This window comes from Pezoporus flaviventris, unplaced genomic scaffold (genome assembly GCF_033815535.1).
Source record: "Pezoporus flaviventris isolate CSIRO_AGI_PZ_B2104156 unplaced genomic scaffold, CSIRO_AGI_Pfla_v1 ptg000583l, whole genome shotgun sequence".
NCBI lineage: Eukaryota > Metazoa > Chordata > Aves > Psittaciformes > Psittacidae > Pezoporus > Pezoporus flaviventris.
Genome location: NW_026893130.1, coordinates 4039 through 71831, shown reverse-complemented (window position 1 = coordinate 71831; position 67793 = coordinate 4039). Strand labels below are relative to the sequence as shown.

At 58.2% G+C, this 67793-nt stretch overlaps 8 protein-coding genes across 8 annotated transcripts in view; 5 read left to right on the top strand and 3 right to left on the bottom strand.

Moving 5' to 3' along the window:
- Positions 1-5006, top strand: part of CHMP2A (charged multivesicular body protein 2A) — a 7840-nt gene extending 2834 nt beyond the window's left edge. Inside the window, exons 2-5 of the mRNA XM_061443955.1 lie at positions 1773-1952; positions 2824-2954; positions 3788-3849; positions 4848-5006. Coding sequence (XP_061299939.1) covers positions 1773-1952; positions 2824-2954; positions 3788-3849; positions 4848-4969 — 495 coding nt within the window. The 3' untranslated portion in view covers positions 4970-5006. The remainder of the gene's footprint in view (positions 1-1772; positions 1953-2823; positions 2955-3787; positions 3850-4847) is intronic.
- Positions 5007-6889: 1883 nt separating this feature from the next.
- LOC133264055 (natterin-3-like) lies at positions 6890-10774 on the top strand. Its single transcript, XM_061443956.1, has 4 exons — positions 6890-6945; positions 7971-8020; positions 8215-8293; positions 9789-10774. Exons 2-4 carry the CDS (start codon positions 8006-8008, stop codon positions 10772-10774), a joined length of 1080 nt encoding a protein of 359 aa, XP_061299940.1. The 5' UTR covers positions 6890-6945; positions 7971-8005.
- A 5771-nt stretch (positions 10775-16545) lies between these two features.
- Positions 16546-23172, top strand: LOC133264061 (scavenger receptor cysteine-rich domain-containing group B protein-like). The gene is made up of 4 exons (XM_061443963.1): positions 16546-16643; positions 19474-19797; positions 21858-22181; positions 22685-23172. The coding sequence occupies exons 1-4, from the start codon at positions 16607-16609 to the stop codon at positions 23170-23172; spliced, it is 1173 nt and encodes a 390-aa protein (XP_061299947.1). The 5' UTR covers positions 16546-16606.
- A 1585-nt stretch (positions 23173-24757) lies between these two features.
- Positions 24758-28068, bottom strand: LOC133264060 (uncharacterized). Its single transcript, XM_061443962.1, has 3 exons — positions 27837-28068; positions 26759-27030; positions 24758-24811 (listed from the first exon to the last, which is right to left on the bottom strand). The coding sequence occupies exons 1-3, from the start codon at positions 28066-28068 to the stop codon at positions 24758-24760; spliced, it is 558 nt and encodes a 185-aa protein (XP_061299946.1).
- A 351-nt stretch (positions 28069-28419) lies between these two features.
- On the top strand, positions 28420-29842 carry LOC133264059 (zinc finger protein 501-like). Its single transcript, XM_061443961.1, has one exon. It carries the CDS (start codon positions 28420-28422, stop codon positions 29833-29835), a length of 1416 nt encoding a protein of 471 aa, XP_061299945.1. The 3' UTR covers positions 29836-29842.
- A 2072-nt stretch (positions 29843-31914) lies between these two features.
- Positions 31915-52346, bottom strand: LOC133264057 (deleted in malignant brain tumors 1 protein-like). The gene is made up of 16 exons (XM_061443958.1): positions 52232-52346; positions 50524-50856; positions 50122-50451; positions 49046-49375; positions 48286-48609; positions 47250-47570; positions 44793-45122; positions 43469-43807; positions 42079-42408; positions 40967-41296; positions 38962-39285; positions 36984-37313; positions 35112-35441; positions 32761-33090; positions 32178-32294; positions 31915-32072 (listed from the first exon to the last, which is right to left on the bottom strand). Exons 1-16 carry the CDS (start codon positions 52335-52337, stop codon positions 31933-31935), a joined length of 4644 nt encoding a protein of 1547 aa, XP_061299942.1. The 5' UTR covers positions 52338-52346; the 3' UTR covers positions 31915-31932.
- A 1317-nt stretch (positions 52347-53663) lies between these two features.
- LOC133264058 (deleted in malignant brain tumors 1 protein-like) lies at positions 53664-59119 on the bottom strand. Its single transcript, XM_061443960.1, has 6 exons — positions 58729-59119; positions 57266-57613; positions 56217-56546; positions 55009-55338; positions 54600-54719; positions 53664-54515 (listed from the first exon to the last, which is right to left on the bottom strand). The coding sequence occupies exons 1-6, from the start codon at positions 59117-59119 to the stop codon at positions 54463-54465; spliced, it is 1572 nt and encodes a 523-aa protein (XP_061299944.1). The 3' UTR covers positions 53664-54462.
- Positions 59120-64471: 5352 nt separating this feature from the next.
- The window catches only part of LOC133264056 (zinc finger protein 628-like), a gene marked incomplete at its 3' end in the record, with an annotated part of 4947 nt that continues 1625 nt past the window's right edge, over positions 64472-67793 (top strand). Inside the window, 8 exon segments of the mRNA XM_061443957.1 lie at positions 64472-65109; positions 65112-65133; positions 65136-65743; positions 65745-65853; positions 65856-66427; positions 66484-66888; positions 66961-67002; positions 67261-67680. Of these exon segments, the coding sequence (XP_061299941.1) occupies positions 64477-65109; positions 65112-65133; positions 65136-65743; positions 65745-65853; positions 65856-66427; positions 66484-66888; positions 66961-67002; positions 67261-67680 (2811 nt within the window).

Below are 67793 nucleotides of genomic sequence, written 5' to 3'. Positions count from 1 at the left end.
TGGGATAACGTGGGGATAACGTGGGGATAACGTGGGGATAACAGTGGGATAACGTGGGGATAACGTGGGGATAACAGTGGGATAACGTGGGGATAACGTGGGATAACGTGGGGATAACGTGGGATAACGTGGGGATAACGTGGGGATAACGTGGGATAACGTGGGGATAACGTGGGGATAACGTGGGGATAACAGTGGGATAACGTGGGGATAACGTGGGGATAACGTGGGGATAACGTGGGGAATAACGTGGGGATAACGGGATAACGTGGGGATAACGTGGGGATAACGTGGGGATAACGTGGGGATAACGTGGGATAACGTGGGATAACGTGGGGATAACGTGGGGATAACAGTGGGATAACGTGGGGATAACGTCGGGATAACGTGGGGATAACGTGGGGATAACGTGGGGATAACGTGGGGATAACGTGGGGATAACAGTGGGATAACGTGGGGATAACGTGGGGATAACGTGGGGATAACGTGGGGATAACGTGGGGATAACAGTGGGATAACGTGGGGATAACGTGGGGATAACGTGGGGATAACGTGGGGATAACGTGGGGATAACGTGGGGATAACGTGGGGATAACGTGGGGATAACGTGGGGATAACGTGGGGATAACAGTGGGATAACGTGGGGATAACGTGGGGATAACGTGGGATAACGTGGGGATAATGTCGGGGTAACGTGGGATAAAGTCGGGATAACAGTGGGATAATGTTGGGATAACATGGGATTTGGAATGCCTTGGGATGGGGATGAGGGGACCAGGAATGCCTTGGGATGGGGACCACAAGGAACCAGGAATCCCTTAGGATTGGGGTGAAGGAACCGGGAATGCCTTGGGATTGGGATGAAGGAACTGGGAATCCCTTGGGATGGGGATGAAGGGACTGGGAATCCCTTGGGATGGGGATGAAGGGACTGGGAATCCCTTGGGATGGGGATGAAGGGACTGGGAATGCCTTGGGATGGGGATGAAGGGACCAGGAATCCCTTAGGATTGGGGATGAAGGGACTGGGAATCCCTTGGGATGGGGATGAAGGAAATGGGAATGCCTTGGGATGGGGATGAAGATATCGGGAATGTCTTGGGATGGGGATGAAGGAACTGGGAATGCCTTGGGATGGGGATGAAGATATCGGGAATGTCTTGGGATGGGGATGAAGGAACTGGGAATGCCTTGGGATGGGGATGAAGGGACCGGGAATGTCTTGGGATGGGGCTGAAGGAAATGGGAATGCCTTGGGATGGGGATGAAGGAACTGGGAATCCCTTGGGATGGGGATGAAGGAAATGGGAATGCCTTGGGATGGGGATGAAGATATCGGGAATGTCTTGGGATGGGGATGAAGGGACTGGGAATGCCTTGGGATGGGGATGAAGGGACCAGGAATCCCTTGGGATGGGGATGAAGGAACTGGGAATGCCTTGGGATGGGGATGAAGGGACCAGGAATGTCTTGGGATGGGGATGAAGGGACCGGGAATGCCTTGGGATGGGGATGAAGGGACCGGGAATCCCTTGGGATGGGGATGAAGGAAATGGGAATGTCTTGGGATGGGGATGAAGGAACTGGGAATGCCTTGGGATGGGGATGAAGGGACCGGGAATGCCTTGGGATGGGGATGAAGGAACTGGGAATGCCTTGGGATGGGGATGAAGGAAATGGGAATCCCTTGGGATGGGGCTGAAGGGACCGGGAATCCCTTGGGATGGGGCTGATGGCGGGGTCCCCATTGATCTCGGTGGCGGCGCCTCCAGGACGCGGTGAAGATCATGGCCAAGGACCTGGTGCGGACGCGGCGCTACGTGAGGAAGTTCATCACCATGAGAGCCAACGTCCAGGCCGTGGCCCTCAAGATCCAGACCCTCAAATCCAACAACTCCATGGCGCAGGCCATGAAGGGGGTCACCAAAGCCATGGCCACCATGAACCGGCAGGTGGGGGGCCCCAAGGGGCAAGGCCGGGGCCACCAGGAGGTGGCTACGGGGGGGTCAAGGTGGTGGCTTCCATGGGGTGGTGCCTCCATGGGTTGGGTCCTCCATGGGTTGGGTCCTCCATGGGTTGGGTCCTCCATGGGTTGGTGCCTTCATGGGTTGGGTCCTCCATGGGTTGGTGCCTTCATGGGTTGGGTCCTCCATGGGTTGGGTCCTCCACGGGTTGGGTCCTCCATGGGTTGGGTCCTCCATGGGTTGGTTCCTCCATGGGTTGGGTCCTCCATGGGTTGGGTCCTCCATGGGTTGGTTCCTCCATGGGTTGGGTCCTCCATGGTTTGGGTCCTCCATGGGTTGGTTCCCCCATGGGTTGGGTCCTCCATGGGTTGGGTCCTCCATGGGTTGGGTCCTCCATGGGTTGGGTCCCCCATGGGTTGGGTCCTCCATGGGTTGGTTCCCCCATGGGTTGGGTCCTCCATGGGTTGGTTCCTCCATGGTTTGGGTCCTCCATGGGTTGGTTCCTCCATGGTTTGGGTCCTCCATGGGTTGGGTCCTCCATGGGTTGGGTCCTCCATGGGTTGGGTCCTCCATGGTTTGGGTCCTCCATGGGTTGGGTCCCCCATGGGTTGGGTCCTCCATGGGTTGGTTCCCCCATGGGTTGGGTCCTCCATGGGTTGGGTCCTCCATGGGTTGGGTCCTCCATGGTTTGGGTCCTCCATGGGTTGGTTCCTCCAGGGTTTGGGTCCTCCATGGGTTGGTTCCTCCATGGTTTGGGTCCTCCATGGGTTGGGTCCTCCATGGGTTGGGTCCTCCATGGCTCAGTGGCCCCATGGCTCGGTGGCCCCATGGCTCAGTGGCCCCATGTCCCCCTGCGCAGCTGAAGCTGCCCCAGATCCAGAAGATCATGATGGACTTCGAGAAGCAGGCCGAGATCATGGACATGAAGGAGGAGCTGATGAACGACGCCATTGATGACGCCATGGGGGACGAGGAGGATGAGGAGGAGAGGTGGGAGCAATGGGGACATCAATGGGGACCAATGGGGTATCAATGGGGACCAATGGGGACCAGTGGGAGCAATGGGGACATCAATGGGGTATCAATGGGGACCAATGGGAACATCAGAGGACACCAATGGGGATCAATGGGAGGACCAGTTGGGACCAATTGGAACACCAATGGGGACATCAATGGGGTACCAATGGGGACCAATGGGAGCATCAGAGGACACCAATGGGGACACCAATGGGGACCAATGGGAGCATCAGAGGACACCAATGGGGACCAATGGGGACATCAGTGGGGTACCAATGGGAACATCAGAGGACACCAGTGGGGACATCAATGGGGATCAATGGGGACACCACTGGGGCACCAATGGGAGAACCAGTTGGAACCAGTTTGGACACCAATGGGGACCAATGGGACACCAATGGGGACATCAGTGGGAACCAATGGGGACCAATAGGAGATCAATGGGGGCATCAGTGGGGACCAATGGGGACACCAGTTGGTTGGGTCATCAGGGGCAGCAATGGGGACCAATGAGGGGACCAATGGGGAAATCAGTGGGCACCAGTGGGGACCAATAGGAGATCAATGGGGGCATCAGAGGACACCAATGGGGACATTCAATGGGGCACCAATGGGGACATTCAATGGGGCACCAATGGGGACATCAGGGGGCAGCAATGGGATCACCACTGGGGACATCAATGGGAACCAGTGGGGACATCAATGCGGCATCAGTGGGGCACCAGTGGGGACTAATGGGGGGACCAATGGGGTCCAATGGGGGGGCCATGGGGCGCTGGTGTCACCTCCTGCTGCTGTCCCCTCAGTGACGCCGTCGTGTCCCAAGTGCTGGATGAGCTGGGGCTGAACCTGACCGACGAGCTGGCCAGTGAGTGGGGCGCTATGGGGCAATGGGGGATATGGGGCAATGGGGGACAGTGGGGGATATGGGGCAATGGGGGGGATGGGGCAATGGGGGATATGGGGCAATGGGGGGGATGGGGCAATGGGGGATATGGGGCAATGGGGGACAGTGGGGGATATGGGGCAATGGGGGTAATTTGGCAATGGGGCAATGGGGGGCAGTGGGGTAATGGAGGGTAAAGGGCTCTAGGGTCTCTATGGGCTCTATGGGTGCTATGGGGATCTCTGGGGCTCTATGGGCTCAATGGGTGCTTTGGGTGTTGAGTGCTATGGGCTCTATGGGGCTCTGTGGTCTCTATGGTCTCTATGGTCTCTATGGGTCTCTATGGTCCCTATGGTCTCTATGGGTCTCTATGGGTCTCTATGGTCTCTATGGGTCTCTATGGGTCTCTATGGTCCCTATGGTCTCTGTGGGTCTCTATGCTCTCTATGGGTCTCTATGGTCTCTATGATCTCCATGGGTCCCTATGGCCTCTATGGGTCTCTATGGGTCCCTATGGGTCCCTATGGGTCTCTATGGGTCTCTATGGGTCCCTATGGGTCTCTATGGGTCTCTATGGGTCCCTATGGATCTCTATGGGTCCCTATGGGTCTCTATGGGTCTCTATGGGTCCCTATGGGTCTCTATGGGTCCCTATGGGTCCCTATGGGTCTCTATGGGTCTCTATGGGTCCCTATGGGTCTCTATGGGTCTCTATGGGTCTCTATGGTCTCTATGGGTCTCTATGATCTCTATGGGTCCCTATGGGTCCCTATGGGTCTCTATGGGTCCCTATGGGTCTCTATGGGTCTCTATGGTCTCTATGATCCCTATGGGTCCCTATGGGTCTCTATGATCCCTATGGGTCCCTATGGGTCCCTATGGGTCCCTATGGGTCTCTATGGGTCCCTATGGGTCTCTATGGGTCCCTATGGTCTCTATGGGTCCCTGTGGGTCCGCCCCTGACGTGGCTCCCGTTTCAGCGCTGCCGCCGCCAGGGGGCGCTCTGTCGGCGGGGGAGGGGCGCCCGGCCGAGCCCGCGGCCGCTTTGGCCGACGCCGACGCCGACCTGGAGGAGCGGCTCAAGAACCTGCGGCGGGACTGACCTCTGACCCCTGACCCCGTGGCCTCTGACCCCCTGACCTGGGACGGGTGGTCGCTGACCACGTGACCCTGACCTTTGGCCGTTGACCCTGACTCGTTACCTACAGTCTCTGCTCTGTGACCTCTGACCCCCATTCACATGATCCATGACCTGTGACCACGTGACTCGTGACCTGTGACCTCTGACCCCCGTTCACATGAACCATGATCTGTGACCAATGACCACGTGACTCATGACCTGTGACTTCTGACCCCTCATTCACATGGACCATGACTTGTGACCTTTGACCACGTGACTCATGACCTATGGCCTCTGACACACACACACACGATCGCATAATCCATGACCTGTGACCAATGACCATGTGGCTCATGACCTGTGACCTCTGACCCCCGATCACACGAGCCATGACCTGTGACCAATGACCATGTGATCAATGACCTGTGACCTCTGACCCCTGACCTGTGTGACCCTCTGACCGCATGAACCATGACCCACATGACCTGTGACCAGGTGACCTGTGACCCGTGACTCCATGCCCTGTGACCTTTGACCCCCGATACATGACCTGCGTGCTCTGCCCCCTCATCATGTGACCTACGACCTCTGCCACGTGCCTGTGACATGTGATGCCTGAGCCCTCATGTGACCTCCTGACGTGTGACCTTCGACCTCTGACCCCTCACCTGTGCCCTTCGTCCACTGACCCCGACCATGACCTGCGTCGTGTGACCTTTGACCCCATCCTGACAATGCCCTTTGACCTTTAGTGACCCCAGGGCTGCCCCTGAGTCACCTTTGACCTCTCCCTGTGTCGGGGGGGGGGGGCGCACCTGGGACACACTACAGGGGGGATCTGCCCCCCCATTGGCCAATTGCCCCCCCCTTGCCCCATTTACCCCCCCATTGGGTTATTTACCCCCCCATTGAGTTATTTACCCCCCCATTGAGTTATTTACCCCCCTTACTGGGTTATTTACCCCCCATTGGGTTATTTACCCCCCTATTGGGTTATTTACCCCCCCATTGAGTTATTTACCCCCCTATTGGGTTATTTACCCCCCCATTGAGTTATTTACCCCCCTATTGAGTTATTTACCCCCCCATTGAGTTATTTACCCCCCCATTGGGTTATTTACCCCCTATTGAGTTATTTACCCCCCTATTGGGTTATTTACCCCCCCCTTGGGTTATTTACTGCCCCATTGGGTTATTTACCCCCCTTATTGGATCATTTACCCCGCTTATTGGGTTATTTACCCCCTTAGTGGGTTAGTTACCCCCTCATTGCCCCATTTACCCCCCCCATTGAGTTATTTACCCCCCTATTGGGTTATTTACCCCCCTATTGGGTTATTTACCCCCTATTGAGTTATTTACCCCCCCTATTGGGTTATTTACCCCCCCTTGGGTTATTTACACCCCTCAGCTTCTTACCCTCCCCCCCTATTTGCCCCCTCTTGGGGTATTTGCACTGTTCTGTTCCCCCCCCCCCCCCCCATATTTACCCCCTTTGGGGGTTGCCCAAATAAAGGCCTGAGATTGGTTCCCGTTGCTTCCCCCCCCGGCTGCTTCCTATGGGGGGGGAAGGGGGGGGGGGCAGGATGGGACCGGGAATGATGGGAGTTGGATGGGATTCCAATGGAAAAGTTGGGAATGCTTTCCCATCGGGGGGGGGGGGGGGATCCGGGGGGGGGTTTCCATGGAAAAGATGGGGTTTGGGAGCATGGGAATGGGATGGATGGGGGGGGAGGGGGTGTCCAAGTGGGGAATGCCGGAATTCCAGGCGAAATTCCACCCGCACCGGGCCAATTCCCAACACTTCCCCTCCCCCATCTTGGCCTCTTCCCGTTTGTTTGCGCTTTTCCCGTTGGATTTTGGACTTCCCAGGTTGGGCCCCTCCCCCCCCCCCACCCCCAAAAAGGGCCAAAAACCAGCCAAAAAAAAACGGGAATTCCATCCCAGGGGGAGCTGAGGTGAGCTTGGGAACGCCGGGAATACCGTGGGCTTTCGGTTGACCCCAAAAGGGGTGGATTTAGCCCCAAAACGGGTGGATTTAGCCCCAAAACGGGTTGATTTAGCCCCAAAACAGGTGGATTTAGCCCCAAAACGGGTGGATTTAGCCCCAAAACAGGTGGATTTAGCCCCAAAACAGGTGGATTTAGCCCCAAAACGGGTGGATGTAGCCCCAAAAGGGGTGGATTTAACCCCCAAACAGGTGGATTTAGCCCCAAAATGGGTGGATTTAGCCCCAAAACAGGTGGATTTAGCCCCAAAATGGGTGGATTTAGCCCCAAAACGGGTGGATTTAGCCCCAAAACGGGTGGATTTAGCCCCAAAATGGGTGGATTTAGCCCCAAAACGGGTGGATTTAGCCCCAAAACGGGTGGATTTAGCCCCAAAATGGGTGGATTTAGCCCCAAAACGGGTGGATTTAACCCCAAACCGGGTGGATTTAGCCCCAAAACGGGTGGATTTAGCCCCAAAACGGGTGGATTTAGCCCCAAAACAGGTGGATTTAGCCCCAAAACGGGTGGATTTAGCCCCAAAATGTGTGGATTTAACCCCAAAACGGGCTGATTTAGCCCCAAAACGGGTGGATTTAGCCCCAAAACGGGTGGATTTAGCCCCAAAACAGGTGGATTTAGCCCCAAAACGGGTTGATTTAGCCCCAAAACAGGTGGATTTAGCCCCAAAACGGGTTGATTTAGCCCCAAAACAGGTGGATTTAGCCCCAAAACGGGTTGATTTAGCCCCAAAACGGGTGGATTTAGCCCCAAAACGGGTGGATTTAGCCCCAAAATGGGTGGATTTAGCCCCAAAACGGGTGGATTTAGCCCCAAAACTGGTTGATTTAGCCCCAAAACGGGCGCTTTTAGCCTCCAAAATGGCACATTCGGGAGCCAGGAATGGTTGGGAATGATGGGGGGAGGCGTTGGGATGGGAATGGGATGAGGCCACAGAGCTGCCCCAATTCATCTGGATCTCAATCCCATTGCAGCTCTTCAATCCCAAGCTCTGGAATTGGCCGTTGGGATGCGGATGCTCGAGGTACAGCACCTCTTTTTGGGGGGGGGGTATGGGATTTATGAGCATTCCATAGGGAAAAGCGGGATCAAATCCATCTGATCCATGGATAAGAAAGGGGTTGGGAGCAATTGAACTGGGTCAATGCATCCGGACAATGGGATGTTGGGATCCAAGCCCGGAGCTGACCCCCCCCCCCCATCTTTGGTTCCCCACAGCTCTTCCTCCTCCTCTTCTTCCTCCTCCGAGGGCCTGGAATGGCTCCAATGGGAGCGATGGGAATTCGGCGGCGCCGGGGTGAGTCCGGGTCCTGGTGGGGTTTGGTCCATAGGGATGCGGCGTTGGGATGAAGCTGGTCCAATGGGGCTCCATCCATTGGGATGAAGCTGGTCCGATGGGGGTCCATCCATTGGGATGAAGCTGGTCCAATGGGGGTCCATCCATTGGGATGAAGCTGGTCCGATGGGGGTCCATCCATTGGGATGAAGCTGGTCCAATGGGGGTCCATCCATTGGGATGAACCTGGTCCGATGGGGGTCCATCCATTGGGATGAAGCTGGTCCGATGGGGGTCCATCCATTGGGATGAACCTGGTCCAATGGGGGTCCATCCATTGGGCTCCATCCATTGGGATGAAGCTGGTCCGATGGGGCTCCATCCATTGGGATGAAGCTGGTCCAATGGGGGTCCATCCATTGGGATGAAGCTGGTCCAATGGGGGTCCACCCATTGGGATGAACCTGGTCCAATGGGGGTCCACCCATTGGGATGAAGCTGGTCCAATGGGGGTCCATCCATTGGGATGAAGCTGGTCCAATGGGGGTCCACCCATTGGGATGAAGCTGGTCCAAAGGGGGTCCATCCATTGGGATGAAGCTGGTCCGATGGGGGTCCATCCATTGGGATGAAGCTGGTCCGATGGGGCTCCATCCATTGGGATGAAGCTGGTCCAATGGGGGTCCATCCATTGGGCTCCATCCATTGGGATGAAGCTGGTCCGATGGGGGTCCACCCATTGGGATGAAGCTGGTCCAATGGGGGTCCATCCATTGGGCTCCATCCATTGGGATGAAGCTGGTCCGATGGGGCTCCATCCATTGGGATGAAGCTGGTCCAATGGGGCTCCATCCATTGGGATGAACCTGGTCCAATGGGGGTCCATCCAATGTGGGTCCATCCATTGGGATGAATCTGCTCCTGTGGGGGTCCATTAATTGGGATGAACTTGCTCCTATGTGGGTCCATCCATTGGGATGAACCTGGTCCAATGGGGGTCCATCCAATGTGGGTCCATCCATTGGGATGAACCTGCTCCAATGGGGGTCCATCCATTGGGATGAACCTGCTCCTGTGTGGGTCCATCCATTGGGATGAACCTGGTCCAATGTGGGTCCATCCATTGGGATGAACCTGGTCCAATGTGGGTCCATCCATTGGGATGAACCTGATCCAATGTGGGTCCATCCATTGGGATGAACCTGCTCCTATGTGGGTCCATCCGTTGGGATGAACTTGCTCCTGTGGGGGTCCATCCATTGGGATGAACCTGCTCCTATGTGGGTCCATCCATAGGGATGAACCCGCTCCAACGCAGCTCCATCCATTGGGATGAACCTGCTCCTATGTGGGTCCATCCATTGGGATGAACCCGCTCCAACGCGGCTCCATCCATTGGGATGAACCCGCTCCAACGCAGCTCCATCCATTGGGATGAACCCGCTCCAACGCAGCTCCATCCATTGGGCCCCCCTCCTCACCCACCCCGCCCCACACCCCTTTTCCCCCCCTATAGCCACCCCTTGGCTCCCGGAGGACCCCCCTTCCCCCCTGCAATGGGTGCCCTTCCAAGGCCGCCTCCCCCCGGACGCCGTCTCCAACTGGAACTCCCATTCCCAGCGCCTGGAATTCGTCTGCTCCGCTCTCAGCTGCCACACCGGCGCCTACGTCCCCTCCCGGGGCCCCTTTTGCTTCTTCCCCTTCGCCGAGCGCGAGCATCGCGCCCAAGCCTTCAAGCTCTTGGTCAACGCCGGCGGCCTTGAGGACCTCCAATGGGTCAACGCGTCCTTCGGGGCCGTTCCGGAGGGCGCCGTCGAGAGCTGCCCCCACGACGACATCTTCGTGGCCAGGACCTCCTATGGCTTGGGCAAGGTGGTGAAGGAGCAGCGCGCGGCCTTCGTGGTGCTGGACGGGGAGGAGCTGTGGTTCAAGTGGTACCAAGTGTTGGCCGTCAAGAAGGGCCCGTCCAACGTCACCGTCGCCGACGTGGTCTATAACACGAGCGGAGCGGTGCTGAGCGCGGAGGACGTCACCTTGAGCAGCGCCACGGTGCGGAACCGCGGCTGCGCCCCCCAACTCCGGCGCATCCCCATGGAAGCGGTCTTGGAAGTGGAGCACGATTGGGTCTTGAGGCCCAACTTCTTCGCCGGGCTCCGCGGGACGCTCGAAGCAGCCCCGTTGCTCTTCAACGGGAGCGGGTGGGAGGCGGGCGCCGTGGGCGCCGTGCCGTGGGTGGGGGGAGCCAGCACCATGGAATACGTGCTCCATAGGGACGCGACGGAGCGGGAGGTGGCAGCGGGAAGCGCCTGCGCCGCGGCGTTGGTCGGGCGCCGCGTGGACGCCCGCGTGCCCTTCGCCGCCCGCGTGACGCGAGGCTACGGGGATGGGCGCCGGCACGGAGGGGCCGCAGGCGGATGGGCGCGGGTGCGGGTGGTGCTGGGGGTCAGGCCCAGCTTCGGGCCCTGTTGGCCCATGGAAGGGGTGGGCCCGTGTCAAGTGTGAGCTGTTAGGGTTAGGGTAGGGTTAGGGTAGGGTTAGGGGTAGGGTTAGGGGTAGGGTTAGGGTTAGGGGTAGGGTTAGGGGTAGGGGTAGGGGTAGGGTTAGGGTTAGGGGTAGGGTTAGGGGTAGGGGTAGGGGTAGGGTTAGGGGTAGGGTTGGGTTAGGGGTAGGGTTGGGGTTAGGGTTGGGGTTAGGGATAGGGGTAGGGTAGGGGTAGGGTTAGGGTTGGGGTTAGGGTTGGGGTAGTGTTAGGGGTAGGGTTAGGGGTAGGGGTAGGGTTAGGGTTAGGGGTAGGGTAGGGGTAGGGGTAGGGGTAGGGGTAGGGTTAGGGGTAGGGTTGGGGTTAGGGTTGGGGTAGGGTTAGGGTTAGGGTTAGGGTTCGGGTTAGGGGTAGGGTTAGGGTTAGGGGTAGGGGTAGTGTTAGTGGTAGGGTTAGGGGTAGGGTTACGGGTAGGGTTAGGGTTAGGGTTAGGGTTAGGGTTCGGTTTAGGGGTTGGGTTAGGGTTGGGGTTAGGGTTAGGGTTAGGGTTGAGGTAGTGTTAGGGGTAGGGTTAGGGGTAGTGTTAGGGTTGGGGTTAGGGTTGGGGTTAGGGTTAGGGTAGGGTTAGGGGTAGGGTAGGGGTAGTTTTAGGGGTAGGGTTAGGGTTAGGGGTAGGGTTAGGGTTAGGGTTAGGGTAGGGTTAGTTTTAGGGTTAGGGGTAGGGGTAGGGTTAGGATTAGGGTTACGGTATGGTTAGGGTTAGGGTAGGGTTAGGGGTAGGATTAAGGGTAGGGGTAGGTTTAGGGGTAGGGGTACGGATAAGGTTAGTTTTAGGGTAGGGTTAGGGTTAGGGTTTAGGTAGGGTCACTTTTAGGGTTGGGTTAGTTTTGGGTTAGGGTTGCATTAGGGTAGGGTTAGGGTTAGGGTTAGGGTTAGGGTTAGGGGTAGTGTTAGGGTTTTGTTAGGGTTAGGGTTAGGGTAGGTTTAGGGTTTAGGTTTAGGGTTAATGTTAGTTTTAGTGTTAGGGTTAGGGTTAGGGTTGGGTTTATGTTTAGGCTTATGGTTATGGGTTATGTTTTGTGTTGTGAGTTTGATTTAGGTTTAGGCTTACGTTTATGGTTAGGGTTATTATAGCAGAGCCACCATTGAGCTGTGGTGCTGAGGGCTTCGTCTCTATGGATTCTTTTCCATCTAGAACCCAAAATGAACCCAAATGTTGTGTTTTCATTTTGGAATCTTCTTCTCCCCATTCCGACAATGAAGACCCCCCCTAAAACTTCCTATTTTCATCAAAACCTTTCTTGTCTTTAAAAAGTGGGCAGCACCAGCTCAGGAACCCGAAAAAGGGCCCAAATTGGGTGGTTTTCCACCCAAAAACGCCCTAGAGGGCTCTTTCCCACCCCCATGGACACTTCCCACCCCAAGAGGTGATGGTGGAGGGAGGGGGCATCCACATGGAGGTGGTGGCATCACCTCCGGGTGCTGGTGGTCCATATCCCAGTGCTGGGAATGCCGGGGGGGGGATTTAGGTTACCCCCAAAATGGGTGGGATTAGCCCCCAAAATGCATGGGTTTAGCCCCAGAATGGGTAGATTTAGCCCCAAACTGGGTGGATTTAGCCCCAAAATGGCACATTTGAGAGCTGGGAATGGTTGGGAAATGGGGTGGGGGGGTGGCTCTGTGTCCCTGCTCTGTGGCCACGTCTCATCCCCACATCCCCATATCCCCATGTCCCATAGGATCATAGGATGGGTTGGCTTGGGAAGGACTTTAAGATGATCCAGTTCCATGGGCAGGGACATCTCCCATTGGACCATGTTAGCCAAGGCTCCATCCAGCCATTCCATCCCCACGTCCCAGCCCCACATCCCCATCATCACGTCCCATTGCCACATCCTCATCCCCACATCCCCATGTCTCCATCATCACACCTCATCCCCACATCCCCATCTCCATGTCCTCATCATCACATCCCATCCCCATGTCCCATTCCCACCCTTATGTCCCATCCCCACATCCCGAACCCCACATCCCCATGTCTCCATCATCACATCCCCACATCCCCATGTCCTCATCATCCCATCCCATCCCCACATCCCCATCCCCACATCATCCCATCCCATCCCATCCCTATGTCCCATCCCTGTATCCCCATCCCCACATCTCCATGTCCCCATCATCACATCCCCATCCCCACATCCCCATCCCATCCCCATGTCCCATCCCTGTATCCCCATCCCCACATCCCCATCCCCACATCATCCCATCCCATCCCATCCTATCCCCATGTCCCATCCCTGTATCCCCATCCCCACATTCCCATGTCCTCATCATCCCATCCCATCCTCACATCCCCATCCCATCCCATCCCATCCCCATGTCCCATCCCTGTATCCCCATCCCCACATCTCCATGTCCCCATCATCACATCCCCATCCCCACATCCCCATCCCCACATCATCCCATCCCATCCCATCCCATCCCATCCCATCCCATCCCATCCCATCCCTATGTCCCATCCCTGTATCCCCATCCCCACATTCCCATGTCCTCATCATCCCATCCCATCCCCACATCCCCATCCCATCCCATCCCATCCCCATGTCCCATCCCTGTATCCCCAGCCCCACATCCCCATGTCCTCATCATCCCATCCCATCCCCACATCCCATTGCCCTCCAGCTTTAACCCCCCTCCTCTTATGGAAAGGGATGAGGATGCTTTGGGAATGATGTGCCATTCATTCCTTAGGGAATCCCTTATCCCAAAGGCCTCATGGAAAGGGATTTGGGAATGATGTGCCATTCATTCCTTAGGGAATCCCTTATCCCAAAGCCCTCATGGAAAGGGATTTGGGATTGATGTGCCATTCATTCCTTAACGGATCCCTTATCCCAAAGGCCTCATGGAAAGGGATTTGGGATTGATGTGCCATTCATTCCATAGGGAATCCCTTATCCCAAAGGCCCCATGGACAGGGATTTGGGATTGATGTGCCATTCATTCCATAGGGAATCCCTTATCCCAAAGGCCCCATGGACAGGGATTTGGGATTGATGTGCCATTCATTCCATAGGGAATCCCTTATCCCAAAGGCCCCATGGACAGGGATGAGGATGCCTTGCAGTGGGTGAGAGCTCCATCAGGACCCCCAAGCTGGGGGAGCATCGGGGTGCACGTCAGCACCCGAGCCCTGGCACCCATCGGAGCCGACGTCATCCCCATGGATCCCGGCTTAAACCCGGCACAGACGGGGCCATTGTGAGCCCTTGGCTCTGTCCTCAAGCCCTACCCATAGGCAAACAGCACCAGCACCACTCGTGACCCTGCTCAGCACCGCATCCTGCCCCATTCATCCCCCCGAAAGCTCAACTTGAGAGGGGAAAATCCTTCCCTGCTTTGCCCCAGTGCTTGCAGTGATTGATGGCAAATAAAACCCTATTGGTTTGGGGTGGAGGATGGAGGGGTTTGCAGTGATTGATGGCAAATAAAACCCTATTGGTTCGGGGTGGAGGATGGAGGGGTTTGCAGTGATTGATGGCAAAGAAACCCTATTGGTTCGGGGTGGAGGATGGAGTGGTTTGCAGTGATTGATGGCAAATAAAACCCTATTGGTTTGGGGTGGAGGATGGAGTGGTTTGCACTGATTGATGGCAAATAAAACCCTATTGGTTCAGGATGGAGGATGGAGTGGTTTGCACTGATTGATGGCAAATAAAACCCTATTGGTTCAGGATGGAGGATGGAGTGGTTTGCACTGATTGATGGCAAATAAAACCCTATTGGTTTGGGATGGAGGATGGAGTGGTTTGCACTGATTGATGGCAAATAAAACCCTATTGGTTCGGGGTGGAGGATGGAGTGGTTTGCACTGATTGATGGCAAATAAAACCCTATTGGTTTGGGGTGGAGGATGGAGTGGTTTGCACTGATTGATGGCAAATAAAACCCTATTGGTTCGGGGTGGAGGATGGAGTGGTTTGCAGTGATTGATGGCAAATAAAACCCTATTGGTTTGGGGTGGAGGATGGAGTGGTTTGCACTGATTGATGGCAAATAAAACCCTATTGGTTTGGGGTGGAGGATGGAGTGGTTTGCACTGATTGATGGCAAATAAAACCCTATTGGTTCGGGGTGGAGGATGGAGTGGTTTGCACTGATTGATGGCAAAGAAACCCTATTGGTTTGGGGTGGAGGATGGAGTGGTTTGCACTGATTGATGGCAAATAAAACCCTATTGGTTCGGGGTGGAGGATGGAGTGGTTTGCAGTGATTGATGGCAAATAAAACCCTATTGGTTTGGGGTGGAGGATGGAGTGGTTTGCAGTGATTGATGGCAAACAAAACCCTATTGGTTCGGGATGGAGGATGGAGTGGTTTGCAGTGATTGATGGCAAATAAAACCCTATTGGTTCGGGGTGGAGGATGGAGTGGTTTGCACTGATTGACCCCTCCTCTGTGCACCAAGCCAATGTCAATGCACTGATGGCTCTTTCAATGGGCTCCTCCATCCCCACCGTTGGATTTCCCTCCTTTGGGGGCCGTTTTTCAGGTCACACCACGGCATTGGGGCTGCCAAACGAGGTCCCAAAGGAGCGGGATCCCCCTCTCCTTGGATCTGATGCTCAAAGCAGCACAATGGGGCAGCCAAGCCTCTCCCACCTCCCTGCTGCCGATGCTGAGCTCCTTGCTGAGCCCCCGAGATGCTCCCCATGGAGCCCGGCCTTAAATCAGAGGCCACAAAGAGCTGGGATCCGCTCCAACAAGAGGGATTTCAGCCAAAGATCCCCCTGAGCCGGGGGGGAATCGGATCCACGATGGAAAAGTTGAGGAGCTGGCCTGAAAGCTTGGGATTCCCAAGCTCTGGGGCTGAAGAAGAGCTATGGAGTGACAGGGGAGGGCAACGGGGATGGGATTGGAGGGTAACCAAGGGGCTACAAAGCCCATTGGAGGTAAATCGGCTCAAGCTGAAGGCCCAAGGGCTGCTTGAGGAGGAGCTATCCCCATGGAAAAGGTGGGATTCGGGATCCCATCACACACAGGAGGTGGTGCTGGCGTTGGGAATATGAGCTCCTTGATGCTCTGCTATCCCATGGGATCGCTCCTCCGGCCCTGTTCCAGCGTTCCTCTGTGTAATTCCTGGTGTGCTATCCAAAAACATCCATTCCTTGACCCTTTTTTTGTCTAAATACGACCCAAAATGTGCAACGGGACGGGTGCTGCGCCCTGCATTGCTCCTCCTGCATCCCAGCGCTCACCCGGGGCATCTCCTGCGGTCAAGGCCAATCAGAGATGCCTGTATCTCCATCCTTCACGTGTGTCCATGGCAACAGCGGGTCCATGGTCCAAGCATCCTGGGTGCATCCGAACTGATGGAGTGGGATTAAACCAGCACCTCGGGCTTTGGGGGCCTCCGAGGATGGGGTGGGCTCCTTCCTGCCTTCCTCAAGGGGTCTCCCTCCCATCCACACCTCATCCCATTGGGAAGAGCCAGACACACCCCCCCCCCCCCCCCCCCAATTTGCTTTTGGCCTCAGCACCACCAGGAGGGGCTTTCCCCTTCATCCAATGGATGGAAGAGCATGGGAAGAGGGAAGCAGCACAGGGAAAAGCAAGGAAAAGAGGGAGGAGAACAGGCACTGCGAGGGGGAGAGGCCACTTAAAGGGAGGAGCCAGGGTGAGCCCTATTTGTCCCTTGGTCCTTGCAGCCCTCTCTCCTCCTTCGGTAGCCACCGGCTCTGTCTTTCCCATTGGGACCATCCTGCTCTTCCCAGGAGCTGCCTCATTGCATGGCACCACCAGGGATTCTCCATCTCCCAACCCCTGGAAGCCTGGGTTCCTTCCACGGGAGCAGGATGGAAAGGGGGCTCTTCCTCTTGGCATGGCTTTGGGGTAAGCGTTCGCCTCCGGTGCTGGGGTGCAGGGTCCTGGATAGGGGGCTCGGGATGGATGGAGCCCCCTCGTTCCAGGCATGGAAATGGAGGGGGGGGGTTTATGGCTGGGATAAGATCCAGGAAGCTTGGCATTGGGAAAGGAGCTCGGGGTTGGGGACTCGGGGAGCCGAAGGGCATCCGGAGATGGAGAGGCGTTGGCAAGGCAAATACACAGGGATCAGCCCTATGCCAACAGGGAAGCAAAGAGAGAGCGGCCTCTGATTGACGGGGGTAATCCCAAAGGTAATCCTGCTGCCTCCCTTCCCCTGGGGCCATAGGGCGGGTTGGAACCAGCACCCAAGGGTGAGTGAACAGAATAGAGCCTCTCCCCCTCCCAGGAAGAGCCATTCCAGCCTCCAAATCAGTGCCAGCCAATAACCGACCCCAAAAAGGGGGGAAAGAATGGGGTGTGAAGTGGAGGGAAGGGATTTGGAGATGGAGGGAAGGGATTTGGAGATGGAGGGAAGGGATTTGGATATGAAGAAGTGAAGGGAAGGGATTTGGATATGAAGTGATTTGGATATGAAGTGATTTGGATATGAAGGGAAGGGAAGTGATTTGGATATGAAGTGATTTGGATATGAAGAAGTGAAGGGAAGTGATTTGGATATGAAGGGAAGGGAAATGATTTGGATATGAAGAAGTGAAGTGATTTGGATATGAAGGGGAGTGATTTGGATGGGAAGAAGTGAAGGGAAGGGATTTGTATATGAAGTGATTTGGATATGAAGGGAAGTGATTTGGATATGAAGTGATTTGGATATGAAGGCAAGGGATTTGGATATGAAGGGAAGTGAAGGGATTTGGATATGAAGGGAAGGGAAGTGATCTGGATATGAAAAAGTGAAGGGAAGAGATTTGGATATGAAGTGATTTGGATATGAAGTGATTTGGATATGAAGGGAAGGGAAGTGATTTGGATATGAAGTGATTTGGATATGAAGGGAAGTGATTTGGATATGAAGTGATTTGGATATGAAGGGAAGGGAAGTGATTTGGATATGAAGTGGAGGGAAGTGATTTGGATATGAAGAAGTGAAGGGAAGTGATTTGGATATGAAGGGAAGGGAAATGATTTGGATATGAAGAAGTGAAGTGATTTGGATATGAAGGGGAGTGATTTGGATGGGAAGAAGTGAAGGGAAGGGATTTGTATATGAAGTGATTTGGATATGAAGGGAAGTAAAGGGATTTGGATATGAAGTGGAGGGAAGGGATTTGGATATGAAGAAGTGAAGGGAAGTGATTTGGATATGAAGGGAAGGGAAATGATTTGGATATGAAGAAGTGAAGTGATTTGGATATGAAGGGGAGTGATTTGGATGGGAAGAAGTGAAGGGAAGGGATTTGTATATGAAGTGATTTGGATATGAAGGGAAGTGATTTGGATATGAAGGGAAGTGATTTGGATATGAAGTGATTTGGATATGAAGGCAAGGGATTTGGATATGAAGGCAAGGGATTTGGATATGAAGGGAAGTGAAGGGATTTGGATATGAAGGGAAGGGAAGTGATCTGGATATGAAAAAGTGAAGGGAAGAGATTTGGATATGAAGTGATTTGGATATGAAGTGATTTGGATATGAAGTAATTTGGATATGGAGTGACTTGGATATGAAGAAGTGAAGGGAAGTGATTTGGATGGGAAGAAGTGAAGGGAAGGGATTTGGATATAAAGAAGTGAAGGGAAGGGATTTGGATATAAAGAAGTGAAGGGAAGGGATTTGGATATAAAGAAGTGAAGAGAAGGGATTTGGATATGAAGAAGCGAAGGGAAGGGATTTGGATATAAAGAAGTGAAGGGAAGGGATTTGGATCTGAAGAAGTGAAGGGAAGGGATTTGGATATAAAGAAGTGAAGGGAAGGGATTTGGATATAAAGAAGTGAAGGGAAGGGATTTGGATCTGAAGAAGTGAAGGGAAGGGATTTGGATGGGAAGAAGTGAAGGGAAGGGATTTGGATGGGAAGAAGTGAAGGGAAGGGATTTGGATATAAAGAAGTGAAGGGAAGGGATTTGGATATAAAGAAGTGAAGGGAAGGGATTTGGATATAAAGAAGTGAAGGGAAGGGATTTGGATATAAAGAAGTGAAGGGAAGGGATTTGGATATAAAGAAGCGAAGGGAAGGGATTTGGATATAAAGAAGTGAAGGGAAGGGATTTGGATATGAAGAAGCGAAGGGAAGGGATTTGGATGGGAAGAAGCGAAGGGAAGGGATTTGGATATGAAGAAGCGAAGGGAAGGGATTTGGATATAAAGAAGTGAAGGGAAGGGATTTGGATATAAAGAAGTGAAGGGAAGGGATTTGGATATGAAGAAGCGAAGGGAAGGGATTTGGATATAAAGAAGTGAAGGGAAGGGATTTGGATATAAAGAAGCGAAGGGAAGGGATTTGGATATAAAGAAGTGAAGGGAAGGGATTTGGATATAAAGAAGTGAAGGGAAGGGATTAGCGAACGAGCAGGGGGTTTAAAGCTCATTGCAAAAGCATCCCATGCTTTCCAACAGCCCCAAAGAGAGGAGCCAGCAGGATTTGGGCTGCAGCCCTTGCTCTAAGGGCGCTGAGCTGAGCATCCAAAGGCCATGGGCACCAAAGCTGCTCAACCACGGTTTAAGCATCCGCCAGCACCTTTCTTTGGCATCCCAGGTGGATATCCCAACAAAAGCCTGGGTTTTCCCTATAAAGAGGCTCTTCTCTCTCTCAGCTCATATAGGAACGATGCCGATTGGGAGCACCCGCCCCACTGCATCGCTCCACGACCCCAACGCTCTCCTTCCTTTGGGCTCCAGGTGCTGCCATCCCGGCTCCCATCCGGCTGACGGGGGGCCCCAGCCGCTGCGTGGGGCGGCTCGAGGTGCTCTGGGAGCAGCAGTGGGGCACGGTGTGTGACGACCGCTGGGACCTGCCCCACGCCGCGGTCGTGTGCCGGCAGCTGGGATGCGGGGAAGCGTTGGCGGCGCCGGGATCGGCTCCCTTCGGACGAGGAGAGGGTCCCATTTGGCTCGATGACGTGGAGTGCAATGGCACCGAAGGCGAGCTCTCGGCCTGCAGGACCAGACCCTGGGGAGAGCATAACTGTGACCATGGGGAGGATGCAGGGGTCGTGTGCGCAGGTAAATCACAGCAGGGCTCTCCCCATAGGGCGAGGATTTGCTTCCAAAGGCCTGATTGGTCCATCGGGATCATCTATAGGGATATGGGGAGGAGAAGATGCAGGGGTTGTGTGCGTGAGTAAATCACAGCAGGGCTCTCCCCATAAGGCAAGGATTTGCTCCCATGGCTTGATTGGTCCATCAGGATCATCCATAGGGATGTGGGGAAGAGAAGATACAGGGGTTGTATGTGGAGGTAAATCACAGCAGTGCTCTCCCCATAGGGTGAGGGTTTGCTCCCATGGCTTGATTGGTCCATCAGGATCATCCATAGGGATGTGGGGAGGAGAAGATGCAGGGGTTGTGTGCGTGAGTAAATCACAGCAGTGCTCTCCCCATAGGGCAAGGATTTGCTCCCGTGGCTTGATGGTCCATTGGGATCATCCATAGGGATGTGGGGATGAGAAGATGCAGGGGTCATGTGCATGGGTAAATCACAGCAGGGCTCTCCCCATAGGGCAAGGATTTGCTCCCATGGCTTGATTGGTCCATCGGGATCATCCATAGGGATGTGGGCAGGAGAAGATGCAGGGGTCATGTGCATGGGTAAATCACAGCAGGGCTCTCCCCATAAGGCAAGGATTTGCTCCCATGGCTTGATTGGTCCATCAGGATCATCCATAGGGATGTGGGGAAGAGAAGATACAGGGGTTGTATGTGGAGGTAAATCACAGCGATGCTCTCCCCATAGGGTGAGGGTTTGCTCCCATGGCTTGATTGGTCCATCGGGATCATCCATAGGGATGTGGGCAGGAGAAGATGCAGGGGTCATGTGCATGGGTAAATCACATCAGGGCTCTCCCCATAGGGCAAGGATTTGCTCCCATGGCTTGATTGGTCCATCAGGATCATCCATAGGGATGTGGGGAAGAGAAGATACAGGGGTTGTATGTGGAGGTAAATCACAGCGATGCTCTCCCCATAGGGTGAGGGTTTGCTCCCATGGCTTGATTGGTCCATCGGGATCATCCATAGGGATGTGGGGAGGAGAAGATGCAGGGGTTGTATGTGGAGGTAAATCACAGCAGTGCTCTCCCCATAGGGTGAGGATTTGCTCCCATGGCTTGATTGGTCCATCGGGATCATCCATAGGGATGTGGGGAGGAGAAGATGCAGGGGTTGTATGTGGAGGTAAATCACAGCGATGCAGTCCCCATAGGGTGAGGATTTGCTTCCAAAGGCTTGATTGGTCCATCGGGATCATCCATAGGGATGTGGGGAGGGGAAGATGCACGGAGACCTCAGAGCAGCTCCCGGTGTCCAAAGGGGGCTCTAAGGATGCTGGAGAGGGGCCTTCATCATTGATTATAGTGAAGGGATAAGGGGTGATAACGGTGATATGCTGGTGATGATGGTGATGATGCTGGTGATGATGATGATGATGATGATGATGATGATGATGATGGCGATGATGCTGGTGATGAAGCTGGTGCTGGTGATGCTGGTAATGCTGATGGCGATGATGATGATGGTGATGATGGTGGTGATGCAGGTGGTGATGATGATGATGCTGGTGATGATGACGGTCATGATGATGGTGATGATGGTGATGATGGTGGTGATGATGGTGATGATGACGGTCATGATGATGGTGATGATGGTGATGATGCTGGTGATGATGATGATGCTGGTGATGATGGTGATGCTGGTGATGATGCCAGTGATGATGCTTGGTGATGATGATGCTGGTGATTCTGATGGCAATGATGATGCTGGTGATGATGTTGATGGTGATGATGCTGGTGCTGGTGGTGATGATGCCGGTGATGATGCCGGTGACGCTGCTGGTGATGCTGATGGCAATGATGATGCTGATGATGATGATGCTGGTGGTGATGATGCCGGTGATGATGCCGGTGATGATGCTGGTGATGATGCTGATGGCGATGCTGGTGATGATGATGATGGCAATGCTGCTGCTGCTGGCGTTGCTGCTGCTGCCACAGCATTAAGATGATGGATTTAAACATGCCACTCTCCATTCCCATTTCCCCCCCCCCCCCCAATTCTCTTCAACCCAGGGCCTTCATCCCCGGTGCCGGTGAGGCTGGTGAACGGCTCCAGCCGCTGCGCTGGCCGGGTGCAGGTGTTCTACGGCCGCCGATGGGGCACGGTGTGCGACGACCACTGGGACGTGAGGGACGCCGAGGTGGTGTGCCGGCAGCTGGGTTGTGGGGCCGCCCTCTCCGCCCCCCCCGCCGCTGCCTTTGGCATGGGCCCGGATCCCGTTTGGTTGGATGATGTGGGCTGCAAGGGCACCGAAGCCGCCCTCTCCCAGTGCGCCGCGAAGCCTTGGGGGACCCACAACTGCGCGCACCGCGAGGACGCCGGGGTCGTGTGCGCGGGTAAAGGGGGCTATGGGGTGGAGGAGGCCCCGTCCCTGAGCCCAGCATCCGTGGGGGGTCGGGAGATGAAGAGGGATCCATCCTGGAAAGCCCTCGTTGGGATGCTCCCTTGGTAGAGCATCCTTGGTCACTGCAGAGAGGGGCTTCGGCATCCCTCACCCCATTGAATGCAGTCCCTATGGAAGGAGCCTATAAGAAACCTGGAGAGGGGCTTTGGAGAAGGGATGGGGCAATGGGAATGGCTTTAACCCGGCAGAGAGGGGGGGGATTGGGATGAGCTCTTAGGGAGATCCCTATGAGGAGGGTGGGACATGGGAATGGGCCCAATGGAGAAGCTGGTCCGAGGTGTCCCCATGGCAAGGGGATGGATCTGGATGGGCTTCAAGCTCCATCCCATCCCAATCCACCCCGGGATGCTTCCCCATTGGAAGGACTCATCGGCCACATTCCGCACCGGAATCCTTTCCCCATGGATCGTTTTTTCCCTCTCCCTTCCCTTCCAGGCCATGTGGAACCTGCCCCACTTCGCTTGATGGGGGGCTCCGAGCCCTGCTCCGGACGAGTGGAGGTCTTCTACGGGCAGCAATGGGGAACGGTGTGCGACGATGGCTGGGACCTGAGGGAGGCCAACGTGGTCTGCAGGCAGCTGGGCTGTGGCAAGGCTCTGAGGGCCTCCCATGGGGCTGCCTATGGGGAAGGATCAGGCCCCATTTGGCTCGACGATGTGGAATGCGAAGGGACCGAAGATGCTTTGGCCCAATGCAAAGCCCCTGCCTGGGGAAGCCACAACTGTGGGCACAGAGAGGATGCTGGCGTGGTTTGCACAGGTACCCAAGGCTTGGGATGGGGCAAGGGGAGGCTCTCTGGGGGGGGGGAGACCCGTTCAGGCACATCCTGGTGCCAGCAGCATCCTTCCATTGAGTGCATTGTGGGTACCAGGAGCATCCTTCCATTGAGTGCATTCTGGGTACCAGAAGCATCCTTTCATTGAGTGCATTCTGGGTACCAGCAGCATCCTTCCATTGAGTGCATTCTGGGTACCAGCAGCATCCTTGCATTGAGTGCATTGTGGGTACCAGCAGCATCCTTCCATTGAGTGCATTCTGGGTACCAGAAGCATCCTTGCATTGAGTGCATTCTGGGTACCAGCAGCATCCTTCCATTGAGTGCATTGTGGGTACCAGCAGCATCCTTCCATTGAGTGCACTGTGGGTACCAGCAGCATCCTTCCATTGAGTGCATTCTGGGTACCAGCAGCATCCTTCCATTGAGTGCATTCTGGGTACCAGGAGCATCCTTCCATTGAGTGCATTGTGGGTACCAGAAGCATCCTTCCATTGAGTGCATTCTGGGTACCAGCAGCATCCTTCCATTGAGTGCATTCTGGGTACCAGCAGCATCCTTCCATTGAGTGCATTCTGGGTACCAGCAGCATCCTTCCATTGAGTGCATTCTGGGTACCAGCAGCATCCTTCCATTGAGCGCATTGTGGGTACCAGAAGCATCCTTCCATTGAGTGCATTGTGGGTACCAGCAGCATCCTTCCATTGAGTGCATTCTGGGTACGAGAAGCATCCTTCCATTGAGTGCATTGTGGGTACCAGCAGCATCCTTCCATTGAGTGCATTGTGGGTACCAGCAGCATCCTTCCATTGAGTGCATTGTGGGTACCAGCAGCATCCTTCCATTGAGCGCATTCTGGGTGCCAGCAGCATCCTTCCATTGAGTGCATTCTGGGTACCAGCAGCATCCTTCCATTGAGTGCATTGTGGGTACCAGCAGCATCCTTCCATTGAGTGCATTCTGGGTGCCAGAAGCATCCTTCCATTGAGTGCATTGTGGGTACCAGAAGCATCCTTCCATTGAGTGCATTGTGGGTACCAGCAGCATCCTTGCATTGAGTGCATTCTGGGTACCAGAAGCATCCTTCCATTGAGTGCATTGTGGGTACCAGCAGCATCCTTCCATTGAGTGCATTGGGGGTACCAGGAGCATCCTTCCATTGAGTGCATTGTGGGTACCAGCAGCATCCTTGCATTGAGTGCATTCTGGGTACCAGAAGCATCCTTCCATTGAATGCATTCTGGGTACCAGAAGCATCCTTGCATTGAGTGCATTCTGGGTACCAGGAGAATCCTTCCATTGAGTGCATTCTGGGTACCAGAAGCATCCTTGCATTGAGTGCATTCTGGGTACCAGCAGCATCCTTCCATTGAGTGCATTGTGGGTACCAGAAGCATCCTTGCATTGAGTGCATTCTGGGTACCAGCAGCATCCTTCCATTGAGTGCATTCTGGAGGCAGAGGATGCAGGCATTCAGGTATCCTCCATCTCTGCCCTATCCCAATTGGCATTCCTTGGTACCCAGCTTCGAGGCAGGATGCTGGGGCTGGCGCCTCCTTGCTCTTCACCCGCATCCCCTTCTTGTCTTGGCCGAGTCCAAGGGGGTGATGCTGGAGCTGGAGCTGGGTGTTTTTTGGGGGGGGGGATGATTCCCATCTTCCAACTGGAATCGCTTCCCTGTCTCCGGGCGTTATCTCCACGTCAGGCCCATTCAAGCTCCCTTTCCATCCTTGTCATTCCAGGCGGGATCTAAGCCCCATGGCTGGGGAGGAGAGGGGTGGTTTTGCCTTCAAGCCAAGCAAAAGGGAAGCTCTGAAGTCCATGGGGCACCGAAGAGAACAACCGAGGCTCGAGTCGACCCCATTCCCAAGGGATGCCCCCCCCTTCCCCACACCATTGGGGGCATCCCTTGGGACCCATTGCAGGTAATGAAGAGCGATGGGAAGCGCATGGAGGCACCGTCCCCTTGTGTCCCCCCCCCCAGACCCCCTCGTTCATGGCCCTCGAGGCCCTTTGAGCCCTTCCCTCCCCTTCCCGAGCCCCTTCCCAGGCTCTGGAGCGGCTGCAATAAAGGCGGATGCGAGCCCCACGCTCCCGTGGTCCATGGGGCGCGAACTCCATGGCGACCGCCGCGGTGCCGGCATCACCTGCGCCCCAACGGGAGCATCCCCACAGCATCCCTCGTGGCACAGAATGGGGGGGGGCTTCCATAGGAACAGCACGTCCCAGAACATACGTGTCCTGTGCACACACGTGTCCCCATGCACACACGTGTCCTGTGCACACACGCGTCCCGTGCACACACGTGTCCCCATGCACACACGTACGATGCACACACGTGTCCCCATGCACACACGTGTCCTGTGCACACACGTGTCCCCATGCACACACATACCATGCACACGTGTCCTGTGCACACACGTGTCCCCATGCACACACATGTCCCCATACACACACGTGTCCCCATGCACACACGTACCATGCACATGTGTCCTGTGCACACCCATGTCCCCATGCACACACATGTCCCCATGCACACACGTGTCCTGTGCACACACGTGTCCCCATGCACACACGTGTCCTCTGCACACACGCATCCTGTGCACACACGTGTCCCCATGCACACACGTCCCCATGCACTCATGTGTCCTATGCACATACATGTCCCCATGCACACACGTGTCCCCATGCACATAGATGTCCCCATGCACACACACATGAACACACGTCCCCATGCACATACATGTACCACGTGCACACACACGTGAACACACATGTACCACGTGCATACACACGTACCACGTGCACACACACGTGAACACACGCGTACCACGTGCACACACATGTACCACATGCACACACATGTACCACGTGCACACACACGTGAACACACATGCACCACGTGCATACACACGTACCACGTGCACACACACGTGAACACACGTGTACCACGTGCACACACATGTACCACGTGCACACACGCGTACCACGTGCCCACACACGCAGACGTCCCCGCGCACACTTGCCCCGCCCCCACCCCGTTCCCCTCCCTCAGCCCCGCCCCCCGGAAGTGACGTTACGGCGCAGCGCGCGAGCGCGGCCGGAAGCGGCTCCGGGGGAGGTGGCGGCGGCCGGTGGGGAACGGTGAGAACGGGAACGGGAACGGGAACGGGGATGGGGATGGGGATGGGAACGGGGATGGGGATGGGGATGGGAACGGGGACGGGGATGGGGATGGGGACGGGAACGGGGATGGGGATGGGAACGGGGACGGGGATGGGGACGGGAACGGGGACGGGGATGGGGATGGGAACAGGTATGCGAACGGGAACGGTGAGAACGGGAACAGGGATGGGAACGGGGATGGAGATGGGAACAGGGATGGGAATGGGAATGGGGATGGAAACGGGAACGGGGATGGGAATGGGGATGGGAACGGGAACAAGGATGGGAACGGGAACGGGAATGGGGATGGAAACGGGAACGGGGATGGGAATGGGGATGGGAACGGGAACAAGGATGGGAACGGGAACGGGAATGGGGATGGGAACGGGAATGGGAGGATCCATTGCGATGTTGAAGGTGTGTGGGGGCTGAGGTACCGGAGGCTCCGGGGGTGAGGGGGGGCCGGGGGGGGGGGGGTGAGGGGGGGGGAGTAATGGCGGGGGGAGAGAAACTCTGTTAGGAATGGGGGGTGCTGGGATGAAGGACTGGGATGTGCTGGGATGAAGGACTGGGATGCGCTGGGATGAAGGACTGGGATGCGCTGGGATGAAGGACTGGGATGTGCTGGGAGGAAGGACTGGGATGTGCTGGGATGAAGGACTGGGATGCGCTGGGATGAAGGACTGGGATGTGCTGGGAGGAAGGACTGGGATGCGCTGGGATGAAGGACTGGGATGCGCTGGGATGAAGGACTGGGATGTGCTGGGAGGAAGGACTGGGATGCGCTGGGATGTGCTGGGATGAAGGACTGGGATGTGCTGGGGTGAAGGACTGGGATGTGCTGGGATGAAGGACTGGGATGCGCTGGGGTGATGAACTGGGATGCGCTGGGATGAAGGACTGGGATGTGCTGGGATGAAGGACTGGGATGTGCTGGGGTGAAGGACTGGGATGCGCTGGGGTGAAGGACTGGGATGCGCTGGGATGAAGGACTGGGATGCGCTGGGATGAAGGACTGGGATGCGCTGGGATGTGCTGGGATGAAGGACTGGGATGTGCTGGGGTGATGAACTGGGATGCGCTGGGATGAAGGACTGGGATGTGCTGGGGTGATGAACTGGGATGCGCTGGGATGAAGGACTGGGATGCGCTGGGATGAAGGACTGGGATGCGCTGGGATGAAGGACTGGGATGTGCTGGGGTGAAGGACTGGGATGCGCTGGGATGAAGAACTGGGATGCGCTGGGAGGAAGGACTGGGATGTGCTGGGATGAAGGACTGGGATGTGCTGGGGTGATGAACTGGGATGCGCTGGGATGAAGGACTGGGATGTGCTGGGGTGATGAACTGGGATGCGCTGGGATGAAGGACTGGGATGCGCTGGGATGAAGGACTGGGATGCGCTGGGATGAAGGACTGGGATGTGCTGGGGTGAAGGACTGGGATGCGCTGGGATGAAGAACTGGGATGCGCTGGGAGGAAGGACTGGGATGTGCTGGGATGAAGGACTGGGATGTGCTGGGGTGATGAACTGGGATGCGCTGGGATGAAGGACTGGGATGCGCTGGGGTGAAGGACTGGGATGCGCTGGGGTGATGAACTGGGATGCACTGGGATGAAGGACTGGGATGCACTGGGATGAAGGACTGGGATGTGCTGGGATGATGGACTGGGATGCGCTGGGGTGATGAACTGGGATGCGCTGGGGTGATGAACTGGGATGCGCTGGGATGAAGGACTGGGATGCGCTGGGATGAAGGACTGGGATGTGGTGATGGACTGGTATGTGCTGGGATGAAGGACTGGTATGTGCTGGGATGAAGGACTGGGAGGTGCTGGGATGAAGCACTGAGACGTGCTGCGATGATGGATGGTTCATACTGGGAAGGATTGGGATTTACCATATGGTTACTGGAGCATACTGGGGGGTTCCGGTTGCAATGGGCTTTGGGAGGCTGATGTGACGGAGCGTCCCCTCGATCCCACAGGGAATTCCTACCAGGAATTCCCCCGTGGACCCCTCACTGCCCCCCCCGCCCCCCCAGCTGCTCCCTCCCGTGCTTCCAGGATGGAATCTCGCCCCATTCCCAGGATTGGGCTCGGCCGTGGCCCCGTCTCCCCAGAGCCATCCCTATAGGAACCTGTGAGTGTGTGGGGGATCCCCATGGAGAAGCCATCCCCATCCCCTCGCTGCCTGCTCCATCCCATCGCTCCTCTCCTCCCAGCTGCCATGGAAGAGCGAGCGGAGCCTTTATCCCGGCGCCTTCCCATCGGGGCTGAGGCTGATGGTGAGGAGGAGGAGGAGGAGGCAGCCGGGACGCAGCCGGCGCGTGCTGCGGGCAGCGCTCCGAGCCCTGGCGATGGAGGAGCCTCCCCGCGCCGGCGCCGGCACCGCCGAGGCCTCAAGGCCGAGGCCGGCGCGGCTCCCGCGTCCCCGGCGTGCCGGGAAGAGCCGGGGCCTTCCCGCGGGAAGCGGCTGCGCCTGCTCTGGATGGAGGACGGAGCGCGGAGCAGCGACGACGACGACGACGACGACGAAGAGAGCGGCTCCACCGGCGTTCCCCGTGCCAAAGGCGACTTGGTGCAGCTGATCGACGAGCGCGGCATCTACTCGACGGCCAAGCTGGTGCTGGAGGAGGCGGTGGCGGGGCTGCCGTTACCGTCGGCGGCGGTGCCCCCCGGCGCCGAGCTGGAGATCCGCGAGGTCATCGTGGACGAGAAGCCCTTCCAGTGCGCGGTGTGCGCCAAGGCCTTCAAGCGGGCTTGGGAGCTGCTGAGCCACGAGGTGGTGCACAACGAGGAGCGGCCCTTCCGCTGCGCCCTGTGCCAGGCCTCCTTCAAGCGGCACTCGGACTTCAAGAGCCACGGCCTGGTGCACACCGAGGAGCGTCCGTTCCGCTGCGAGCTCTGCGGCAAGCGCTTCAAGCGCTCCTCCAACCTCCAGGAGCACCGGCGCATCCACAGCGGCGAGCGGCCCTTCGCCTGCCCGCGCTGCGCCAAGAGCTTCAAGACGCCCTACGAGCTGCAGCGCCACGCGCTCACCCACTGCGCCGAGAAGCCCTTCAAGTGCGCCGACTGCGGCAAGGACTTCCCCACCTCCAACGCCCTCCTGCTCCACCAGCGCCAGCACTGCGACGACAAGCCCCACGTCTGCGGCGTCTGCGGCAAGAAGTTCACCTACGGCCACAGCCTCAAGGTGCACGAGCGCGTGCACACGGGCGACCGGCCCTTCGTCTGCCCGCTCTGCGGCAAGGGCTTCAAGCAGTCCAACGCCTTGGCCTCGCACGAGCGGGTGCACACGGGCGAGCGGCCCTTCGCCTGCAAGACGTGCGGCAAGGCCTTCAAGCAGTCCTCCTACCTGGTGATCCACGAGCGGGCGCACACGGGCGAGCGGCCCTACAAGTGCGAGGCGTGCGGCAAGGCCTTCGCCCGGCCCTCGCTGCTGCTCCAGCACCACCGCGTGCACAGCCAGGAGCGGCCCTACGAGTGCAGCTTCTGCCACAAGTACTTCAAGGACTTGGCCTACCTGGCCGTGCACGAGAAGGTGCACACGGGCGAGACGCCCTACAAGTGCGGCGTGTGCGACAAGGGCTTCGCGCACCCTTCCAACCTGCTGCAGCACCAGCGCGTGCACCGCGACGGCTGAGCGCGGCGACGGGCAGCGCCTCCTTCGGACCCACAGAGGATCGGGGTGGGCATCGCCTCGTGGGGCGCCGGGAGAGCGGCGTCGCCCCGTGGGGCGCCATAAGGGCATGGTGTGGGCGTCGTCCCATGGGACGCCGTAAGAGCATCGCCTCGTGGACCACCATAAGGGCATGGGGTAGGCATCGTCCCATGGACCCCATAAGGGCATGGGGTAGGCATCGTCCCATGGACCCCATAAGAGCATCACCTCATGGATCCCCATAAGAGCATCACCTCGTGGACCACCATAAGGGCATGGGGTCGGCATCGCCCCATGGACCCCATAAGAGCATCACCTCATGGATCCCCATAAGAGCATCACCTCGTGGACCACCATCAGGGCATGGGGTAGGCATCACCTCATGAACCCCATAAGAGCATCACTTCATGGATCCCCATAAGAGCATCGCCTCGTGGACCACCATAAGGGCATGGGGTAGGCTTCGTCCCATGGACCACTATAGAGCGTGGGGTAGGCATCACCTCATGGATCACCATAAGAGCATCACTTCATGGACCCCATAAGAACATGGGGTAGGCATCACCCCATGGACCACCATAAGGGCATGGGGTAGGCATCACCCCATGGACCACCATAAGGGCATGGGGTAGGCATCACCCCATGGACCCCATAAGAGCATCACCTCACGGATCCCCATAAGAGCATCACCTCGTGGACCACCATAAGGGCATGGGGTAGGCATCGCCTCATGAACCCCATCAGAGCATCACCTCACGGATCCCCATAAGAGCATCACCTCGTGGACCACCATAAGGGCATGGGGTAGGCATCACCCCATGGACCACCATAAGAGCATGGGGTAGGCATCGTCTCACGGACCCCATAAGAGCATCACCTTATGGAACCCCATAAGAGCATCACCTCATGGACCCCATAAGAGCATGGGGCAGGCATCGCCTCATGGACCCCATAGGAGTGGACACCTCCTGAAGCCTGCTTGGCTTCCGTGGCCCATCCGTGTCCCGTGCTGCCGATCCTGCTTCCTCCCCATTCCCACCCCATCCCAATCCCGACGTTCGGGTTGGGTCCTGCAAGCGGGCCGCAGCGGAGCAGCATCCTTCATCCTCCTCTCGGATGAGCCCCGTGGTGCTGAGCACGGGGACCTGCGCCTATGAGGACACAAGGGCCTTGTCCTGATGCCCCTTGGACTCCTGGAGATCCCAGATCCACGTGTGTGTGTCCCCCCCATTCCATAAGGTCCCTGTAGTACTTGGGGGGTGGGATGGGGTTGGGATGTGCGCACTAATTACAGGATGCTGATTAATGGGGCCCTTGGCTCAGCACCCTCGTGGGCTCCTTGGTGGCCTTCAGGCATGGGTGGGAGGTCACTTGGGCGAGAGCCATCGCATCCCTCTTGGGGGGGGTGACGGAGTGATGGGGCCCCTCTTGGGGATCAGCCAGGCGATGGATCCCCCTATGGGGATGCTTATGGGCTCCCCGGCTCCTTCCCTTCCACCTCCTCTTTCAGCTCTGGCCCCATTGAGTCTTGTGGGGCTGGGATTTGATGCTGGGGGGGGGTTCTCAACGTCCTGTATGGCCCATAGGGTGCTGGGTGCATCTCAGCAGGTTCCCATCTGCTTTATCCACCTGGGGGCTGTGGGGCCTGGTTGGCCTCCAGCTCCTCTTCCAGCAGAGCTTGTGTCCCTCCTAATCCCATATATCCCATATATCCCCATGGATTCCTGCTCGGAGATGAGCATCCTGCCCTATGGGACCTCCACCCTTTGGCACCCTGAAAAGGGGGTGTTTCCTTCCTGATGGGTGTCCTGCATGGGGGATGAGGACCATTGCTGCTGCCTGCTCCCAGGAATGCCCGTCTTGGACCTTGTGTATGTGGGGGTCCCGTCCGTCCCCCCATAACCAGCACTCGCCCATCGCATCCAAAAGGTTGGGGTCCCCCTTTTAATTGCTCCTCCTGAGCCATGGGGGCTGATTTGTGGGGGGTCCCCCCAAGTCCTTGGTGCTTTTGAGTCTTGAGGAGAAGCACATAAAGGACCCCAAAAGCCTGATGTGACCCCCCCCTTAGGGTATTGAGCATCATTGGGCAGCATCTTCCTCCATGAGCTGCATCATTTCCGTGTCCTCCTCAGGGCCCTCTGCTGTGCTGGGCAGGTAGATGGCCCCCATGGCTTGGAAGGAGGTGGATGGAGCATCCTGGTCCCGAAGGCGCTGGTGGGCTGTGGGGTGGAGAGGATGTGGGGCTCATCCCCATCTCCATGGGTGAAGCTTATGGAGGGGTGGGAAGAGTAGGGATAAGGTGGGGTGTGGGGGGGGGGTGTCACCTCCAGCCTGGGCTGCTGCAATGCATCTTCTCTTGAGGAAGAGCCAGAGCAGGACCCCGCTGAGCAGCATCACCAGCACCAGCAGCGCGATCAGCGCCGAGCAGGATGAGGGAGCGCCTGGCATGGGGGCAAGGATGGATTCGGGATCCCGTCTCCAGGCATGGAGACCCAAGTAATGGGATGGGATGGAGCATAAAGCCCATCCAGATCCAACCCCCTGCCGGGGGGACACCTTGCTCCAAGCCCCATTCCATCCCTGCCCCATCTTCTCCATCCCAATGTCCCACCACGCTCATAGGGAAGAGCTCATCCCAATCCCCCCCCCCCGCCATTCCCATTGTCCCATCCCTCCATCCCTTGTCCCAAGCCTCCCTCCAGGTTTCCTGGAGCCCCTTTAGGCTCTAGGCTCTCCCAGGATGACCAAGAAGGGATGCACGAGCGCGGTTGGGAAGCGGGACCCCATTCCCAACGCTCCCAACGGGGACAGCAAAGGCGACGCGTCCCATTGGGATGCTCAAGAGCCGCTTGTCCCCATTGGCACCTTTTACCCCTTACAGCCACCACAAAGGGGCCCGATGCTCACCCTTGGGCTCTGTGCACACCACGGTGGCCACCGAGCCCATTGGGCACAGGCCCGGCCCCGTGTGGCTCTGTTGGCACTCGAGGAGCAGCGACTCGGTGCCGTGGCAGCTCAGCCCCTCCAGCAGCACCCGGTGGTGCTCCCGGTCCAGAGGGGCACCCATGGGTGCTGCCTGCGCCGCCCCGCAGCCCAGCTGCCTGCAGGCCACGGCGGCCTCCAGCAGGCTCCAGCCGGTGCCACACACCCCGAGCCAGGTCCCGTTGTAGAGCACCTCCAGCCGCCCCGCGCAGGGCCCGGCGCCGTCCTGCACCCGCAGCTGCAAGGGGTTGGGGCCTGCAAGAGGAGCACAGGGGGGAAGATGGGGCCCCCGTGGGAGATCCTGAGTGTTACGGACCCAATGGGATGGGTTGGGTTGGAAGGGCCCTTCAAGATCGTAGACTTACGGAATGGGATTGGGTTGGAAGGGTTGGGTTGGGTTGGGTTGGAAGGGGCCTTCAAGATTGTAGACTTATGGAATGGGATTGGGTTGGAAGGGTTGGGTTGGGTTGGAAGGGGCCTTCAAGATCGTAGACTTATGGAATGGTTTGGGTTGGAAGGGTTGGGTTGGGTTGGGTTGGGTTGGAAGGGGCCTTCAAGATTGTAGACTTATGGAATGGGATTGGGTTGGAAGGGTTGGGTTGGGTTGGAAGGGGCCTTCAAGATCGTAGACTTATGGAATGGTTTGGGTTGGAAGGGTTGGGTTGGAAGGGTTGGGTTGGAAGGGGCCTTCAAGATTGTAGACTTATGGAGTGGGATTGGGTTGGAAGGGTTGGGTTGGGTTGGAAGGGTTGGGTTGGGTTGGAAGGGGCCTTCAAGATCGTAGACTTATGGAATGGTTTGGGTTGGAAGGGTTGGGTTGGGTTGGGTTGGAAGGGGCCTTCAAGATTGTAGACTTATGGAGTGGGATTGGGTTGGAAGGGTTGGGTTGGAAGGGTTGGGTTGGGTTGGGTTGGGTTGGAAGGGGCCTTCAAGATTGTAGACTTACGGAATGGGATTGGGTTGGAAGGGTTGGGTTGGGTTGGAAGGGGCCTTCAAGATCGTAGACTTATGGAATGGTTTGGGTTGGAAGGGTTGGGTTGGGTTGGGTTGGGTTGGGTTGGAAGGGGCCTTCAAGATCGTAGACTTATGGAATGGTTTGGGTTGGAAGGGTTGGGTTGGGTTGGGTTGGGTTGGGTTGGGTTGGAAGGGGCCTTCAAGATTGTAGACTTATGGAATGGGATTGGGTTGGAAGGGTTGGGTTGGGTTGGAAGGGGCCTTCAAGATCGTAGACTTATGGAATGGTTTGGGTTGGAAGGGTTGGGTTGGAAGGGTTGGGTTGGAAGGGGCCTTCAAGATTGTAGACTTATGGAGTGGGATTGGGTTGGAAGGGTTGGGTTGGGTTGGAAGGGTTGGGTTGGGTTGGAAGGGGCCTTCAAGATCGTAGACTTATGGAATGGTTTGGGTTGGAAGGGTTGGGTTGGGTTGGAAGGGTTGGGTTGGAAGGGGCCTTCAAGCTCATAGACTCATGGAATGGTTTGGGTTGGAAGGGCCCTTCAAGACAGTAGACTTGTGGAAGGGGATTGGGTTGGAAGGGATGGGTTGGGTTCAAAAGGACCTTCAAGATCATAGACCCATGGATTGGGTTGGGTTGGAGCGGTTGGGTTGGGTTGAAAAAGACCTTCAAGATCATAGACTCGTGGGTTGGGTTGGGTTGGAAGGGTGGGTTGGGTTCAAAGGGATGGGTTGGCTAGGAAGGGGCCTTCAAGCTCATCAACTCATGGAATAGTTTGGGTTGGAAATGGCTTTCAAGATCATAGACCCATGGAATGGGTTGGGTTGGAAGGGGCCTTCAAGATCATACTCATGGGATGGGTTGTGTTGGAAGGGATTGGTTGGGTTGGAAGGGACCTTCAAGCTCATAGACTCATGTAATGGTTTCAGTTGGAAGGGGCCTTCAAGATCACAGACTCATGGAATGGCTTGGAAGGGATGAGTTGGGTTGGAACAGCCCTTCAGGCTCATAGACCCATGGAATGGGTTGGGTTGGAAGGGGCCTTCAAACTCATGGACCCATGGGTTGGGTTTGGTTGGAAGGGGCCTTCAAGCTCATAGACCCATGAGTTGGGTTGGGTTGGGTTGCAAGGGGCCTTCACAATCACAGACTCATGGGATGGGTTGGCTTGGCCGCCCCAGCTCCTCTGGGCACCCCATTCCTTCGCCCCACACCCCTCCCATTGAGAACAACGGGAAGCCATTCCCCTGATTCCCATCGTGGCCATTCCCATCACCGCCAGGCCCCATCTACACCCCCCCTTTTGGCAACAACCATTGAGCACCTGAGCACACGACTCCGGCATCCTCATTGTGGTTGCAGTTATGGAGCCCCCAGATCCCATGGTCGCATTGGCTGAAGGCGCTCTCCGTGCCGGCGCACTCCACGTTATCCAACCAGATGGGATCCCCCCCGGCACCGAAGCGAGCGTGTCCCGGTGCCGCCACGGCCGCGCCGCAGCCCAGCTGCCTGCAGATCACTTTGGCATCATTCAGGTCCCAGCCGTCGTCGCAGATCGTGCCCCATTGATGCTCGTGCTCCACCTCCACCCGCCCGGCGCAGCGGTTGGGGCCGTCGGCCAAGCGGATCCGCGCCATGGCCGTGAGGTTGGCGTCTGCCAAGAGAATTCCCATTGGGAAAAGGGGAGCAGGGCGCCCGATGCGTTGCCAAAGGAGCCCCAAAGCAGTTTATGGTTGTTATGGAGGCACCCCCCATCCGGTAGAGCATAGCCATAGGGGTGGAGTTAGGTGCAACTTAGGGGCCTGCAATGGTGGTGTCTTCTCCTTGGGCATGGGTGTGCAATGGAGACCAGGCTGGGGGTTTAGGGTTGGGGTTTGGTCCATTGGGTGCCATAGGGAGGAGGCTGGGAAGGTGTCACCCGTGGGGTTTAGGGTTGGTCCATTGGGTGCCATAGGGAGGAGGATGGGAAGGTGTCACCCATGGGGTTTAGGGTTGGTCCATTGGGTGCCATAGGGAGGAGGATGGGAAGGTGTCACCCATGGGGTTTAGGGTTGGTCCATTGGGTGCCATAGGGAGGAGGATTGGAAGGTGTCACCCATGGGGTTTAGGGTTGGTCCATTGGGTGCCATAGGGAGGAGGATGGGAAGGTGTCACCCATGGGGTTTAGGGTTGGTCCATTGGGTGCCATAGGGAGGAGGATGGGAAGGTGTCAGCCATGGGTTTTAGGGTTGGTCCATTGGGTGCCATAGGGAGGAGGATGGGAAGGTGTCACCCATGGGGTTTAGGGTTGGTCCATTGGGTGCCATAGGGAGGAGGAAGTGAAGGAGTCACCCATGGGGTTTAGGGTTGGTCCATTGGGTGCCATAGGGAGGAGGATGGGAAGGTGTCAGCCATGGGGTTTAGGGTTGGTCCATTGGGTGCCATAGGGAGGAGGATGGGAAGGTGTCACCCATGGGGTTTAGGGTTGGTCCATTGGGTGCCATAGGGAGGAGGAAGTGAAGGAGTCACCCATGGGGTTTAGGGTTGGTCCATTGGGTGCCATAGGGAGGAGGATGGGAAGGTGTCACCCATGGGGTTTAGGGTTGGTCCATTGGGTGCCATAGGGAGGACGATGGGAAGGTTCACTCATGGGGTTTAGGATTGGTCCATTTAGTGCCATAGAGAGGAGGATGGGAAGGTTTTAACCATGGAATGGTTTGGGTTGGAAGGGCCATTCAATGCTCACCCAGTTCCAACCCCTCTGCAATGAGCAGGGACATCACAATGAGCTCAAGTTGGCCATAGCCACATCCCTGGGCTGGGATGTCACCAAACCCCATTGATTTCCAGGACTTGCATTGGTCCGGATCCAAGATAGAATCATGGAATGGGTTGGGTTGGGAAGGACCTGCAGAGCATCCGGTTCCTCCTCCTCTGGGATTGAAGGGGTTGGGCAAGAGGTGATGGGTTTAAGCTTAAAGAGGGGAAGTTTAGGTTGGATCGAAGGAAGTTCTTCCCTATGAGGGTGCTGAGTGCTGGAATGGGGGTCATGAATGCTCCATCCCTGCTGGTGTTCAATGGTGCCACGGTCTGGAGTGAGGCATCCCTTGCCCATGGCAGGGGATTGGAACTGGATCACCTTCAGGCCCTTTCCAACCCAACCCAACCCACGGGCACACAGCGGGCTCATCGATGCCCTCAACGGGCTGGTCCATACCTGAGCACACGACGCCCGCATCCTCGCCGTGGTGGCAGTTACTGCGTCCCCAGGGGTGGCTTTGGCACTGGGCGAGCGCGTCCTCGTCGCCGGTGCAGCCCACGTCGTCCAACCAGATGCGCCCGGTGCCTTGGCCGAAGCGAGCGCGGCCGGGGGCTTCCCGGGCCCTTCCGCATCCCAGCTGCCGGCAAACGACGTCGGCGTCGCTCAGGTCCCAGGCGTCGTCGCACACGGTCCCCCATTGGCCCGCGTGGAGCACCTCGACCCGCCCGGCGCAGCGGTGGGGGCCGTCCGTCAGCCGTACGGAGGAGGCGTTGGGGGAGCTGGAGCCTGGGAGGACCATGGGGGTGGGTTGGGGGGGCATCACTTACACGAGGGGGTGGGGATGGCAGGGGTTGGGGTGGACAGGAGGCTTTGGGAAGGGTTTGAGCGTCCCAGGCGTGGAATCAGGGAAATGTGGAGTCAGGGAGTCGTAGAAGGGAAAGAGGTTGAGGATCGAACCCAACTGAGTTGGGAAAGAGTTTGAAGATGGAGTCCGATTGGGTTGGGAGAGAGCCTGAAGGTTGAGTCCGATTGGGTTGGGAAAGAGCTTGAAGGTTGAGTCCGATTGGGTTGGGAAAGAGCTTGAAGATGGAGTCCAATTGAGTTGGGAAAGGGCTTGAAGGTTGAGTCCGATTGGGTTGGGAAAGAGCTTGAAGGTTGAGTCCGATTGAGTTGGGAAAGAGCTTGAAGATGGAGTCCAATTGAGTTGGGAAAGGGCTTGAAGGTTGAGTCCGATTGGGTTGGGAAAGAGCTTGAAGATGGAGTCCAATTGAGTTGGGAAAGAGCTGAGTCCAATTGAGATGGAAATGAGCTTGAAGATTGATGGAAAAGAGCTTGAAGATGGTGTCCAATTGGGTTGGGAAAGAGCTTGAAGATGGAGTCCAATTGGGTTGGGAAAGAGCTGAGTCCAATTGAGATGGAAAAGAGATTGAAGATGGAGTCCAATTGGGTTGGGAAAGAGATGAGTCCAATTGAGATGGAAATGAGCTCGAAGATTGAGTCCCATTGAGTTGGAGAAGAGCTTGAAGATTGAGTCCAATTGGGTTGGGAAAGAGCTAAGTCCAATTGAGATGGAAATGAGCTTGAAGATTGAGTCCCATTGAGTTGGAGAAGAGCTTGAAGATGGAGTCCAGTTGGGTTGGGAAAGAGCTTGGAGATGGAGTCCAATTGAGATGGAAAAGAGATTGAAGATGGAGTCCAATTGGGTTGGGAAAGAGCGGAGTCCAATTGAGATGGAAAAGAGATTGAGGATTGAGTCCAATTGAGATGGAAAAGATCTTGAAGATGGAGTCCAGTTGAGTTGGGAAAGAGCTTGAAGATGGAGTCCAATTGAGATGGGAAAGAGCTTGAAGATGGAGTCCAGTTGGGTTGGGAAAGAACTTGGAGATGGAGTCCAATTGAGATGGAAAAGAGATTGAAGATGGAGTCCAATTGGGTTGGGAAAGAGATGAGTCCAATTGAGATGGAAATGAGCTCGAAGATTGAGTCCCATTGAGTTGGAGAAGAGCTTGAAGATGGAGTCCAATTGAGATGGGAAAGAGCTTGAAGATGGAGTCCAATTGAGATGGGAAAGAGCTTGAAGATGGAGTCCAGTTGGGTTGGGAAAGAGCTTGGAGATGGAGTCCAATTGAGATGGGAAAGAGCTTGAAGATGGAGTCCAGTTGGGTTGGGAAAGAACTTGGAGATGGAGTCCAATTGAGATGGAAAAGAGATTGAGGATTGAGTCCAATTGAGATGGAAAAGATCTTGAAGATGGAGTCCAGTTGAGTTGGGAAAGAGCTTGAAGATGGAGCCCAATTGAGATAGCAAAAAGCTTGAAGATGAAGTCCCCGGAGCCTTCTCTTCTCCAGTTAACCCCCCATAACCATCACCCCCCATGTGCTCACTTGCAGAACGCCCCCCCTCATCCCCCCCATCCCGCAGCATCACCCCGTACCTGAACACACCACCCCAGCGTCCTCGCCATGGTGGCAGTTGTTCTGCCCCCAGGGCCTGGCGTGGCACTGGGCGAGCTCCTCCTCGCTGCCGGCGCAGGCCACGTCGTCCAACCAGATGGGCCCGGTGCCTTGCTTGAAGCGGGCCTGGAGCGGGGCCGCTTCGGCCCCGCCGCAGCCCAGCTGGTGGCAAACGACCGCCGCGTCCGTCAGGTCCCAGCCGTCGTCGCACACCGTCCCCCATCGGCCTTCGTGGAGCACCTCGACCCTCCCGGCGCAGCCGTGGGGGCCGTCCATGAGGCGCAGGGCGGCCGAGCTGGAGTTCCCTGCTGGGAGCGAGCGGGCACCGGCGGTGCCGAGAGCATCGCGGCATCGTCCGCGGTGGGGGAAAGGGCTTTAGGAGCATCCGGTCCAAGCAAGGCCACCGCTAACCCGTGGCATTGATTTGGGAGGGGGGTGAAGGCTTGCAAGGGATGGTGACTCCAACACTGTTCCCTTTGGGGGTCCTCGGCCTCGTCCAAGGCTCCCCTGGTGCACCCTGAGGCTGTTTCCTCCTCTCCCATCCCTTGGGAGAGGAGCCCATTCCCCTCCTGGCTCCATCCTCCTTGTAGGTACTTATAGGTCCCTCAGGCGTTCCCCATCGCATTTGTGCTCACCTGCATCCTCCCAAGGGCTGCCCATTGCTGGGTACCACTTAAAGATGCTCTTTTACCCCCCTCATCCCCATCTCTCACCTGCATCCTCCAAGGACTGGGTACCACATAAAGATAAAGATGCTCCTTTCCCCCTCATCCCCACCTCTCACCTGCATCCTCCAAGGACTGGGTACCACATAAAGATAAAGATGCTCCTTTACCCCCCATCCCCACCTCTCACCTGCATCCTCCAAGGACTGGGTACCACATAAAGGTGCTCCTTCCCCCCCTCATCCCCATCTCTCACCTGCATCTTCCAAGGACTGGGTACCACATAAAGATAAAGATGCTCCTTTACCCCCCATCCCCATCTCTCACCTGCATCCTCCAAGGACTGGGTACCACATAAAGATGCTCCTTTCTCCCCCCATCCCCATCTCTCACCTGCATCCTCCAAGGACTGGGTACCACATAAAGATGCTCCTTTCCCCCTCATCCCCATCTCTCACCTGCATCCTCCAAGAACTGGGTACCACATAAAGATGCTCCTTTCTCCCCCATCCCCATCTCTCACCTGCATCCTCCAAGGACTGGGTACCACATAAAGATAAAGATGCTCCTTTCCCCCTCATCCCCATCTCTCACCTGCATCCTCCAAGGACTGGGTACCACATAAAGATAAAGATGCTCCTTTCCCCCTCATCCCCATCTGTCACCTGCATCCTCCAAGGACTGGGTACCACATAAAGATAAAGATGCTCCTTTCCCCCTCATCCCCATCTCAAACCTTCATCTTCCCAAGGACTGGGTACCACATAAAGATGCTCCTTTCCCCCTCATCCCCATCTCTCACCTGCATCCTCCTAGGACTGGGTACCACATAAAGGTGCTCCTTTCCCCCTCATCCCCATCTCTCACCTGCATCCTCCAAGGCCTGGGTACCACATAAAGGTGCTCCTTTCCCCCTCATCCCCATCTCTCACCTGCATCCTCCAAGGCCTGGGTACCACATAAAGATGCTCCTTTCCCCCTCATCCCCACCTCTCACCTGCATCCTCCAAGGACTGGGTACCACATAAAGATGCTCCTTTCCCCCTCATCCCCATCTCTCACCTGCATCCTCCAAGGACTGGGTACCACATAAAGATGCTCCTTTCCCCCCATCCCCATCTCTCACCTGCATCCTCCAAGGACTGGGTACCACATAAAGATGCTCCTTTCCCCCCATCCCCACCTCTCACCTTCATCCTCCAAGGACTGGGTACCACATAAAGATGCTCCTTTCCCCCTCATCCCCATCTCTCACCTGCATCCTCCAAGGACTGGGTACCACATAAAGATGCTCCTTTCCCCCCCCATCCCCACCTCTCACCTGCGCACACCACACCAGCGTCCTCCCCATGGTGGCAGTTGTGGATGCCCCACATCTTGGCCGAGCACTGGAAGAAGTCGGTCTCCTGCCCGGTGCAGTTCACGTTGTCCAACCAGATGGGGCCGGTTCCCCATCCGAAGCGAGCGGAGCCGGGGGCCAGCGCCGCAGCGCCGCAGCCCAGCGCCCTGCACACGACGGCCGCATCCTGCACGTCCCAGTTGTCATCGCAGATCGTGCCCCATTTGTTGGCGTAAAACACCTCGACCCTGCCCGAGCACTCACTCAAACCTCCCACCAGGCGGAGCCGGGGGCTGCTGGCGATGCCGGAGCCTGGCAATCAACAGGGAATGGGCGCTGTTAGGGCTGTGCCGATGGGATCAACCAGGGTGGGAAAGAGCTTTAAGAGCATCCGGTCCAACCGTTGCGCTGCCAAGGCCACCGTGGCGCTGAGGCCAGGGGGTGAATGCTTGCAAGGGATGGTGATTCCAACACTGTTCCCTTTGGGATTCCTCAGCTCCATCCAAACCTCCCCTGGTGCAGCTTGAGGCCGTCTCCCTCTTGTCCCATCCCTTGGGAGCAGAGCCCATTCCCCTCCTGGCTCCATCCTCCCTTTAGCTCTAGGGAGCCTGAGCCTCCTCCAGCCTAAGCATCCCTAAGAGAGATGCTTCAGACCTTCAGCATCCCAGTGGCCTCCACTGGAGCCTCTCCTGAGGACCCACTGGGGTTGAAGAGAGGGGGATGAATCGCATCCCTCCACTTGCTGATGCATCCCAGGATGCTCTTGGCATAGGGGGGATATGAATTGCATCCCTCCACTTGCTGATGCATCCCAGGATGCTCTTGGCATAGGGGGGATATGAATTGCATCCCTCCACTTCCTGATGCATCCCAGGATGCTCTTCTTGGACCTTCTGGTTGCCCCTACCCTACCCTGTGGAAGCATCCATAAGAGATGCTTCAGACCCTGATCATCCCGGTGGCCCCCATTGGACCCCTTCCTTGGACTGAGGACCCACTGGGGTTGAATAGAGGGGGATGAATCACATCCCTCTACTTGATGCATCCCAGGATGCTCTTGGCATCCCAAGCCCTAAGCCCGTGCTGAGCATCACCTGCACACACGACGCTGGCATCTTCCACGTGGTTACACGCGTGTTGTCCCCATGGCTTGCCCGGGCATTCGGCGATGGTGCCTTCGGTCCCAAGGCAGCTCACCCCATCCAACCAAATGGGGCCGGATCCTTGCCCGAAGCCGGAGAGCCCCGGGGCCGACAGGGCTGCCCCACAACCCAGCTGCCTGCACACCACGGCCGCATCCAGCAGGTCCCATCCGTCGTCGCAGACGGTGCCCCATTGATGGCTATGGAACACTTCCACCCTCCCGGCGCAGCGGTGGGGACCGTTCACCAAGCGCAGGGCTCCCGAGCTCCTTGGGTCGATGTCTATGAGCAGAAGGACAATGTTGGCCATGCAATGGGACATCCCATCATAAGGCGTTTCGCAAGGGTTCCATCAGCACCCTGTGGGTGTTCCCATTGGGATCGAGCCTCCAAGGATGGTGGGATCATGGAATCTGGGACCTGCCAATCCATGGACCCACTTCATCTCATCGCCATCCATGGACCCACTTCATCTCATCGCCATCCATGGACCCACTTCATCTCATCGCCATCCATGGACCCACTTTGTCTCATCCCCATCCATGGACCCACTTCATCTCATCCCCATCCATGGACCCACTTCATCTCATCCCCATCCATGGACCCACTTCATCTCATCCCCATCCATGGACCCACTTCATCTCATCCCCATCCATGGACCCACTTCGTCTCATCCCCATCCATGGACCCACATCCTCCCATCCCCGTCCATGGACCCACTTCCTCTCATCCCCATCCATGGACCCACTTCATCTCATCCCCATCCATGGACCCACTTCATCTCATCCCCATCCATGGACCCACTTCGTCTCATCCCCATCCATGGACCCACTTCATCTCATCCCCATCCATGGACCCACTTCATCTCATCCACATCTATGGAGATAAGGTATCTTGCAAGGGCTCCACCAGCACCCTTTGGGTGTTCCCATTGGGATCAAGCCTCTGAGGACCATACCCAATAAATGGTGGGATCATGGAACCCCAGCTTGGAAGGGACCTCAAGGATCAGTTGGCCCAACCTTTCCAGGCAAAGCACGACCTGGATTGGATGTCCCAGCGCCCTGTCCAGCCAAATCCAATGCTGTGGAGTGACCACATCCCTTGGGATGTCATTCCAATGGCCGGTTGTCCTCATGGAAACACATCGCTCCATGATGGGAACATCCTCATGGGGGCAAGGGACACCCCAAGGCCTCGATGCATCAAGAACCCCGAGAGCACAGCAGAGTGGAACATCCCCCTTGGGATTCCCAGGAATTGCGAGGGTTTCCCAAGCGCTTTCCCTAGGGATAAGGAACCACCCCATTGCTCCCTCCTGGGGACGGATGCCGGCACTGACCTACAGCTGCGGAGCACACGACGGCGGCGTGGGCCTTGGACCTGCAGCTCTCCTCACCCCACAGCTTCAGGCGGCATTCCAAGAGGGCTCCCTCGGTGCCGGCGCATTCGGCAGCGTCCACCCAGAGGAAGCCGTCTCCCATCCCGAACCGGGGCGACGCCGGTGCCGCGCGCGCCGTCCCGCAGCCCAGCTGCCCGCACACCACGTGGGCTTCGGCCAGGTCCCAGCCCTCGGAGCAGATCCCACCCCAACGCTGCTCGTGGAACACTTCCACCCTTCCGGAGCACGCGTCGGAGCCGTTCACCAAGCGGAGGCTTCCGAGGTCCGAGATGCCCGAGCCTAGAGCAGCCCGGTGGGAACAGGGGTGAAGGAGATGCCTTCCGCCCCATGGAACCCGCAGCAGTGATTGGAGCAGGTCAAGGATGCTCTTGGGGGGCAGGGATGCTCTTCCTTTGAGCTGGCCCAAGTGGTACCCAAGTCTTGGGTGGCCGTAGGCACAGAACCATGGATTGGGGCCCTTCCTGAAGGGGACGCCATGGACGGTATCCAATCACCAAGATGAGGACATCCTTGTGCCACTGGGGACTCATGGGATACCTCATCCCAAAGGGAAAGGGCTTCTCTATAGGATCTCTTAGCCTCAACAGCTGCTCAATGGGAGCTCAATGAGCGCTCAATGGGCACTCAATGGGTGCTCAATGGGTGCTCAATGGGCACTCAATGGGTGCTCAATGGGTGCTCAATGGGCACTCAATGGGTGCTCAATGGGCACTCAACGGGTGCTCAACGGGTGCTCAATGGGCGCCCAAAGGGTGCTCAATGGGCACTCAATGGGTTCTCAATGGGCACCCAACGGGTGCTCAACAGATGCTCAATGGGCGCCCAATGGGTACTCAATAGGAGCTTAATGGGCCCTCAAGGGGAGCTCAATGGGTGCTCAATGGGCACTCAATGGGTGCTCAATGGGCACCCAACGGGTGCTCAACAGATGCTCAATGGGCGCCCAATGGGTACTCAATAGGAGCTTAATGGGCCCTCAAGGGGAGCTCAAGGGGTGCTCAATGGGCACTCAATGGGCACTCAGTGGGAGCTCAAGGGGTGCTTAATGGGCACTCAATGGGTTCTCAATGGACACTCAATGGCTGCTCAATGGGTGCCCAATGGGCACTCAATGGCTGCTCAATGGGTGCCCAATGGGCATCAGTGGTTCCTGGAGCTGTGAGCAGGAGATAAGGGATGGGAGGTGGAATCTCATGGGTTCCATCCAGATGCCTCCCTGACCACAAGCCCCGTTCCAATGGGTACCACTTTGAGGGGTCCTTACCCGAGCAGATGACGCCGGCATCCTCCCCATGCTCGCACCCATGGGTGCCCCATCCCTTGGACCTGCACTCGGCCAGGGCCGCCTCGGTGCCGGCGCAGCGCACGGCGTCCAACCAGATGGGCCCCTGGCCCTGGCCGTAGTGAGCGCGGTGTGGGGCCAGCACCGCGGTGCCGCAACCCAGCTGCCGGCACAGGACCTTGGCGTCCAGGAGGTCCCAGCCGTCGTCGCACACCGTGCCCCATTGCCCAGCGTGGAACACCTCGACCCTGCCCGAGCAGTGGCCGGAGCCGTTCACCAACCGGACCGGAGCGAAGCTGGATACGATGGAGCCTATGGGAAGGGGATGGATGTGGTCAGAGCAGTAAAGTGGGGGGGGGAAGAGGAGGGAGGTGTGGAAGTAGCCGTGGGCACAGGATGAGGGGCTTGGGGGATGGAGGGTGTGGAGTGGTTGGGTTGGTTTTGGACAGACGGCGTCTCAGCCCCATCCATGGAGATGCCCATCCATGGAGATGCTTCTTCTCATCCCCATCCATGGACACACCTCATCTCATCCCCATCCATGGACCCACATCCTCCCATCCCCGTCCACAGATACACTTCATCTTATCCCCATCCATGGACCCACTTCATCTCGTCCCCATCCATGGACCCACTTCATCTCATCCCCATCCATGGACCCACATCCTCTCATCCCCATCCATGGACCCACTTCTTCTCATCCCCATACATGGACCCACTTCATCTCATCCCCATCCATGGACCCACTTCTTCTCATCCCCATCCATGGACCCACTTCATCTCATCCCCATCCATGGACCCACTTCATCCCATCCCCATCCATGGACCCACTTCATCTCATCCCCATCCATGGACCCACTTCTTCTCATCCCCATCCATGGACCCACTTCATCCCATCCCCATCCATGGACCCACTTCATCTCATCCCCATCCATGGACCCACTTCATCTCATCCCCATCCATGGACCCACTTCATCTCATCCCCATCCATGGACCCACTTCCTCTCATCCCCATCCATGGACCCACTTCCTCTCATCCCCATCCATGGACCCACTTCATCTCATCCCCATCCATGGACCCACTTCATCTCATCCCCATCCATGGACCAACTTCCTCTCATCCCCATCCATGGACCCACTTCATCTCATCCCCATCCATGGACCCACTTCCTCTCATCCCCATCCATGGACCCACTTCATCTCATCCCCATCCATGGACCCACTTCCTCTCATCCCCATCCATGGACCCACTTCATCTCATCCCCATCCATGGACCCACTTCTTCTCATCCCCATCCATGGACCCACTTCATCTCATCCCTATCCATGGACCCACTTCATCTCATCCACATCCGTCGATGCATTTCATCTCATCCCCATCCATGGACCCACTTCATCTCGTCCCCATCCATGGACCCACTTCATCTCATCCCCATCCATGGACCCACTTCATCTCATCCCCATCCATGGACCCACTTCCTCTCATCCCCATCCATGGACCCACTTCATCTCATCCCCATCCATGGACCCACTTCCTCTCATCCCCATCCATGGACCCACTTCATCTCGTCCCCATCCATGGACCCACTTCATCTCATCCGCATCCATGGACCCACTTCATCTCATCCGCATCCATGGACCCACTTCTTCTCATCCCCATCCATGGACCCACTTCTTCTCATCCCCATCCATGGACCCACTTCATCTCGTCCCCATCCATGGACCCACTTCATCTCATCCGCATCCATGGACCCACTTCATCTCATCCGCATCCATGGACCCACTTCTTCTCATCCCCATCCATGGACCCACTTCTTCTCATCCCCATCCATGGACCCACTTCATCTCGTCCCCATCCATGGACCCACTTCCTCTCATCCCCATCCATGGACCCACTTCCTCTCATCCCCATCCATGGACCCACTTCCTCTCATCCCCATCCATGGACCCACTTCATCTCATCCGCATCCATGGACCCACTTCTTCTCATCCCCATCCATGGACCCACTTCTTCTCATCCCCATCCATGGACCCACTTCATCCCATCCCCATCCATGGACCCACTTCCTCTCATCCCCATCCATGGACCCACTTCATCTCATCCCCATCCATGGACCCACTTCCTCTCATCCCCATCCATGGACCCACTTCCTCTCATCCCCATCCATGGACCCACTTCCTCTCATCCCCATCCATGGACCCACTTCCTCTCATCCCCATCCATGGACCCACTTCCTCTCATCCCCATCCATGGACCCACTTCATCTCATCCCCATCCATGGACCCACTTCCTCTCATCCCCATCCATGGACCCACTTCATCTCATCCCCATCCATGGACCCACCTCATCTCATCCCCATTTATGGACCCACTTCCTCTCATCCCCATCCATGGACCCACTTCCTCTCATCCCCATGGCCGGTGCTGGGATGCCACCCACCGGAGCACACCACGCCGGCGCGCTCCCCGTGCTCGCAGCTCCCGCGTCCCGCCGGGCATTCCCTGAGGCTCTGCTCCGTGCCCTGGCACCTCACGTTCTCCAGGCTCACCGGCAAGGCCCCGGTGCCGAAATCCGCTCCCTCGGAGGCCGGCAGCGCCGTCCCGCACCCCAGCTCCCGGCACGCCACCTCGGCGTCCCGTTGGTCCCAGCCCTGCTTGCAGACGGCTCCCCAGTGCTCCCCATGGAGCACCTCCACTCTGCCGGCGCAGGGACGCGAGGCGTTGGCCAGGCGGATGGGAGCCGGCTCCGGGATGAGGGAATCTGCAGGATACCCAAGGGAATCAATCGGGAAGGCCTCCGGCTGTGCGGATCCCATTGGAATTCTGCTCCCAGCTCCCACTGCCGAAAGCCCCAGGGGATGGGAGAAGAGGAGGGGTGAGCACCGTGCACCAGCGGGTCCGCATTGGGTCTGCATCCTCCTGCACCCCATTCCCTACAGGAATTGCTCTCCAGGGTGGCTTTGGAAGAGCATATTCCCTGCGGGAATGCCTCCCATGGCCTTCAGTCAGAGAGGGATAGGATCAACCAGGTTGGGAAAGACCTTTCAGATCACTGAGCCCAACCATTGGATGTGACTCGTGTCGTTTGAGGTTGTCCAAGCGCAGGACCCGGCACGTTGCCTTGTTCAACCTCATCCCATGGATTCCAACATTCCCACCCAACCTGGTGTCCCTTCCCTCGATGCCCTCATCCGGATCATTGGCAAAGAGACTGGCAACACCCCTGGTCCTGGGTCACCAATGAGATGGGACACCATTCACCCCAACACTTTGGGATCTGTTCCTTATCCAGTGAGGAATCCATGGATGAGAAGAACCGTATGGATCTATCCAGGCCATCAGGAGCCGGTTTCTCCTTAGGGATGGGACCATTGAGGATGCTCAAGAACCCCAATGGGTGCAAACCTGCCATCAACCCCCCCCCCCCTTCCATCCCTCCACCATGCATGGAGCGATGCCAATGGTGAAGGCCTCACCGGAGCAAACCACACCAGCATCTTCGCCATGGTAGCAGTTACCGGTCCCCCATGGCCGGGCCGGGCAGGAGGACAAGGCGCTCTCGGTGCCGGTGCAATTGGTCTCATCCATCCAGATGATGCCGTCCCCGCGGCCAAATTGGCCTCTGCCAGGGGCCGAGAGCGCTCGGCCGCAGTCCAGCTGCCGGCACACGACGTCGGCGTCCACCAGGTCCCAGTTGTCGTCGCACACGGTGCCCCATTGCTGGTTGTGGTAGATCTCGACCCTGCCGGCGCAGCGGCTGCCGTAGTTCACCAAGCGGACCTGGTCACCCTCCGAGTTGCCTGGAGTGAGAGGTGGGATCATGGAATGGGTTGGGTTGAGAGGTGGGGTCATGGAATGGGGTGGGTTGAGAGATGGAATGGGTTGGGTTGAGAGATGGAATGGGTTGGGTTGAGATATGGAATGGGTTGGGTTGAGATATGGAATGGGTTGGGTTGAGAGATGGGATGGGTTGGGTTGAGAGATGGGATGGGTTGGGTTGAGAGATGGGATGGGTTGGGTTGAGAGATGGGATGGGTTGGGTTGAGAGATGGGATGGGTTGGGTTGAGAGATGGGATGGGTTGGGTTGAGATATGTCCCAGGTGGATATGCCCCATCCCACCCTCTGGCATCAGGACCAAGCCCTCCAGCAGGATGCACCCAACCCCTCAGCACCCTCTAATGACCCCCCCCATGGCTCGTGGAGGCAGGAGACCAAGGTGATGGCCACCATTTACCTGAACACGCCACAACAGCTTCATGGCCATGGGGACAAGAGCCATTGCCCCAGGCCTGCACCTTGCACATGGAGAGGGTGCTCTCGGTGCCCACGCAGCTCACGCGGTTGGGCCACGTGGGGCCAGCTCCGTGGCCGGAACGGGACCTGGCGGGGGCCACCAGCGCCGTCCCGCAGCCCAGCTGCCTGCACAGCACCCGGGTCTCCGCCAGACCCCAGTCTTGGTCACACAGGGTGGCCCAGGAGCCGAGGTGGGGCACCTCCACTCTGCCGTCGCACCGCGTCAAGCCGTCGGCCAAGCGCGGCGCCGTGGCTGCCGACAGCGCCGAATCTGGCAAGGGACATAAAGGAGGGCCCCAGCTCCAGCCTGGGCATCATCCATGGGTGGGGGGAGCACAGGATGGGGACCAAGAGCCCGCAGCGCTCAGGGTCCTCTTGAAAGTGGGGTTTGAGGGGTGGCTTTGTAAAGGGGCTTTATTGCCATAGACAATGTGTGGCAAAGACACGTTATAGAACTGTAGAATGGGTTGGGTTGGAAGGGGCCTTTGGAGGTCATCTAGAACCATAGAATGGGTTGAGTTGTGTTGTGTTGAGTTGGAAGGGGGCTTTGTAAGTCATCTCTAGAACCATAGAATGGGTTGGGTTGGGTTGGGTTGTGTTGAGTTGGAAGGGGGCTTTGTAAGTCATCTCTAGAACCATAGAATGGGTTGGGTTGGGTTGGGTTGGGTTGAGTTGGAAGGGGGCTTTGTAAGTCATCTCTAGAACCATAGAATGGGTTGGGTTGGGTTGAATTGAGTTGGGTTGGGTTGAATTGGAAGGGGCCTTTGTAAGTCATCTCTAGAACCATAGAATGGGTTGGGTTGGGTTGGGTTGGAAGGGACCTTTGGAGGTCATCTCTAGACCCATAGAATGGGCTGGGTTGGAAGGGCCTTGAACAGTGCCAGGGATGAGGCAGCCCCATTTGTCTGAGCACCCTGTGAATCTAGAGTGAATCCATGCTCTTCTAACCCATCCCATTCCAGGATTCCATGACTGCAAAGTTGCCAATGGCCCCCCTTGCACCTCGAGGTGCGTTACCTGAACACACCACACCAGCATCCTCCCCATGGAAGCAGTTGTTGTTGCCCCACATGCTGGCCTGGCAGTCGACGAGCGCGGCCTCGGTACCGGTGCAGTTGACCTCATCCAACCAGATGGGATCGTGGCCCCTTCCAAAGTGAGCCCCATGGGTGGCCGCCAGCGCCGTGCCGCAGCCGAGCTGCCGGCACACCACGGCCGCATCCAGCAGATCCCATCCGTCGTCGCACACCGTGCCCCACATGTGCTCGTGCAGCACCTCCACCCTCCCGGCGCAGCGGTCGAGGCCGTTGACCAACTGGAGGGTGCCCAAGGTGGCCACGATGGAATCTGGGGGTGGGGGGAGAAGGTTGGGAAGGGATGAGCACCCCACAGGATGGATGCAGCGGTGCCAATGGGTACCTGAGCACTCAACGCTGGCGTCCTCAATGTGGTTGCAGTTGTGTTCGCCCCACGGCTTCGCTTGGCATTCCCTCAGCGCCTTTTCCTCCCCGGTGCAGTTGACTTCATCCAACCAGATCGGCCCCTTCCCTTCCCCATAGCGAGATCCCGGCGCCACCGACAGCACCGTCCCGCAGCCCAGCTCCCGGCACACGACCTGGCCCTCGCCGAAGCCCCATCCGTCGTCGCACACCGTGCCCCAGGTGCCGTTGTGCAGCACCTCCACGCGCCCAGCGCAGCGGCTGGGACCTCCCTCCAAGCGAAGGGACCCCGCCGGGCTCTCATTGGATGCGCCTGGAGAGGAGGGATGGGGAGGAAGCAGGAGGTGACAGCCAGGGGGTGGATGGGGGTGCTTTGGGGTGGCTCCTGCCCCACAAAAGGGATGTGAGAGGTGGCGTTGGCCAGCCCAGCCCTGCCCTGGATATCTCAGAAGTCAACTGAAGTCAATTGAAGCCAATTGAAGTCAACTGAAATCAACTCAGAAGTCAATTGAAGTCAGTTGAAGTCAATTGATGTCAATTGAAGTCAACTCAGAAGTCAACTGAAGTCAATTGAAGTCAACTGAAGTCCCCATGTCCCTCTTGTCCCCAAGGTCTTCTCCATGCCCCATGGGGTCCCATTGACCCCATGTCCCCAAGGTCTTCTTCATGTCCCATTGGGTGCCATTGACCCCATGTCCCGTTGGGTCCCATTGACCCCATTTTCCCCATTGACCCCCTGTCCCCAAGGTCTTCTCCATATCCCATTGGGTCCCATTGACCCCCTGTCCCCAAGGTCTTCTCCATATCCCATTGGGTCCCATTGACCCCATGTCCCCAAGGTCTTCTCCATATCCCATTGGGTCCCATTGACCCCCCGTCCCCAAGGTCTTCTCCATATCCCATTGGGTCCCATTGACCCCATGTCCCCAAGGTCTTCTCCATATCCCATTGGGTCCCATTGACCCCCCGTCCCCAAGGTCTTCTCCATATCCCATTGGGTCCCATTGACCCCCCGTCCCCAAGGTCTTCTCCATATCCCATTGGGTCCCATTGACCCCATGTCCCCAAGGTCTTCTCCATGGAGAAAGGCTTCTGAAGAGCTTAGAAGTGCCCTTGCAAGGCCCCCCACAAGCAGGACCCCAACCCTTCAGGGCTGAAGGACTCCATGGCATGTATCTGGCAAGCATTGATGAATGAGACCCAACTTAGGTGCTCTCCATCCCATCCTGCTCCCTCCAAACCCCATCCGAAGGGGACGGCTCCTCCCCGTGCCCTTTGGGAATGAGAACCAGCCCCGAGAAGGTTGTCCCACATCCAACACCGGAGCCCACCCTTAACCCCTTCCAAAGGGACGGCGTTGATGGAGCACCCACAGGATGGATCCCCATCCTTCAGCAGGTCACGGCTGTGGGGACGGGACACGAGGATCATGGAAGCATCGATCCATGGATTGGTTTGGATTGAGGAGGTCCAGGAGGGCTCAGAATCCCTTCCCCCCCCCCCCCCCAAGTTCTTGCAATGCTCACAAGCCTTTGGCTATGGGGCAGAGGGAAAGCTCCTGCCCTCACCTAAACCCCTTGGGAACCACCTCCAAAGCCACCCTTCCTGCCCCAGCCCCACAGGCCCCTCTGCTGCTCCCCATAGAGCACAACTGGGGGGGGTCAGAAACGAAGGGGAACAGCACTCACCCCATAGCCACGCCGTCAGCAGCAGAGTCCCGACGCTCTTGGCCCCACCGCGACCGCATCGGGTCCCGCTCCGGGCTGACGGATGGATCCCTGCCGGCGTGGCCATGGCCGCGGGCTGGAGGTCGGCAGTGGGGTGGCCCCTGGGATGGATGCCAATGGGGAGGGCAAAGCGGGATCCCTCCCGTTCCTGTGCCTTGGTCCCAGCTGGGAGTTTCACTTCCCCATGGAGCGGTGCCGGGGGGTTGACCTGCTGCCCCATGGAGCCCTGCCTTGCGCAACGGGCAGAGCTGTTCCAGGAAAGCACGGAGCAAACAAAGCCTTCCGGACACGCCGATCCCATGGCAGCCCCTAAGACTTTGGACCCCCGTTAGACCGGGAGCTCATAGGCTCATGGAAAGGGGTTGTGTTGGAAGGGGCCGTCAGGCTCATCCCTGCCGTGGGGGACCGGAACCAGGCTGCTTCAAGCCCTTGGGATGGGGGGATCCAAACGTTCTCCATCCAACCCATGCCGATGTCCCACCGCGCTCATCCTACCGTGGCGTCTACGTGGCCCTGGTTTGGGCTCCAAACCATCACCACCCCCGGCGCTGGTGAAGGCCACCGGCTCCATCTGGTGGGGGTTTGGGGCATCCACTGCCAAGGAACAGCTTAGGAAAGGCTGGAAAAAGGCTTTATTGTGGGGGGCCACCACCCCTCATGAGAAAGGGGCCTCTGCAACCAGCACTGGGGCAGCTGGAAGAGCTGCGGCCATCCCATCCCTTTGAGGATGTCCTGGAGACAAGGAGCTTCCCCAAGGGGCCGTCAAGCACCAGGCGTTGTTCTGAACGGTGGAGATGGGTGCTGTTCGGGGGTGGAAATGGGTGCTGGGTGCTGAAGATGGGGCTTGGAAGGGATGGGTGCCTTTAGGAAGGTCAATGAGGGCTGGAGACCAGAGGAAAGGGGGGGCTCTTCCAAGCAGAACTTGAGCTGGGAACGAATCCGACCTCATCCCATGGGAGATGGGGCAACCTTGGGGTTGCATGGACCCGAGGCCGTTGATCCCTGCCGGCAAACAAACAGTGGCAAAGAGAGGAATGCCGGGAATTCGGGATAGGTGGATGCTTGGGAAGCGAGCCGTGGTCCCCCGTCCCCTCTGCCCCCTTACAATGGGGCTGTGGGGAAGCCTGGGACCCTCTTGGGATCGTGCCGAGCATCCCTAGGGCAATCCATGAGCCCGAGAGGGGCTGGTCCTGCATGGGGGAGCCCTCAAGAGCGTCATCTCTGCTCCAGGAGAGCACGAAGACCCCACGGCTGCCAGGTCTACCACTACCCCATGGCACCCTCCCCAAACTACACGTATCCTATTGGATCCAAGATCCCATTCCTCCCTATTCTGAGGATAGAACAGCTCCACCAGCCCCACATCCCAGATGGGAGCCCCCAAGCCGGGAATAAGGATTATAGTGGTTATAGGGATGGGAGTAGGAATTATAGTGGTTATAGGGATGGGAATAAGGATTATAGTGGTTATAGGGATGGGAATAAGGATTATAGTGGTTATAGGGATGGGAGTAGGAATTATAGTGGTTATAGGGATGGGAATAAGGATTATAGTGGTTATAGGGATGGGAGTAGGAATTATAGTGGTTATAGGGATGGGAATAAGGATTATAGTGGTTATAGGGATGGGAGTAGGAATTATAGTGGTTATAGGGATGGGAATAAGGATTATAGTGGTTATAGGGATGGGAATAAGGATTATAGTGGTTATAGGGATGGAAATAGGGATTATAGTGGTTATAGGGATGGGAATAAGGATTATAGTGGTTATAGGGATGGAAATAGGGATTATAGTGGTTATAGGGATGGGAATAAGGATTATAGTGGTTATGGGGATGGGAATGAGGGTTATAGATGTTATAAGGATGGGAATAGGGATTATATCGGTTATAGGGATGGAAATAGGGATTATATTGGTTATAGGGATGGGAATGAGGAGGCTGTGCAGATGGGATTAGGATTCTGGAGCCTTCCCAAAGGACAGGTAGGGGTAAACGTGGGAAGACTTTGGAGACCGGGGGACTTGGCGCTGCCCAGAGGAACTGGGACCCACAGGGACTCCACGCAGTGAGCTATGGGGCTACGGGGCTATGGGGCAGAGGGATCCATCCCCTCTGCTGAGCGTGGCAGCCCCTGCTCTGCTGGCTCCACCGGATGGGGTCCCCCGGGGGTCTTGATGGAGCCTTGCCTTCCTACGCCTCGGATGCCGTCCCGGTGTCCTGCATCCTCTTTAGGAGGGGTTTGTCTGCAGCAGGAAGGAGCAGGATGATGCCCGGAGGGTGCAAAGCCCACGCAGCCGTGCCCCTATGAGCCCCACTCCTGCTCTTACCCCTGAAGCGTCCACCCCATCGCCCACACCTCGCCCAGAGGTAGAGGATCAAGAGGGTCCCGCAGAGCAGCATCCCCGTGCCAAGGAGTCCGGCCAGCACCGGGCAGGGATCGACCCCTCCTGCAGGACAAGTGGGGCTCAGAGGGATGCTCCAACCCTTCCTCCTGCCCATGGGCTCTTGCAGCATCGTCCCCCTTGGGTGCTGGGCTTGATGCTGCATGGACCACCCCCCCCCGCATTGGGTTCACACACCCATAGGTGGGATGCTCAGATCTCCAAGCCCATGGAGATGCCTTCACCCTGACGCTCCCACCCCACTGCCTTTGCTGCCCACCTCCAAGCCTTCCTCTCCCCAAAGCCTTGGCTCCGATGTAGACACAGGGGGACAACGGAGGACCCCAGCTCTCACCTTCCTGCTCGGCGCACACCACGGTGGCCACCGAGCCCATTGGGCACGGGCCCGGCCCCGCGTGCCTCTGCAGGCACTCGAGGAGCAGCATCTCGGTGCCGTGGCAGCTCAGCCCCTCCAGCAGCACCCGGTGGTGCTCCCGGTCCAGAGGGGCACCCATGGGTGCTGCCTGCGCCGCCCCGCAGCCCAGCTGCCTGCAGGCCACGGCGGCCTCCAGCAGGCTCCAGCCGGAGCCGCACACCCCGAGCCAGGTCCCGTTGTAGAGCACCTCCAGCCGCCCCGCGCAGGGCCCGGCGCCGTCCTGCACCCGCAGCTGCAAGGGGTTGGGGCCTGCAAGAGGAGCACAGGGGGGAAGATGGGGCCTCTGTGGGAGATCCTGAGCTGTCAGAGACCCATGGGATGCGTTGGGTTGGAAGGGATGGGTTGGGTTGGGTTGGGTTGGGTTGGGTTGGGTTGGAAGGGATGGGTTGGGTTGGAAGGGGTCTTCAAGATCATACATTCATGGAATGGGTTGGGTTGGAAGGGATGGGTTGGGTTGGAAGGGACTTTAAAAACCGTAGACACATGGAATAGGTTGGGTTGGAAGGGGCCTTCAAGCTCATAGACCCATGTGATAGGTTGGGTTGGAAGGGGCCTTCAAGCTCATAGACCCATGCGATAGGTTGGGTTGGAAGGGGTCTTCAAGCTCATAGACCCATGGGATGGGTTGGGTTGGAAGGGGCCTTCAAGCTCATAGACCCATGCGATAGGTTGGGTTGGAAGGGGCCTTCAAGCTCATAGACCCATGCGATAGGTTGGGTTGGAAGGGGCCTTCAAGCTCATCGACCCATGCGATAGGTTGGGTTGGAAGGGGCCTTCAAGCTCATAGACCCATGCGATAGGTTGGGTTGGAAGGGGCCTTCAAGCTCATAGACCCATGTGATAGGTTGGGTTGGAAGGGGCCTTCAAGCTCATAGACCCATGCGATAGGTTGGGTTGGAAGGGGTCTTCAAGCTCATAGACCCATGGGATGGGTTGGGTTGGAAGGGGCCTTCAAGCTCATAGACCCATGCGATAGGTTGGGTTGGATGGGCCCTTCAAGCTCATCGAGCCACGGGATGGGTGACGCCTGCTCCTCCCCATAGCCAAGTGGTTGGGTGGAGGCGCCTTTGGTGCCGGGGCAGAGAGGACAGAGCCTGCCCCCCAGCAGAGCTCCAGCCCGCTGCTACCTGAGCAGACCACGGCGGCGTCCTCGCTGTGCCTGCAGTTGTGCTCCCCCCAGGCGTGGAGCTCGCATTGGCTCAGCGCGGCCTCGGTGCCGGCGCAGTGGACGTCGTCGAGCCAGATGCGATCAGCGCCGGGGCCGAAGTGAGCCGAGCCCGGGGCGGCCACGGCCACGCCGCAGCCCAGCTGCCGGCAGACCACGGCGGCGTCGCGCAGGTCCCAGGCGTCGTCGCACACCGTGCCCCACTTCTTGTCGTGGAAGACCTCGACTCGCCCCACGCATGGGTTGGAGCCGTTCACCAACCGCAGAGGTTGCTGCTTGGAAGAGTCAGCGTCTGTAGAAGGAGCAAGGGGAGAATCATCCTGGTCCGCATGGGATACGTTGGGTTGGAAGGGGTCTGCAAACTCATAGACTCGTGGGTTGGGTTGGGTTGGAAGGGATGGGTTGGGTTGGAAGGGGCCTGCAAGCTCATAGACTCGTGGGTTGGGTTGGGTTGGAAGAGATGGGTTGGGTTGGAAGGGGTCTGCAAGCTCATAGACTCGTGGGTTGGGTTGGGTTGGAAGGGATGGGTTGGGTTGGAAGGGATGGGATGGGTTGGGTTGGAAGGGGCCTTCACGATCACAGACTCATGGAATGGGTTGGGTTGGAAGGGGATTTCAAGCTCATAGACTCATGGAATGGGTTGGGTTGGAAGGAACGGGTTGGGTTGGAAGGGGTCTTCAAGCTCATAGACTCATGGGTTGGGTTGGGCTGGGTTGGGTTGGTGTGGAAGGGGCCTTCAAGCTCATAGATCCATGGAATGGGTTGGGTTGAAAGGGACCTTCAAGCTCATAGACCCATGGAATGGGTTGGGTTGGAAGGGACCTTCAAGCTCATAGACCCATGGAATGGGTTGGGTTGGACGGGGCCCTCAAGCCCATCCAGTTCCAACCCCCTCTTTCCTGGATCCATGAGCTCAAGAGCCAAGGGTGGGCTGGAGACGCACACAGAGGTGACCACCCCGGAGCACAGCACCCTCCATGGCCCAATCCTGCTCCATGAGGAAGGTGTTACCTGCACAGACGACCCCAGCATCGCGTCCGTGGTGGCAGTCGTTGGTACCCCAGGGTTGGGCCAAGCACTGGGCCAGGGCGGCTTCGCTCCCGTTGCATTGGATGCGGTGGAGCCAGATGGGACCGGAGCCTTGGCCGAAGTGAGCTCCCCCATAGGCTGAGGCCACGGCCCCACAGCCCAGCTCCCGGCACACCACGGTGGCCTCGGGGATGCTCCATGTTCCATCACAAACGGTTTCCCATTGGGAATCCTGCCGCACTTCCAGCCTCCCCGAGCAGCGGTCGGAGCCGTTGACCAGGCGGAGCTCTATGGGGCCGGTGCGGGTGGGAATGGGGTGGTTGGAGGTGTCTATAGGGGAGGACACAAGAGGGGCACCGTGAGCACCCCTCGCTTCTGCAGGACCACTGCTGTTGTTGACCCCTGGGGGTCAGGAGAATGGATGGGGTGATGGATGGGACCGGGATGGGGGGATGGAGGGGAGCGGGATGGGGGGATGGAGGGGAGCGGGATGGGGGGATGGAGGGGAGCGGGATGGGGTGATGGATGGGACCGGGATGGGATGGGGTGATGGATGGGACCGGGATGGGGTGATGGATGGGACCGGGATGGGGGGATGGAGGGGAGCGGGATGGGGGGATGGAGGGGAGCGGGATGGGGTGATGGAGGGGAGCGGGATGGAGTGATGGAGGGGAGCGGGATGGGGTGATGGAGGGGAGCGGGATGGGGTGATGGATGGGACCGGGATGGGGTGATGGAGGGGAGCGGGATGGGGTGATGGATGGGACCGGGATGGGGTGATGGATGGGACCGGGATGGAGTGATGGAGGGGAGCGGGATGGGGTGATGTATAGGACCAGGATGCAGGGGATCAATGATGCAGTGGACCAGGATGCAATGACGCAGGGGACCAGGATGCAATGATGCAGGGAACCGGGATGAGGAGATGCAGGGGACCAGGATGCAACGATGCAGGGGACCAGGATGCAGGGGATCAATGATGCAGGGGACCAGGATGTGATGATGCAGGGGATCAATGATGCAGGGGACCGGGATGCGATGATGATGCAGGGGACCGGGATGTGATGATGCAGGGGATTAACGATGCAGGGGACCGGGATGCGATGATGATGCAGGGGATTAACGATGCAGGGGACCAGATGCAATGATGATGCAGGGGATCAATGATGCAGGGGACCGGGATGCGATGATGATGCAGGGGACCGGGATGTGATGATGCAGGGGATTAACGATGCAGGGGACCAGATGCGACGATGATGCAGGGGATTAACGATGCAGGGGACCGGGATGCGATGATGATGCAGAGGATTAACGATGCAGGGGACCGGGATGCGATGATGATGCAGGGGATTAACGATGCAGGGGACCGGGATGCGATGATGCCCCAGCATCCTGCTCTGCCGCTGGTCCCGGATGAGGTCGGACGCATCCTTCCGTGCCGTTACCTGCGCACACCACCGCGGCATCCTCGCCGTGGCCGCAGCCGCTCTTCCCCCAGCCCTCGCTCCCGCAGGAGGCCAGCGCCGCCTCCATCCCGCTGCAGTTGACCCCTTCCAACCACACGGGTCCCGATCGCATCCCGAAGCGCCCGGCTCCGGAGGCGGCGAGCGCGGGGCCGCATCCCAGCTCCCGGCACACCACGGCCGCGGCCCGGAGGTCCCAGCTCTCGCCGCACACCGTCCCCCATTGGCCCTCGTGGAAGACCTCGACCCGGCCGGCGCAGCCGTGGGGCCCCTGAGCCAAGCGCACGGGCGCCCGTTGGGGAGCAGCCGGAGCTGGAAGAGGGAGCGGGAAGGGATCCGTGTGGGGCGAAGGGAAGGGGAATGCCCCGCGCATCCCCGCTCCCAAAGGGAAAGGGGCTCGGGGTGCCCGTTCCCTTCCCATTGCTCCTGCTTGCATTTCCCTATCCCCAATCCATGCTAGCCTGGTGGCATTTCCTGATTCCCAATCTATGGAATGCTCCCATTTCCGTTTCTCTATTCCCAATCTATGCAACGATGATTGCATTTTCCCATTCCCAATCCATGCCATGCTCCAGTTTCCATTTCCTTATTCCCATTCCTGATCCATTCAATGCTCCTGATTGTATTTTCCCGTTCCCAATCTATGGAATGTTCCCATTTACATTTCCCTATTCCCAATCTATGCAACGATGATTGCCTTTTCCCATTCCCAATCCATGCCATGCTCCATTTTCCATTTCCTTATTCCCAATCTATGGAATGTTCCCATTTACATTTCCCTATCCCCTATCCATGCAAGCCTGGTGGCATTTCCTGATTCCCAATCTATGGAATGCTCCCATTTCCGTTTCTCTATTCCCAATCTATGCAACGATGATTGCATTTTCCCATTCCCAATCCATGCCATGCTCCAGTTTCCATTTCCTTATTCCCATTCCTGATCCATTCAATGCTCCTGATTGTATTTTCCCGTTCCCAATCTATGGAATGTTCCCATTTACATTTCCCTATTCCCAATCTATGCAACGATGATTGCCTTTTCCCATTCCCAATCCATGCCATGCTCCATTTTCCATTTCCTTATTCCCAATCTATGGAATGTTCCCATTTACATTTCCCTATCCCCTATCCATGCAAGCCTGGTGGCATTTCCTGATTCCCAATCTATGGAATGCTCCCATTTCCGTTTCTCTATTCCCAATCTATGCAACGATGATTGCATTTTCCTATTCCCAATCCATGCCATGCTCCAGTTTCCATTTCCTTATTCCCATTCCTGATCCATGCAATGCTCCTGATTGTATTTTCCCGTTCCCAATCTATGGAATGTTCCCATTTCCATTTCTCTATTCCCAATCTATGCAACGATGATGGCATTTTCCCATTCCCAATCCATGCCATGCTCCAGTTTCCATTTCCTTATTCCCAATCTATGGAATGTTCCCATTTACATTTCCCTATTCCCAATCCATGCAAGCCTGATGGCATTTTCCCATTCCCAATCTATGGAATGTTCCCATTTACATTTCCCTATTCCCAATCCATACAAGCCTGATTGAATTTTCCCATTCCCAATCCATGGAATGCTCCCGTTTCCATTTCTCTATTCCCAATCTATGCAACAATGATTGGATTTTCCCATTCCCAATCCATGCAATGCTCCTGTTTGCATTTTCCCATTCCCAGTCTATGGAATGCTCCCAATTTCATTTCCCTCCCCATTCCCAATCTATGGAATGCTCCCATTTGCATTTCCCTTCCCATTCCAATCCCTGGAATGCTCCCATTTCCATCCCCCTCTTCCCATTCCCAATCCATGCAGTGCTCCCGTTTCCATTTCCCCATTCCCAATCCACGGAATACTCCCATTTCCATCCCCCTCTTCCCATTCCCAATCCATGCAATGCTCCCGTTTCCATCCCCCTCTTCCCATTCCCGACCCATGGAGCGCTCCCGTTCGCACCGGGAAGCCGAGGACTTTGCCCCCTTTGCCCCAACTCAAACAAAGCCATTCCCGATCCCGATGTTCCCAAGGCTTTCCCATGCCCCCCCTTGCTCCCCCCTTCCTCCTCCTCCCCATCGGGATGCCCCTGGAAGCGCCACTCACCCCATAGGAAAGCCAGGAGGAGCATTCCCAAGGGTGGGAGTCGGGATCCCGACATTCCCATGGGATCGGGGCGCTGGGGGTGGGGAGAGCAGGATTGTCCCCTCCTCCGGCGCTGAGCCCTCCTCTTCCCTATGGATTTAGTGCCTCCCCCCCCTTTCCCATCCCATTCCAGCCCCACTTCCCTGCAGCCGGTGCTCCATGGAATTCCATGCTTTGGGAAGCGAGGGCCCTTGTGGCTCTTCCCATTCCCACTTGGAAGCCGTTTGCCCCTCATCCCATCCCGCAGCCAAAGCCCCTCACCAAGGCTTCCCTTTGGGAAGGGATCTGAACCCGTTTTGGGGGTTCTGAGCCCGTTTTGGGGGGATCTGAACCCGTTTTGGGGGGATCCGAGACCATTTTGGGGGGATCTGAACCCATTTTGGGGGGATCTGGACCCGTTTGGGGGGGATCCGAGCCCGTTTTGGGGGGATCTGAGCTTGTTTTGGGGGAATCCAAACCCATTTTGGGGGGATCCAAACCCGTTTTGGGGGGATCCAAGGCCGTTTTGGGGGGATGCGCGCTCGTTTTGGGGAGATTTGAGCCCGTTTTGGGGGGATCCGGACCCTTTTTGGGGGTTCTGAACCCGTTTTGGGGGGATCCAGACCCTTTTTGGGGGGATCCGAGCTCGTTTTGGGGGTTCTGAACCCGTTTTGGGGGGATCCGAGGCCGTTTTGGGGGGATCCGAACCCGTTTTGGGGGGATCCAAACCCGTTTTGGAGGGATCCAAGGCTGTTTTGGGAGGATGCGAGCTCGTTTTGGGGAGATCAGAGCCCATTTTGGGGGGATCCGAATCCGTTTTGGGGGGATCCGAGCCCGTTTTGGGGTGATTCGAGCCCGTTTCAGGGGAATCCGGACCAGTTTTGGGGGGATCGGAACCCGTTTTGGGGGGTTCTGAGCCCGGTTTGGGGGGATCCAAACCCATTTGGGGGGATCTGAGCCCGTTTGGGGGGGATTGGGACCCGTTTTGGGAGGATCCGAACCCGTTTTGGGGGGATCCGAACCCGTTCTGGGGGGTTCTGAGCCTATTTTGGGGGGATCCAAACCCGTTTTGGGGGTTCTGAGCCCGTTTTGGGGGGATCCGGACCCGTTTTGGGGGTTTCGAGCCCGTTTTGGGGGATCCGAGCCCATTTTCGGGGGATCCAAGCCCGTTTCAGGGGAATCCGGACCCGTTTTGGGGGATCCGGACGCGTTTTGGGGGGTTCCGAGCCCATTTCGGGGTGATTCGAGCTCGTTTTGGGGGTTCTGAACCCATTTCGAGGGGATCCGAACTCATTTTCGGGGGATCCGAGCCCGTTTTGGGGAGATCCGAGCCCGTTTCAGGGGAATCCGGACCCGGTTTGGGGGATCAGGACCCGTCTTGGGGGGCTCCGAACCCGTTTCGGGGGTTCCAAACCCGTTTTGGAAGGATCCGAACCCGTTTTGGGGGTTCCAAACCCGTTTTGGGGGGATCCGAACCCATTTCGGGGGTTCCAAACCCGTTTTGGGGGGATCCGAACCCGTTTTGGAAGGATCCGAACCCGTTTTGGGGGGATCCGAACCCGTTTTGGGGGGTTTTGAGCCCATTTTGGGGGGATGCGGACCCGTTTTGGGGGTTTCGAGCCCGTTTTGGGGCCTCCGAGTTACTTTTGGGGAGATCCGAGTCCGTTTGGGGGGTTCCGACCCCGTTTTAGGGGATCCGAGCGCATTTTTTGGGGGATCCGAGCCCATTCTGGGGGAATCCGAGCCCGTTTCAGGGGAATCCGGACCCGTTTTGGGACTTCCGAACCCGTTTTGGGGGGTTCCGAAAACGTTTCGGGGGATCCGAACCCGTTTTGGGGGATCCAAACCCATTTTGGGGGTTCCGAACCCGTTTCGGGGTGATCCGAACCCATTTTGGGGGGATCCAAACCCATTTTGGTGGGATCCGAACCCGTTTTATGGTTCCGGTTCCAAGCCCTACTCCCCGCCCCGCCAAGATGGCGTCGTCGTCTCGGACTACATTTCCCAGCACGCCCCGCGCCGGCTCAGGCGGCGCCCGTGCGCATGCGCGCGAGCATGCGCATCGCGTCCCCCCGGTAGGGGCGTGGCTTCGCGCTCGGCGCGGCCCAGGGCGTTTGCGGCGGAACCGGGAGCGACCGGTAACGGGAGGGGGGGGAGGGGGAAACGGAGAGGGGGGGAGGGGGAGGGGGGGAGGGGGACACCGGTAACGGGAGCGGGGAGGGCGCAAGGGGCGGGGCTTGGAGGAGCGGAAGGGCGGGGCCTGGAGGGGAGAGCGGGAGGGCCCTGAGGGGAGGAAAAAGGGGGCGGGGCTTGGAGGAGGGGAAGGGGCGGGGCTTGAGGGGGCAAAAAGGGGGCGTGGCCTCTGCGGTTGAGTCGCGTCCTCAGGGCAGAGACACGCCCCTCACGCGAAGGCCACGCCCCCTCTGGCTGAATCCACATCCCCTCTAAGGGAGGCCACGCCCCCCTCCAGCGCAGACCACGCCTCCTCCCTCAGAAACCACGCCCCCTCAAACCGAGGCCACGCCCCCTCTAGCAGAGAGCGAACCCTTCTAATAGAGGCCCCCCTTCCCCAGCGGAGGCCACGCCCCCTCTAGCAGACAGCGAAACCTTCTATAGAGAGGCCACGCCCCTTCTGGCCGAATCCACGCCCCCTCCAACGCAGACCACGCCTCCTGAAAAAAAGCCACGCCCCTCAACCCGAGACCACGCCCCCTCCAGCGCAGACCACGCCCCTCTAGGGTAGGCCACGCCCCCTCCAACGCAGACCACGCCTCCCTGAAAAAAGCCACGCCTCGAGACCACGCCCCCTCCAGCGCAGGCCACGCCCCTCTAGGGGAGGCCACGCCCCCTCCAACGCAGACCACGCCTCCCTGCAAAAAGCCACGCCCCTCAACCCGAGACCACGCCCCCTCCAGCGCAGACCACGCCCCTCTAGGGAGGCCACGCCCCCTCCAGCACAGACCACGCCCCTCTAGTGGAGGCCACGCCCCCTCCAGCGCAGACCACGCCCCTCTAGGGGAGGCCACGCCCCCTCTAGCACAGACCACGCCTCCCTGCAAAAAAAAGCCACGCCCCTCAACCCGAAACCACGCCCCCTCCAACGCAGACCACGCCTCCCTGAAAAAAAGCCACGCCCCTCAACCCCGAGACCACGCCCTCTCCAGCGCAGACCACGCCCCCTCTAGGGGAGGCCACGCCCCCTCCAGCGCAGACCACGCCCATCTAGGGAGGCCACGCCCCTCCAACGCAGACCACGCCTCCCTGAAAAAAGCCACGCCCCTCAACCCGAGACCACGCCCCCTCCAGCGCAGACCACGCCTCCTCCCGCAGAAACCACGCCCCAAAAACGGAGGCCACGCCCCCTCCAGCCGAATCCACGTCCCCTCTAGCGGAGAGCTAGCCCCTCTAGGGGAGGCCACGCCCCTCCAGCGCAGACCACTCCTCCTCCCGCAGAAACCACGCCCCAAAAACGGAGGCCACGCCCCCTCCAGCGTAGAGCTAGCCCCTCTAGGGGAGGCCACGCCCCCTCCAGCGCAGACCACGCCCCTCAAACGCAGGCCACGCCCCCTCCCTTGGCATCTCACGTGTTCCTCACCCCGCCTCCGATGTCCGCCGGGTCCCGGTGTGGGGCCTCGGCCCCGTCGCAGCCCCCTTACTCGTGCCGGGAGTGCGGGAAGTGCTTCCGCTGGTCCTCCCGCCTGGCCCATCACCAGCGCAGCCACACGGGCGAGCGGCCCTACAAGTGCCCCGAGTGCCCCAAAGCCTTCAAGGGCTCCTCGGCCCTCCTCTACCACCAACGGGGCCACACGGGCGAGCGGCCCTACCCCTGCCCGCACTGCCCCAAGGCTTTCAAGCGCTCCTCCCTGCTCCAGACCCACCAACGCGTCCACACGGGGCTGCGCGCCTTCGAGTGCGCCCAATGCGGGCTCACCTTCAAGTGGGCCTCCCATTACCAGTACCACCAGCGGCAGCACACGGGCGAGCGGCCCTACCGCTGCGCCGAGTGCCCCAAGGCCTTCAAGAACTCGTCCAGCCTCCGGCGGCACCGGCAGCTGCACACGGGCGAGCGGCCCCACGCCTGCGGCGTCTGCGGCAAGGCCTTCGCGCAGCCCTCCAACCTGCGGCAGCACCAGCGCGTGCACACGGGCGAGCGCCCCTACGCCTGCCCCCAGTGCCCCAAGACCTTCACGCACTCCTCCAACCTCCTCCTGCACCGCCGCGCCCACGCCGCGCCCGCCCGCCCCACCAGTGCCCCCAGTGCCCGCGCTCCAGCCCCGTCTCCAGAGCCACGCTCCGGCCCCGCCGCCGCCAACCCCCGCCGCTGCCCCACAGCCCCCATGGAGATGCTCTTTGTGCCCGCTGAGCCTCAGCACCCACGAGGAGCTCCTGGGCCACCAAGGAGCCCACGGGGCGCCGGCGCCGCTGCCCCCTCTCCGCTGCCCCGCTTGCGCCAAGAGCTTCAAGAGCAGCGCGGCGCTGGCGCGGCACCGCCGCGGGCCCTACAAGTGCCCTAAAGCCTTGCCCCCGTTGACAACGGGGCTCTCGACGCACCCCCGCGACGGGGTGTCCGCCCCCGGCGCCCACCCTCCCCTCCTCCTCCCGGAGCGCCCGTACCGGTGCCCCGAGTGCGGCAAAGCCTTCAAGGGCTCCTCGGGGCTGCGGTACCACCTGCGGGACCACACGGGCGAGCGGCCCTACCCCTGCCCGCACTGCCCCAAGGCTTTCAAGCGCTCCTCCCTGCTCCAGATCCACCAACGCGTCCACACGGGGCTGCGCGCCTTCGAGTGCGCCCAATGCGGGCTCACCTTCAAGTGGGCCTCCCATTACCAGTACCACCAGCGGCAGCACACGGGCGAGCGGCCCTACCGCTGCGGCCGAGTGCCCCAAGGCCTTCAAGAACTCCTCCAGCCTCCGGCGGCACCGGCAGCTGCACACGGGCGAGCGGCCCCACGCCTGCGGCGTCTGCGGCAAGGCCTTCGCGCAGCCTCCAACCTGCGGCAGCACCAGCGCGTGCACACGGGCGAGCGCCCCTACGCCTGCCCCCAGTGCCCCAAGACCTTCACGCACTCCTCCAACCTCCGCCTCCACCGCCGCACCCACTCCGGCGCCCGGCCCCACCGCTGCCCTCTCTGCGCCAAAGCCTTCGCCGTCGCCTCCTACCTGCAGCGGCACCTCCGCACCCACGGCGCCGCCGCGCCGCCGCCATGCCCCGCGCCCAGCCTCAACCGTCCTCCTCCTCTTGCAGGGGGGACCCGAGGCCTTCGCCTCGTCCCCAGCCCCACGGCGGCCCCCCACAACCTCCTGCTGCTGCCCGGCCCCACGGCGGAGCCCCGCGAGGGGGCCCCGTCGCGCGCCGTGCCCGTTGCCGCCCAGAGCATCCTGGTGGTGCCGGGAGCGGGGGCCGGTCCAGGCGGTGGCCGGGGCTCCGGTGGGGACCGGTGTCGTCGTGCTAAGGGGTGGCATCGGGGGGGAGCTGCCCCCGACGGCACCAATGGGCAGCTCCAAGCCCTGGCTCAACCCTTGGAGGTGGCCAATGGGCAGCTCCAAGCATCTGAGGTAGCCAATGGCCAGCTCCAGGCTCTTCCACAGGCCCCCAAGGTGGCCACCATCAGCTCCATGCATCCGAGGTGGACAACAGCCAGCTCCAGGCTCTTCCACAGGCCCCCAAGGTGGCCACCATCCAGCTCCATGCATCCGAGGTAGCCAATGGCCAGCTCCAGGCTCTTCCACAGGCCCCCAAGGTGGCCACCATCCAGCTCCATGCATCCGAGGTGGACAACAGCCAGCTCCAGGCTCTTCCACAGGCCCCCAAGGTGGCCACCATCCAGCTCCATGCATCCGAGGTAGCCAATGGCCAGCTCCAGGCTCTTCCACAGGCCCCCAAGGTGGCCACCATCCAGCTCCAAGGCGCTGAGGTGACCAATGGCCAGCTCCAAGGCATGGAGGTGCCAAGTGTCCAGCTCCAAGCCCTACCGCCGCCGTTGGACGTCACCACCATCCAGCTCCAAGCATCCGAGGTGGCCAATGGCCAGCTGCAGGCTCTTCCGCAGGCCCCCAGGGTGGCCACCATCCAGCTCCAAGGCACAGAGGTGGCCAACGTCCAGCTCCAGGTCTTGCCACCACCATTGGATGTCACCAGTGTCCAGCTCCAAGCTCTTCCACAGGCCCCCAAGGTGGCCACCATCCAGCTCCAAGCATCCGAGGTGGCCAACGTCCACCTCCAAGGCCTACCACAGCCATTGGATGTCACCAGCATCCAGCACCAAGCATCCGAGGTGGCCAATGGCCAGCTCCAGGTCTTGCCACCAGCATTGGATGTCACCAGCGTCCAGCTCCAAGGCCCTGAGGTGGCCAATGGCCAGCTCCGAGCTCTTCCGCTGGCCCCCAAGGTGGCCACCATCCAGCTCCAAGCATCTGAGGTGGCCAACGTCCACCTCCAAGGCCTACCACAGCCATTGGATGTCACCAGTATCCAGCTCCAAGGCCCTGAGGTGGCCAATGGCCAGCTCCGAGCTCTTCCGCAGGCCCCCAAGGTGGCCACCATCCAGCTCCAAGCATCCGAGGTGGCCAACGTCCAGCTCCAAGCCCTACCCCAGCCATTGGATGTCACCAGTGTCCAGCTCCAGGCCTTGCCACCACCATTGGATGTCACCAGCGTCCAGCTCCAAGGTGCTGAGGTGGCCAATGGCCAGCTGCAGGCTCTTCCACAGGCCCCCAAGGTGGCCACCATCCAGCTCCAGGCCATGGAGGTGGCCAGTGTCCAGCTCCAGAGCACAGAGGTGCCCGGTGGCCGTCTGGAAGCCACCGAGGTGCCCAATGGCCTCCAGAGCCCCGAGGTGCCCGGGCTCCAAATCCAAGTCACGGATGTGCCCGGTGGCCACCTCCAAGAGCCCGAGGAAGCCGGTGCCCAGCACCACGTGAT

Excerpts from the sequence above, each read along its gene's own strand:
- LOC133264055 (XM_061443956.1), top strand. Across the intron at positions 8,294-9,788 it reads GGGAATTCGGCGGCGCCGGG|CCACCCCTTGGCTCCCGGAG; the intron begins GTGAGTCCGGGT and ends CCCCCCCTATAG.
- LOC133264061 (XM_061443963.1), top strand. The coding sequence starts at position 16,607 with ATGGAAAGGGGGCTCTTCCTCTTGGCATGGCTTTGGG. Across the intron at positions 16,644-19,473 it reads CCTCTTGGCATGGCTTTGGG|GTGCTGCCATCCCGGCTCCC; the intron begins GTAAGCGTTCGC and ends TTTGGGCTCCAG. Across the intron at positions 19,798-21,857 it reads TGCAGGGGTCGTGTGCGCAG|GGCCTTCATCCCCGGTGCCG; the intron begins GTAAATCACAGC and ends TCTTCAACCCAG.
- LOC133264060 (XM_061443962.1), bottom strand. The coding sequence starts at position 28,068 with ATGAACCATCCATCATCGCAGCACGTCTCAGTGCTTCATCCCAGCACC. Across the intron at positions 27,031-27,836 it reads CATCATCCCAGCACATCCCA|CACATCCCAGTCCTTCACCC; the intron begins GTCCTTCATCCC and ends CCTTCATCCCAG. Across the intron at positions 24,812-26,758 it reads CTTCATCCCAGCGCATCCCA|GCAAAACCACCCCTCTCCTC; the intron begins GTCCTTCATCCC and ends CTTGGCTTGAAG.
- LOC133264057 (XM_061443958.1), bottom strand. The coding sequence starts at position 52,337 with ATGGCCACGCCGGCAGGGATCCATCCGTCAGCCCGGAGCGGGACCCGA. Across the intron at positions 47,571-48,285 it reads TGCTGGTGTGGTTTGCTCCG|ATTCCCTCATCCCGGAGCCG; the intron begins GTGAGGCCTTCA and ends GGTATCCTGCAG. Across the intron at positions 32,073-32,177 it reads TGCAGCAGCCCAGGCTGGAG|CCCACCAGCGCCTTCGGGAC; the intron begins GTGACACCCCCC and ends TCCACCCCACAG.
- LOC133264058 (XM_061443960.1), bottom strand. The coding sequence starts at position 59,119 with ATGCGCGGGGCATTCCCCTTCCCTTCGCCCCACACGGATCCCTTCCCG. Across the intron at positions 57,614-58,728 it reads TGCCGCGGTGGTGTGCGCAG|ACACCTCCAACCACCCCATT; the intron begins GTAACGGCACGG and ends CCTCCCCTATAG. Across the intron at positions 55,339-56,216 it reads CGCCGCCGTGGTCTGCTCAG|GCCCCAACCCCTTGCAGCTG; the intron begins GTAGCAGCGGGC and ends CTCCTCTTGCAG.
- LOC133264059 (XM_061443961.1), top strand. The coding sequence starts at position 28,420 with ATGGAAGAGCGAGCGGAGCCTTTATCCCGGCGCCTTCCCATCGGGGCT.